At 40.4% G+C, this 72,089-nt stretch overlaps 1 protein-coding gene and 2 non-coding genes across 3 annotated transcripts; all 3 read right to left on the bottom strand.

Annotated features, from left to right (window-relative positions):
* Positions 1–55,033: 55,033 nt before the first annotated feature.
* Positions 55,034–57,673, bottom strand: LOC130143022 (cytochrome c oxidase subunit 7C, mitochondrial). The gene is made up of 3 exons (XM_056325562.1): positions 57,508–57,673; positions 56,200–56,345; positions 55,034–55,128 (listed from the first exon to the last, which is right to left on the bottom strand). Exons 1-2 carry the CDS (start codon positions 57,580–57,582, stop codon positions 56,229–56,231), a joined length of 192 nt encoding a protein of 63 aa, XP_056181537.1. The 5' UTR covers positions 57,583–57,673; the 3' UTR covers positions 55,034–55,128; positions 56,200–56,228.
* LOC130143177 (small nucleolar RNA Z39) lies at positions 55,778–55,839 on the bottom strand. The gene has a single exon (XR_008819671.1). It is a non-coding gene; the product is annotated as a small nucleolar RNA Z39 (small nucleolar RNA).
* On the bottom strand, positions 56,774–56,836 carry LOC130143178 (small nucleolar RNA Z39). The gene has a single exon (XR_008819672.1). It is a non-coding gene; the product is annotated as a small nucleolar RNA Z39 (small nucleolar RNA).
* Positions 57,674–72,089: the final 14,416 nt, after the last annotated feature.

Here is a 72,089-nt window from a genome sequence, read left to right as displayed (position 1 = left end):
AGATGAATCACTTTTCTCCACAGGAAAGAAACTCAAGCAGTGCTGTGTGAAGCAGAGTACTTCTCAATTCACTAGAGATCCTCGCCCAGGTCTAACTTTCATTTGAGTGCTTCTTTCTACCCACTCGTTTCCCACTGTGTGAACTGCTTATCAGAAGGAGTTGAGGCAAAGCAGAGGCATCAGAAAAGATTCGGATAGGCAGAGATGAAATTGGCTGTGTGTGGCAGCAAGCATCATGCAACAGGATGGTGGGTGTTAGTCACTGTGAGACCAGAAAAGCCGTACAGCAGCAGGAGGTCGTTGACTTTGGTCCAAAGAACCAGTAGAATATGTGAGCAGATAAACCATTTCCTAGGGATCTGCTTCCAGACTTGCAGCAACTTTTGCTATATGCTTGTCTTGCAAAGATAGCACCTCACTGTAACTGGTGACTTCATGAGAAGGACCACGCAAGTGACACCAAATGAAGTAGCAATGTCATGAAGCAGAATTGATGCAAAGACCCACAGTGGCCCAGCTGTCTGTTTCAGGATTGGAATTTTTCTGAGAGGCTTAGGCTGCTCACTAGGAAGCGTTGAAACAAAATTAGACTGCAAGTAAACATCCAGCTCCCCCTACTTCATTTTTCACAGTAATGTAGAAGATAGCACATTACTACTGACCGAGTGCTCAGTGTTTGGTAGTGCATCTTTGTTATTAGTTTTCAGATAAAACCAATGTGTGACAATGAATTAAAAATACTATGAGTAGTTCTGGCATTGGCAAATTGAGAGCTAGGGTGCTTTTTGTGAGCAGCGTAATTTGATGCTAACACAGCAATGGATGTTGCCGCCTATAAAAACGGGACACATCTGTAATCTTACTAGGAATAACGGGGCGTACATGCCTAATCTCTAGTACTGACCATTTTACTGAGGTTTTTCCCTGTCCTGTCTGGCAGGTTGGATCAAATTAGCAATATGATGTCCAAAACCAGCCACAACATTTTAAACACCTAATATGAGGTGCAGGTGGGATTTTTGTACTAGCCCACAAAATGGAGATCTTCAGAGCTCCTGCTTATTTTATAAGCAGACCTAAAACCAGCAAATATCTGTGTCTGCCTGATTCTGATAGATCTATAGACAGATAATGCTCTGTTTCTAGCTGTACCTTGAAGCATTTCTCTCATGACAACACTGGGCAATTCTCTTCTTAAGTGCCTCTGGGATCAACACATTAGACATTGTTCCACCTAAGGGCCTGGATGTGGAAGGTGGTTTGTAGGGCTGAGGCTGGAATCTGCACAAGCCACAGGAGCTCTGGCATCTTTTATTCATCCTGAAAAAAGCTGGTTACTCTGTCTCAGATCGATTTCTCAATACGTCCAACTTATCTTGAGCACACTGAATTTCTTCTCTCCGTAAGGCAGAAGGGAATGCTCATATGCTTTTCATCTGACAGGGCTTTTAGAGTCTGGACATCTGGACACATATACCCCACCAAAACAGTAGGCGGTATCCATTGATAGGCAGACAGTGGAAATCTGTCGTTAAAAGCAACAGTGTTGACAGGGTATAAATCCTATCCAGGTTTTAAAACCAGAGAGGTTCTGGTCTCTCCAGATGATCCTGGGAGCAGGAGCTGGTGTTTGGACCTCTCCCTGCAGCAGTGCGTGCCTGGTTTTGCACAGAGGCAGCAAGCATCCTCGTCTGCAAGGACCTGAAGTAGTGGAAGAAGTTTTGCTTATATGTGCTGATCAAAATGCACTGCGGAATCTGCTTCAGTACAATCAACTCTATATTTAAAATTGGCTGCTTTCTCACACTGAAACGAATGTGTTCTCTTTATTGGGAACAAGAAGTTAGGGCTGAGGAAATTGAATTAGAGAAGCAGGTAGCAGAGCAGAAAGAGTGCACTGATCGAATCAGCAAATCTACAACTAACTTGCTATTACACCCCGACTACCCACTGCTTGACTGCCCAAGCTTCCCTCCATCTCCTAGGATTTGTAGGATTTGTAAACAAGTGTGGGTTTTATACAGAAATGTGGAAACAGAAGCATGTTGAAACTCCCGACAAACACCAGGACGCAGAGTTTTGACACAGGATCTAGGAGCAGCAGAGCCCAGCTCTCACGTTCATTTTACAAGACCAAGCTCCCAGCTGCCGTATCCTGGCATAGCTCCAGTGAAAGCTGATGTGTCCCAGCTGAGGGTCTTTTTTCCTGAATAAGTTCCCCTGTGCGTTTTATGACACTGCTCAGACTGATTCCCTGCAACATTGCCTCTAGTCTTATCTAACTTACTTCTAAATGTAAGTCCAGATGAGATGTTGAATACATGCTTGGCTCAGTTGCTGTTGTTTTCTTCTAATCACTGACATTCGATTGAAATGATCCAACTTATTATCGGGGAGTAATTTAAGAACTCCCTCTTTCTCATACAGTAATCACTATATTGCATGTCCTGATATCAAAATAATTAAGTAAATGTCTTTTCTAGCCTGCTATCAGTGCCCATAATGCTTGTTACAGGGAAAAAGGAAACACACCGGAGACAAAAAGCCAAGAATTATTTATTATTATTATTATTATTATTATTATTATTATTATTATTATTGTTATTGTTATTGTTATTGTTATTGCTATTATTGTTATTATTGTTATTATTGTTATTATTGAAATCTTCATTGTCTTAATAGCAAATCTAAAAGATTATGTTTGGCCTAGATTAAATTATTGCAGAAAAATAAAGGAAAGTAAAATAAAGAATACTATTATTTTACAATCTCAGTTGCACAGAACAGTAGTACTATTTCAATATGATGAGCTGTATTTTTCCTCCTCCCCTTTCTGATTTTGATTAACCTCGGGGGAGCTATTTTGCATATTTTCCAAAATGCTACTCTTTCTTCATTGGTCTGCCAGCCCATGTTACATCCAAATTCATTGCATATGGTGAGTTTTACCTATGTTAAATATTATTGTTTGTTCTCTTTGTTACCCCAGAAGTGGTTTTGTCCTGCTCCTGGGCTGCATTTCTTTAACTGACCGCAGATGGGCTCTTCATAGCCATGGGGTGTCCAGTGCCAGCCTCTGCCTTGTCTTGTACCACCCCATGACTTCTCCTCTATGCAGCATCCTCTGTCTCTGCCGCTCTCCTACTGTGCCTGCAATCCTCTGCACCACACCATACAGTCATAAATTTATTCACTGCATTACAGTAATAAATATCTCATTCTTCACAAAATAACTACCTCTTACTACCACCTCACATAGAAACTAAGATCATGCTGTACAGAGATAAGCAAGACAAATTGGCCATAGCCACTTAGTTATTAGAAAAATTGCTGTTAAGGTTAAACCAAGTTAAAACAAAGCTCCAGGCAGGTCAAGACAAAATGAAGCAAAGCAAACCTGACGTGCCTCAGTCCTGCGGCCTCACGAGTGCAGTACAAAGCCTGTGGACTGTTACTAGTGATAGCAATACTATATATCCTGGGCTACAGGGCTATAATAAATATAATTTCAGAAGGGGAGAGCGCTGTCAATAGTAATGGCTAAGTTTTCAGACAGAAACATGATTTTCAAGCTAATAATAGATCTTTAACATTAGGCCTTTTCCTCGTTGCAAGCTGCAAGGCTTGTCTAACAGAGATGGTTAACAATTCCCTTTTTTATTATTAACTTGAAGGTATTTATAGACTGTGATATTGTGCCTCACATGGATGTACTCTGTTTCTAGAGTAAATAAATTTAAAGTCCTTAATCTTTGCTCAGGCATTTTGTTCCTGTCATTTTTGTTTTATTCATTTTGAATAATTTGGGTACTCATTGTGAAGAGCACAGAACTGCATCATTTTGATTTTGTTTCTTTCAAGAGCTTTATTACCCCAGGAAAATTTATAATTTAGCTGCTTGCTAGAAGGAAACCATTTATATGAATCGATTGACAACAGCCTCTCCCCTGCTCTCGAAGAATAACCTTACAGTATCTCTCCTTTCCACCAGCAGACACCTAGATATGTCAGGATTTCATGTCGTGCCTACTGCCTGTTTCAATTATTTATTTTTCTTATAATGTGTTTTTCTGTTTCAGCATCATTTCCACGGAATCTTCCTGCCAGTTTTTGTTACGTTTGCTGCTTTACAAGGTAGGACCCAAGCACGCTGCTGCTCTGATGAGCTGGCGGCCTGTGAGGAGCGGATGGCCATTAGCTCCTAAACACTTCACTACTCCCAATTTTTTGGTGTGCCTGAAAAACAGGGTAAATATCATGTATCTTTCAGACTACCCCAGAGCTTGCTGCCAATAAACCTCTTTTTTAAGGCATAGGCAAAGAACTGGCCCTTTCTCCAAGGTATTGGTGAGCTGGCCATCAATTCTGACCAGTTTTGGATAAAAGTCCGTCGGAAAATTGTTTCCATAAATGTTTACTTTAAGTGTCATGTTTACAGTCAGTTAATAAATTTCTAATTAAAAATAAAAGCTTATTTTTTCTCCTTCCAGTCTAAATGGCACCTGAATGAATTTAAAATTGTGTAGCCCCATCAAATTATTGAGCTAATTAAGGTGAGGCATTGAGGTTCTAAGCAGTCTAATTTTTTGCAGTGTTGTTAACGACAGTACATTAACTGGCTCCTGAGATCACATGAGACAATTTTCTGTGTTTATTTTATGTCAGTTTGCTCCCTTATGAAGTGCTCCTCTGGTAGTCTGCTCAGGATGAGCATCTTATGCACTTATCATAACAACTTTTGCACAAATTACAGTAATTCTGTCAAAATGCTGAATTAAGACCCAATTACCTTGCATAAACTGACTTCTGTGTATTGAAAATACATATGGATGCTAAACTGTGACATTGATTTGAACAGAAGATGTGACCGTGTGGGTTGAGGAGATTGCCATATGCCTTGATATAAATGTAATAGAGATGTCCTATTTGGCCACCTGAATTCCCATCATTTATAATGATGTATTTGACATCGATTCTTGATTGTGAATAAGTGAGTGAAAGTATTGCAATGATTTTATAACTTCTGCCTTTCCTGCAAGGTAAGCTCTGATCCTTCCATTACCTCTATGAAAATGGGTCCCCAGACTCAACATATCCATTGGGAATGATGCATAGCATAACAGAGAAAACAAATACTCTATCAAAAAAGCTGCACATTTTACCTTAGCACAAAAGTTTTGGCGTTTAATTTCTCTGAAGCTGAGTAATGAAAAAAGAAAAGATGACATTAGACATTTTTGCAAGTGCTCAGAAGTGTAAGATTATAATCGTCGCACAGCGGGCTCACACTGGGGGAAGCCAACTCCTTCATACCGAAGCCTGCACAGTGTCTATTTGGTGTCAAATTTACAGACTTCAAAGGGGTATTATGCTGGCACGACCTTTATTCAGTTCAGCAGAAGTTTGACACAGTGCAGGCAGAAAGATACAGCCTGAAAGAGGCGATAATTCACTAACACTACCGTGCCAGCCGCTCCTGTCAGTAAACAAGATCTTACTTCCCTTTAAACTTGAAGATGAGGGTAGTCTGAGTTTGTTCCTGTCTGTCTATTACACATGACATGGTTGTGTTGGTTTCCAGTTGTCCTTGGCAAAGAGAAAAAAGCTCTTCAAGGTCTTTTTCTGACCTGGAAGGAAAGACTATGGATCAGTGAATCAGGAAACATTTTTGACTTGTTCAGCTGCAAAAAGCATCAAACATCACTAGCAGTTATGAAATAGAAGTAGCCATAAAGGCTTACAGAAAAAAGAAAACAACACCCAACAAAACTAGCAAAAAAATTCCCCCATCCCTGTTTTGCCGTGGTGAAGCCAGAGTGAAGGGTCACGTGAAGTAAGTCTTACATTTTTCCTTTATGAAATTTTAAGTGCAGAGAAAGGCTGTATTTAACAGAATTCAAGAAGTGTTTTTGTTTTTGACCTATCAGCAATCTCAGACAAACTAAGAACAATACTATAGGACCACAGTTTTACTGTGGTTTTTTTTCCTCCCTATCCACTTTCCCACAAACATACTTCCCCACCAGCTTCACTTGCTCTATTTGCTCCATGTCAAGACTGTCACCCGTGGTGTAGTCCTTTAAAAACACCAAATTTTGTGAAAACTCTAAGCTCTGCACAGACTGAGTCTCAAAAATCATCCAATTACTTAGGAAACATCAAGTATTTTGCATCACAGATCAAACCCTCTCCAAAAAGCTAGCACACAAGCAAAACCACTGCAAACATGACAACAGAGAATACGTCTCCTTCAGAAATGATAAAACGGCAGCAGCACTGAGCAGGAGTAATGGCTCAATTAATCAGCTGGGTAAGGCAGTGGGTTTATGGGATAGGCAGCTGAAAACTGTTTACAAGAATATAATGTCCCCAACGATCAGCTGCTCATTAGCAATGGGCACGAACCACGTTACAACAGTCAGTGCCGAATTTCTAGTCCAATGTTAAACAGTGAAATGAAAATATACCTTTAAAACTATTTTGCTTTATCTGGAGGGAACAATTAACGACATAAAGACCTCTTGGTCAGTAGGATGTCACCTGTTTATAATTTATAAAATGGAAAACAAACTTTTCCATATTAAAAAAAAAGTTGTAATAAATCAAATAAAAATATAACAAAAGAATAAAAATCTACTTAAAATGAGGTTGTTAACAAAATAATCTATATATAAGATGTCCTATCCTTCAATTAATGTGAAATACGTGCATGTATTGGATCTTTCTGAAACCCAGTCCGTCATATGTCTTTGCTACTCGGAATACAGTCGGTCTCAGGATTATGTTTTAAAGGTGATACCAGCAAGAGTTTGTAAATCTTAAGGGCTTTTGACTTCACGGAGGCCAAAAATTTAACTCAAATCATTACTTTTGAGTGTTCTCATGTTGCTTTTTTCTTGGTTACTTGTGCTTTTGTCCAGTTGGCAATCCCCCATGTGTCCTCCTCCTTCCTGTTCCTTTCTCTTCTATTAATTTAGTAAAGGTTACTCACCAGCATGTCCAAGTGAAATCTGTAAAGCAGGTTAACAGTGGTGAAGTCCTTAAAGGATCCAATGGAAAACTTTGCCTTACCTTTCTCTTTAGTTGAAGAAAGCTGCACCAGTAGGAATTCCTTCATATTGTGAACACTGTTCTGTTTATGGTGCATAAGTTTATTAGGAAAAAAGTTTTCCAGCGTTGTCCAAAGGTCATTCAGGCTGAGTTAATTTAACAATCATCTTTGGGAGATTTATTTTCTAATCAGATTCTTTAGCTGAAAAAACTTTGTCCTTGTCTCTCCTAGGCTGCATTCTGAGTCTTATGGGTGACAATCCTGCAATGGAAAACTGCACTGAAAAACATGCAGAGTACGCTGACAGGTCATGCATTAAACATGGGGAAAAAATGTTTCATTAGCTGAAGGAGTCTTATTCTACCATGGGGCAGGAGACTTTTCAACTCCAATTTAAAAGAACCTGTTTAGAGCAAATGTATTTTCCATCTACAGCAGTTTGCTACCAACCTGCCTAAAGCCAAGCTATATAACCTGGTAGGGATGTGCAAATTCAGTTTGAATAATTAACTGCAGCAAATGATGACCCTGTATTAGAGTGACTGTAGTCGCTAAGTGCAGAAGTTCATAACAATAATAATTCAGAAGCAGTTTAGGAAAATTTTATTCCCTGCCAGAGCTTCGCGCAAGAAGGGGAGGCTCTCTGAAGTGTCTGAGCCAGTCACACATCTGTAGAAACCGGGTCAATAAAGTACTCGGAATGGTGCTCTGAGGCAGGACCTGCTGTTCTTGAAGTCTTGGCTCTGATGCAAATTACAGGTAAACATCTCTAATTTAATTAGAAAAGAACAATCCAGTAAGGGTCAATGAGGGCAGGTGGTGTTCACCTCTGGAAGCAAACTCTCTGATCTGACTTCTGTCCTAAGGGAGGAGCACAAATCTGGTAAGATTCAAATTCAGATGGGAATGAAGAGTCAGATTAGGCTTCCTCCATTCCACTCAAACAATTAAACTGCTAGAGAATCCAGCCTTCTCAGACAAGTAGGACAACAAACCACAGGCTGATGAATTCAGGGGGGAAAAATATGATTATCATAAGTAATTTGATATTAGCAAACCCCAAAATAGCTACTTAAAACTATAATCATAATGATAAGTCCCTGGTGTTCTGTGAGCATTAACAGATGGAAGTCATGATCAAAGCTATGTTAAAACACACAGTGCAAAGCTGTACCCTGTATAATACTCTTACTCAATGCTACCAGCTTATTTACAAATTAATGTTGTTAATATCAGCAATAATTCCCCTTGGCAATAGGCTCTACTCCAGGGACACTTGGAATTTTATAACTTGGTATGCCCCAGAACTGAAAAGTTCTGGGATGAGAACATGAAGACTGAAATGGTGAAAGGTTGTACCGTGTGCATTGAGAGCAGCAGCGTAATGCCAGCAAGAAAAAGAGAGTTCTTTGTTTTTACCAGCATTTAACGATTATGGTGATCAAAATGCTTAAGTCATATGTCTATTAACTCTTTGGCATTTTATTGTTAGCCCTATGACATAACATTAATGTCAGCAATGTATTGTATCATTAGCACCATTATTGTTGTATCATCATTGAAATTGAGGATACCATCATGAAAATTGAGAATAATTTTGCAATGAGAAATAAATCCAATAATTTATGTAGGGAACTACATCATTACAGACAGGAGAAAACAAAAAAGAATATTGAATTAAAAATTAAATAATTTTGTTGCATTTCAAGTCTTAAAATCTTTCTGCACACATAAACAAGAACACAAATTGAGCTGAATACAATTTATTTACTTTGTTCAGCTTCTACATAACAAATCTACCATATGTTGTTATTAAGACACCATCTAAGCATAGGTTGTAACCTTGCACAAGAAGTTACTTGGGCCTAGATAAAATAAGACCCTGGTATTGGGCCATTTGAAGGCAAGAAATTCCAAAATTCACTTGCATGGACAAAAGTCATATTTAATATGAAAACATATTACTATTCTTTTCTTACCAAACTTTCCGTAGCTAAAATGTTTTAAAAAATAATGTTATACACAGGTGTGCAATGAAGAGTTTGTGTGATTGTATTCCAGTCTGTGAGTTTTCTTGTTTATTGGCTTTCACTGCACCATTGATGATTTTCTGTGTATTTGTTTGGTTTGTGTGACTGGTCGCCAAAATGAGCTGTTGCCATAGCTAATCTCTATTCATCTTTCATGTATAAAACTTGAAGATGTGAGCATTAATCTATACATTAAAAGGGGTTGGCTTCTTGGTGACCCAATTCACTTTTTACAGTTAACTGATGGATTTGCCTTGATTTTGATGACAACACCAACACATAATGGTGTGGAAAGTGACTCCAGTGATGAACTTTCTACTCCAGAGTGAGGAAGCACCAGGACGATATCACTACCTGCACTGAATTTCATTCCCAAGTGACTTTTAAAGTGTAACACACTAAAGTAAGAAAAAAAACCCCCTGTCACTATATTTTATTTATAAGCTAAGAAAGGTTTTAATTCACTAACCCCTGACTCGAACACCTTTTATGCTGGCTGTTATAATTTGACCTCTTAAGTGAGATCGCTTTATTGCCTTACAGATTCTGTTGTGACAGAAAATGGAAAAGGTAGAGCTTGAGAAATGAGGATAAATGGAGAAAATACCCTGTGAGCTGTTAAAAGGGACTAAAGTAGGTAAAAGAAGAGGATGGGAAAGAGAGTTGAAGGGAAGGGAGGAAATAATGTTAGTGAAATGTTGCAGCCATAAACAGAGCATAGCTAGAACTGTTAAAATAAATAGCAGTATTCATTCATGTTGGCAATGAATCCCAGCCAAACTAAACAACTCTAAGACCTTTAATCTTGATCTCTGTGGCACCACCTTGTTCTCCTCTCCAGCCTACAACTGCAATGCATCAAGCCTCCCTGGAAATTCACAGCTGCATCACGTCTGTCCAGCCTTCATCTTTCCCTGGACAAACACTTCTTTCAAAATTCAAAACACATCAAAGTCATCATTCAGGACCCTGAGAGCTGCCTTTGTTTTCCTGTGCTTATTTGCACATGTTTGGCTGTATGAAGGGTGCTAGTTTTCATTCACTGAAGATATTTTGTGAAACACAGGCTGCACAATCTATTCTGTCGTAATGTGTTATGAGGTACAGCAAAGACCAAATAAACACAGTTGGTCCTACTATTTTTATTTTTATTTTTCCTATGAAACATCCATATCAGATATGCCAATTTCTTCAAGGGTTTTTATTGCTTTCCCTTTTACAGGTGTTCTTGGAATACAAGAAAATGTTAGTATGCCTATGTTTCTACTAGGACTGGTGGCTCTGGGGTGACTAATCAGTTGAAAACTATGTTAAGAGCCTTCAGTCACTCACTAGACATCAATGTCCATAACAACCACAGCCGGAGTACCCTGACATTATGATGTGAATTTCGTTGTAGCTGGTGTTAAGAGAACAACATCAGAAACTCAAGACTGAGAATCCAACTGAGAACTGAATACATTCTTTACACTTTGACTGAACTCTCTTTCAGACTCCATAAGATTGCTCCAAAATCGACTGATTTACTGCTGTGGTTTAAGTACTTTCAGTGTCATTCTGTTGCCTCCATCTCTTGCATCACAGGTTTCCAACATCGTCAAAGTCACTCACATTGTTATGTTCTAATTTTTACAAATTCTTCACTATGTCCTGCTGTTATCAAATTGATGTGCACTGGCAAAGAAATCAGTGCACAATGGTTTGTTCCATGTTTAGCTTTCTTGAGGTGCCAAGAGAAACCTATGCCGTGAGCTGGGAATGAGGTCAAGCAGCACAGACTGGAATACTTCTATTAGTTATGAAATAAATTTCATTATTGATAATAACTCCAAAGGTCATGCAGGCTCTATCCAGGCAATGTACTTCCACACTCTATAAAAAAAGTATAGCTAAAGAATTAAGAGCCTATATATTATTTATATTTTAATTATATTTTTACATTATATTCAACCAGTCAGATCACTGCATCTCCTTACACTACATATATTGGCTTTTCTAAAAGTATGATTTCTCAGATGACTCTGCCTACTTCACTCTCATTAGAATTTAATCTGTAGTAGTCCTGCTAATTGAGTGTTATATTTGACTGCCAAGCCTGACAAAAAACCTGCTTAGTTAGCTGTTTGGTTTTCCCTTTTTCCTTTGGTGTGTTTTATATCAAGCACAGGTAATGTATGCTCCACATCGAAAGTAAAGGATCTGTTCCTGCTCTCTGTCATAGCATTGTACATTTTTACTGGCATGTCCTAAGGTGGAAAGGATCCCAGAATGACCAAGGAGATAGTGCAGATTTCTAGTCCAGATTTCTCATCCCATGTGAAGATGGTTTGGAAATTTGGTCTGAGTCTATCACCAAAACAACAAAGCAAATGGCTGATATATCAGCTGATTTTTTAAGTGTTTCCATTGCAAATGATCACTGAAACATGATAAAAACATCCTCTTTCTTTTAAAGGCAATTTGAAAGAGTTCAGCATAAACTATGCAAATAAGGACAGTCATAATTTTAGGAAGAGGCTCAGTTCAAACCCAAGAGCTGAAATTCAACAGCTCAGGTTTAAGGTTCCTGTGTTATTGAAGCTGTGTACCATCAGGTATCGCTCTCCTCTTAAGAAATACATTTTATTCCTTCTTTTGATTAGATCTAAGAATTCAACCTGTTCAATGTCATCTTTTTATCTGTGATAAGGTAGCCATTTAATAACCAAGCAGGTGCAGTGGTCTTCTAAACAAAGCTGGCAAGCAGGTAAGATTCCCAAATATGAAACGGTATGGCCCTTAGCCAACTGCATGGTCTTCACACTCTTTACTGAACTCGCAGTTTCTCGTGGCATCCAAATATAAGTTTAACTTGTACAGCTTCATTGGATTTTGATTGTGAATACAGAATGCAAAGTAATGCACAAACTGCATTTAACAAATACAGCTGTGAAGCTGTGAAATTCCTCATCCCCTTTCCTCAGAGTTTCTCTAGCATGAGAAAACATCGCTAGCTGGGAGTCTTTAACAAAAATAAATGAATTAACTAGGAATGGATGACTATCACAGGAGTTAAATTAATCCAAGCCATTTTTTTTGTGGAGCATATTAAAAGAAAAACTCATGGAAAGCACTGTAGCTCCGTAATCATTTAGGACCTTGGAAGGAAAACACCACAGACTCTTTATATCTCCCTCTCTAAATTAATGAGCCTCTTTAGTCAAACTAAACTGTTTCACTTCCATGGGGGCATCTGCAGATGCTATGGACTATCGCAGAAGAAGCCTTTGAAATCTGTTCCGGGCCTGTTAGATCATGGGAAACCTTTTCAAATCAATATGGGAAAAAAAGTTGAAAGTTAAGCAAAAAGTCACAGAAAGATAACTACACTTTCCCTCCAGCCTCATGGAAACTATCGTCCTTACGTGATAAGACCTGCACTATCCTGTTCCCTGGACTCTGCCGCTGTCTTGATTGCTGTTTTGACAGAGACAGAACTAGCAAGAGAAAAGTCACTTTTCTGCCCTCCCGCTGCATCAAAACCAACAGTATTAAATCAAAAAGGAGACTAAAAATGCTTCTGAGACCGTATTTGAACCTCTACTCCTACCTTCTTGTTTAGAAGAATACTTTATGCATTTTGAAGAGGGAAGGGCTCTGCAGGGCACAGTTCTTATTTTTCTTTTCTATTACTCAGTTAAGTGTCTTATGACTCTAGGACTTGATGCTTATATGTAGTACTTCATCATTACTATTGTGCATGTCAGTCTTCATGGGGCAGGTCTCCGATGTGCCATTTTCTGTGAAATGTGACGGTGAAAAGAAAGCAATTATCATCATTTTGAAGTATGGTTGCTCCAGTGAACTGTCGGTTCTTGTTTAAAGGGAAGATTTTAAAGGTTAGTTTTTACTTACTTACACAGCTCTTTTATTTTTAGTGTAACTTTCTGTTATCAAATTTATTTCAGTTTTCATAATTAAGAAAAATAATGAAAAGATTTAAAATGCTCTGATGAACAGCTGCCAGATGGGCTAGAACTTGTTGCAGAGGATAATTTTTCAAACATCTGTCTCACTTAGTCCTGACCTTTAAAAGGGGAGAGAATACACTGATGGTAAGGGTTGAAGTTGTTGTGCTGCATCAGTTGATTAAGTGAAATAATTGGACACATTTGCAGACTATAGAGAAGAGCAAAGTCTTGTGATGAATGTGTGTTATTTTTAGGGTGGTTTTTTTCAGAAGAACTTAATGAAAATGTGGCTTTCTGAGTTAGAAGATTGGCAAGGTAATTATTTGGAAAACCCTACAAACCCAGTTCAAGCCACAGAGGTTCAAAATGCAGGTAACAATCCTCTATACCTTTCATTTTTTAAAGAACGTTTCAGCTATTTATGATTGAACATTTCAGGCTTTTTAACGTACAGAGGAAAAAAAATATACTGATTCTGTTCTACTCCATGGATTTCATGTTTCTGCACAAGAATTGAAAAATGAGAGGTTTAAGTGTCTCTATAGGCCCTGCACTTCACCATGTACAGCCTGTGTGTGAAATAAAAACTTACTAAATCCCTGTGTGAATGGCCTCAATAAAGATGCACGTGATGTTGGATCTGTATAGCGCAATCTCTCTCATGTCTTTGTTGGATTTCCCCTAACTTACCCACAACCTGCTCTATAGAAATGACCCAATTTTCCTTTCCTTGCTCATTGTGTAACATCATTACAGCGATCCAGCTGTTCACCAGAAGCAAAGGAGATAACAATCCAGTGCTCCTGGGTTATGTATATCACCTGTATAGTGTGGACATACATCCTACAAAGGCACCGAGAGAGGCTTGGTGGTGGCCAGCTGGTCTTTGACTATGAAAATATTGTGTTGGCTAGGTTATCTCTCCCTTGTCTTAATATTTCCAATAACCTACATAAGCTGAGATGCAATCAGAAGAAAACCTCTATGTGAAAAAATTCAGAAACGTATGAGGTGTGATGGTTTCTTTATCTGTAAATGTTTTAATGAAATATATGTCACTGGGTGCAAGCGTGCCATCTCACAGAAATAATGAGAATGTTTCTGATTTAGATCTAAATATTTATTTGTTCTTCAGCAAATCTCATATCTTTCTGATGAGGCCAGTGGAGTGGGAAATTAGTCTGCATGGATTACATTCAACTGTATTTAAAGACATTTCTTCTTTGGAAGAAACTCATAGCAGTCTGAAACCCTGCTTTCATAAAGGTGCATAAAGGTTCGGAGAACCTCTCAAAGCCTTGACAAGTTACTATAAGACTTAATTCAAAGGTCATTGATCCTAATGACAGCTATTCTGTGTACTTTAATGTGTGCTGGATTGACTTCATGGATCTTAATGACATCACATGAAAAAATTTAAATTGTTCACATGAATGTCATTTTTAATGATTCAAATCATGATATGCAGTAATAGAAAGCATAAATTGCTTGACACAATCTTTTTTTTCTATGATCAGTACCAAGATTTTTTATAGGCAGATGGACAGCATCAATTTTGGATATATATGGACACAGATTATACCTGCCTCTTCGGACTGATGATAGAAATGAGCCTGTAACCATTACACACGTACTGAAACTACTAAATGCGCATTCAGAGCATTGTCACTGAAGGAACTTACAAGGGTTTGATTTGTGTGGTTTCTTACCCATTCTATGGCTTCTCCTAACATCTGTTAGAAGCTGATGTCTGGGAATATCGATCCAAACATATTTTATTGTTAGGAGGATTTGATGTATTTAAACATCTAAAGATTTTGTTCTCAGCACATTTTTATCCCAGTTCTTTCTTCCACTACTTTGAATCTATCACAGCCTGCTAATTAATTTATTTTTAAGTATCTTGTTTAATTTGGGGGGGGGGGGGTGGGGGGTGATCTACATTGTTTTTTCAGTTACATGATATTGAAGTGTCCAGCCCAAATAGACACTCTTAAAAGCGGTACAACCTTTCCTGTAGACTTCATCAAATTCTATATTTGACTCGAGCAGTCAGAGCCCTCTTTCCCGGTTTATTTTAATTCTAAAGCTGGCTGAGGAGCTGTGAGCGTGAGCTAACTTGCTGAGCTGGAGTAACTCAGTCAGTGGTAGCTGCGTAAGCATAAAGACAAATAGTTGAAGATACAATGTCTTTCATGTATATGTTCCTAGATTATGTTTGCTCATCATCTGAGACACAATCAACTTTGTGACATAATTATTTTGAAAATAATATAATAAATGTTTGGCAAATTGAATGCATACTGTATTGTAATGTGGCTACACAGTTCAGTTAAAAGTAATCACAGACTTTTGAAGTGTTCAGTCAGGAGCTCGTGAATCCTTACTTTTGGAGCGTCTGCAACAGAGACATTTAGAGCTGCTTACCCAGCCTAATCATCTGACTGATTAGTACTTATCCTCTAATTTGTAGACATTTCGGTTAGTTTAAGAGCTGGTGAAATTCATTTTGATATCATGCACTTTTCCCCTGAAGTTTTATGAAAAGTCAAAGTTGTCTGTTCCTTCGTGATTCTCCATCTGGCTCTTCAGAAAAGTCCAAGTTTTAAACAGAGGCACACACACAAAAAAAATTCCTACACGTGGAAAGCATAATAGCTATACTTAGATGTTGTCTTGTCAGTTTTTGTGTGTGATTAAAGTGCTTAAATAAATTAATCTCGATGATCATTTTCTTTAAGGTGAGAAGACGGATAATCATTTCAGGGTGATAGCCATTTTTCTTAACTTAAATCTGAAAGTGAGCAAGTCTTAAGTTCTGAATCAGAGAGTTCTTTACAGTTGATAAATAAAAACTGATGAAGCCTAGGGTAGCTTTACTGGCTAGGAATGTAGTCTGACTTTAAAATGTTTTGCAAAGAATTGTCTCGTGTAGTATCATGCCTGGATTTTTCCATTTTCATTATTTTAGGGACTGTTCTGTATGTATTTACTTTTAAATGTGTAGTGGACTAACAGCCATTGAGTAAATAAATAAAACAGTTGGATATGAAATAGTATCCCTTGCATTCTTCCACAGCTAAAGAGAGTATTAAAATAGGGTAGTTTCCCTGTTCTTATCATCAAGAGATATGCTGAAATGTGATAATAAAATAATTTTTAAACCAATGAATATATGCTAAAGTTGACAGCACCAGGTAGCCCTTTTTGTTTATTTGTTTTGGTTAGGTTTTGGTTTTCTTCATCAGTCCCTTGGAAACCTTGTTTTATTAGAGGTAAATGAGAAGCTTGGTACCTGTCACCACCTCCTCCTGCTTCTACCTACCACCTCTTGAATATTTTCAAGTTAGCTTGATCTTTCAGTACAATGTGAAAGGATGTTTGCACTAAAGAACTACCCATATGTACAGTGAGTGAACATCTGGATTATGATCTTCCCCATTTGGATCAAAGAAATATTAAGAAAATATTAATTTTGTGGACTTCCTCGGGGAGAAATGCCTACTACCGAGTCACAAACTCATTTTCTCTTGGATACATTTTCAACAAAATGTGTACATCACGTTTGGAAATCACCACAAATTTCATATGAACTTGGATTATGTCTTTTGAACAGTGTGAAGACATTTTCAGTCTAGGAGAACAATTATTTTTAAAACCTGGTTAAACGAAATTATGGTGTGTTGAAGTGAGCATAGGCAGCAATAGAGGCGCATAGCTTAAAATTATTCCTAAAACATCTCCTAGCTATTTTTGAAGCCTCCAACTGCAGTACTGAGTGTATTGTTTAATGCACAGCGCCACGAAGAGACAAGTCTAACTTAGACCTAGATGCAAAATTATTGAACTTTTTTTTTGTTTCTTTGTCTGTATTAATATTCCTGCAGTGCTTGTCTTAACTGGCCTCTAACTGGTTTCTGTAAACTTGAAATTCTTTTTGGAATAAAGCAGAATAAAGCAGAACCTCTTCTTCTTTTGGCTATGCTTCTGATGTATCGTATCCTTGAGATTTGGACATTGTTGTGTCTCTGTCCAAGTTAACCAGCTCTCTCTTATGTTCATTTCTTAGCAGATATCTGAACAGACTCTTAATTTTATTAGCATCAGTATAAGGAGCTCCAGACATCCCCAGACATAGGAATTCAATGGTCTAATTTTGAAACATTCAGTATCAGTGGGATGGATCTTCCTATTGCAAGTGATGAGAAGCAGCAGAATTATGAGCACCAGTTTATGGTCCTGTAACTAAAATAAGTATCTTCTTATTGAGGCTCATTATAGTAAATTTTTATTCCTCCAAAAGTATTAAGACAGACAGAAGTGGTGCAGAAAAATGCATACTTGCTGCTAATAATGTTCCAGAGTTTCTACTACTTTTGTGAGTAAAACTATTAGTGGAAATCTGACAAATTTTAAAATGTCAGATTGGTCACTATTGTGGTGCAATGCAATAACAGAAATCCACTAGAAGTGTTCCACTTTGGTCATAAAAGTCTCAATTTTTTCCTGAAATGAACAGAGTCATGATCAAGAGGTAATTTTTAAGTTTTATTTTGAAGTATTAAAGACTATTCAAGTGACCTTCCCTCCTCCCCAGTACTAATATCCTCATGTGTTTTAATGCTATACCTTTATCTTTAGCAAATGGAATGCTGCCATCCAGGAAAGGACAGGCTGTGGATCTACTTACAGAAGTAGAGAGTATAAGAGAAGAGATAAAATGATGTCATCAGTTTTGATGCACCTTACCTTAATAAATGACTAAACAGTGGTCTGATATTTTGTATGAACAGAAATCCAAAACCTGGTTTTCAAAAGTTTGGAGAAGTTTAAGTGCCTTGAAAAATCAGACAGCTTTATTCAAGGGCTTGATGAAAGATGCGCTGCCTTTGGCAGTCTGATGCAAAGGTGCTGGGTCAGAATATCAAGCCGGTTGTAAATGCTTTCTTACACTCACCTTGTTTATGCTGTGTGACTGTTCACTGATTGTTAAGACTGCTGAAGAGCCTTCCTTTTTGAAAATCAATTGCTGCTTATGAAAGCGATTAACAGAAATAGGTTTAGTTAATTAGCACAAAAGATGGAGGTGTTTGGGCTAGAAGATGTTAGATGATGCCATTCCACGATGCATGTTGTTTCTTACTTTGCATCAGCAAATATCCCCCAGCCATATAACAAAGACCTATGTGATATGGGAGCTATTGTGATCTAAACCAGGATGATGAAAAAGGGGTGCCTACCCTGATGTTGATGTCTGTTGCTCCTGTTATTTCTTGTTGTTCCTTTAAAAGGGACCATATGTTCCATTGCCATTATTTCAAATGTGCTTACAATTGAACAGAGCACACAAGGATGTGCTTGTAATGTGTTTCATCAGAAACTGTTATTAAAGCAAATCTAAGAACCTGTAGCATAGCACAAATCCTTAATATCAAGTTAAATAGCACACCTAGTGTAGATGTGCTTACATATATTCTAATATACTGTATGTTTTCATCAGAAATATGAGTAACCTTGAGTGTAAGGGAAAGGCTATTTGTTACTCAGTCCCACAGAATTATGTCTTTACTTTTGTCATGAGCATCCCATGGTTTCCAAATACAACTGCTCTGTGAGCAATTTCTCAACCGAGCATTAAAGAAATTAGAAGGAAGCCATTAGTGTATGTTTAAAAGCACAATCTAGAGTAAAATCTACTGCAGTTTAATTGTCTTACTGTTCCTATGTCTAATTTGCTGCCTAGTGGTACAATCTGTTTCTTAAATTAATGACTTTTAACGTAAAATGTAGGTTAATCCCCAGAGGTAAGTAGTGCTCATTTGTTAGGCAAATGCAGTTCACAGTCTGAACAGCTATTTTGGATCGAGCTGTGCTGTTGCGTATTACTTTCCTTAAACACAGAACACTCATTTCTTTCCTTTGCTTTTTCTGAGTTAAATCTTTTGGCTTCATTAGTTTTATCCTTATTGGCCAGTAGTTTCTAGCATGAACTCTGCTGGAACTCTGATAAATACCACAATGACACTGTAACACACACGTCATGGTTTTGTTTTAGGATAATTGTCACCTCTCCACCAGTTATTCAAACAGGATGAACCTTACTCCAATCACTTTTCCATCAAACTCCAGTTAGGAACTACAAACAGAGTAAAAGGATCTGCACTCTGGTGTTGCTCTACCACAGGTTAGACCTAGGCTTCTATAGAGCTACCCAGGAAAAAGCAGAACCCTTGTGTTGGATTTATAAAGAACAGCAAAGTATGGATGATAATGCCTAATTAGCAAGCCAAATGCTGAAGTTCAAGAGGAAGTTAGCAATAAATTTATACAGCGTGTATCTCTCTCTCTCTCTCTCTCTCTCTCTATCTATCTATCTATCTATCTATCTATCTAACCTTAGCAACTGCTGGGTCGTCGGATGATTTCAAACTTCCAAAAAAGGGTGAACTCTTCAACAAAACTTACTCATATCTGAACTCTTACTACAACTGCATTTTCATAGGTCCTGATTTTTTATGAGATTTTGGTACACTACAGAAGTTCTGCTTGCTGCTTGGTAGTCAGATCTTAATTCCCCGCTGTGTTGCAGTTCACAACTGATTTAAGAAATCAAATTGTTCAAGAAAGTGAGTCACATGTCAAGATAACCAAAACGCATTGCACAGGGTGGGCGTTTTTGGAGGCTGGTGGTAAAATGAACATTTAATTGTATTTGCTGTCTGATCTGCAGTGGCTGCAGTTTCAGGCTGAGGCTGGATGTGACTCAGCTGAAATGAATATTACCCCAAATAAACTCAGCAGTGCTGCATCTCAGAAGGATTTTTCCCAGATTGTCAGGCCACTGGAAGAAGGAATTAAATTGCTGGCAAGGTAGACTTTAACTCTCCTTGTGTGAGTGTTTTGTTTATTTTAAACACTTTTAGGGTAGCCTTAATGATACTTGCAGACAACGCAAAAACTTTAGGTAGCATTCCTGAAAGGGTTTCAACAACTGTGGGTTGAGTTTTATGCAGAAGACATTTTCAGAAAGCTATGGCAGCTAAATTTCTGGTGCAGGCATCGTTTGCAAGATGTTAGATCCACTAATTTCTCAACGTGGTATTGCATCAGCAGATTGACCATCAGCTCTGATATCTTAGCACACAAACCGAGCTCACCAGATTTCTGCGTATTGGGCCAAGAGCCGCACCAGTTCATGGGGATTGATAAAGGGGTTAGAAATCTGCCTTGCTCTGTGGGGACAAGACAGATCTCTGGCTGCTGGTTGTCTGCCTCCCAGGAGTTCAAGTGGTGCTTATTGTATTTGAATGTGTTGACCAAGGGGAATGGGAGCTGTGCCAAAATGACATTAACTGTGGTAAAACCTAAACAGAGGGTTTTGAGTGCTGCAAAGATTTCTCTTTTTTCAGCTGCCTCTGTGGGAATATATCTCTGTTTTATTCATTCTCCAGTTGCTAGACAGCCAGCTGGTAGGCTTTTAAAAAATTAGGTACGTGATGAGAGGGCAGAAATCACATCTTTGAAAATGTATTTTTTCAATCTTCCAGGGACCCCAGTTTCTGTCTATATTTTCTCTTTTCTTTGCCGGTTCCCTTTACAAAGTAGCAGTTCTGTAGCTTCATGACCAACAGTTTTTCTCTTTTAAAATGTGTGGAAATATTGTTTGGGGTTTTTTTTAACATATGTTCTAAATTGGGAGAAGTGAGTTATTTTAAGGAACTGTTTAAATGAAGACTAGCTTCTTTGAAGCTTAGCAACTAGCTTCAGAAAACATGGAATTACTGTCAAGGAAAAGCATCTTGTGTGATATGTTCTCACTGTGATGATGCATTTTAAAGTAGGTTTCGTGTTCTACCAGAGCAAGACAATTATTACAATATATCTTCTGCTAATTAAACACAGTACTTTTCAATGTACAAGTGCTACAAGGTGTTGCCCTTTGCTACCTTCTTAATATCTAAAACTTTCTTCTCTATTCTGAATTATTTTTGTATATTCAAAGGAAAGAGAGCTGAATTTAAGTGTTGGTAAATTCACCCAGTGATTTGTGGGCTCTGATCCAAGAAAAATATTAAAAGTAAAATTAGCTTTCTAAATAAACATGTCTGTTTACCAAAAGGAAACAAACAGAAACCCCTGAAACTTAAAAATGGTCATTAATAAATGACAGTGTGCCTGCTCCTGTTTCTTCCTTGGAAGATCTTTTATTTTTTATTTCTTTATTTTTTTACTTAAGAAGTGCAATTTCTGTCTAGCTTAGCCATCTTAAATGGCAGCTGCTGAATGAGTAAATTGATGCCTTTCAGGAAATGAAGATAAAACCTTGTCTGTAACCACAAAAGAACAACAGGAAGAAAGGAATTAATTAATATGGAAAGTTCTAGGCATATCTGGGATAGCCTGCCACTTCTCCAGCTGGAAGAGCAGAGGCAGAAATACTCTTCCTCTCCAACTACTTTAACTTGGGAGCAGAAGTTGCTGCTCAGCCACCAAAGTGATATAAGGTTTAAAATAGGTGGGTGAAAGGTAGTTTTCCTGCTGCTTTTTCCAGCAAGTTTCCTCCGCAATAGTTAAAGTTGGGTTCATACCTTCATGACTTGGGAGGAGTAAGTGGTCCTCCTCCCATACCTGTGTTGCTGTAAGGAGAAAGTAAGGAGTCATGTGCCACTGGAAGAGTAGCGCTGGGGTCCAGCCTGCAGCATATAATCCAGGAAGACGTGTAGACCTCTGTGTTGTCACTGCCAGCTCAAGGTCTGTCATCTTAAAAGCTTTCTGTGTGGAGGTCATGATGATCCACTGCAAACTAAAGGGGTTCCTGCATTTGGACCTACTGAGAGACCTGAACGTAGAAGAGGACCTACAGCCCCTCTCTTTCTTGTCTTTCCTCTCCAGAACACCCAGAAGTCTTACCACTGGCCTGCATGAGTCAAGGGAAAAGGCGGAAAGAGCAGACCGGAGGATTGCACTCCCATGCAGTTCACCTGCTTCATGAGTCCCAAAAGAAAAATGCCTCATTTGTAGGCAGGAATGAAGCTCTCAGGATGGATGGCAAATGCCTGGGCTCTTGTTGAGATGCTGGTTTTATGTTAGATAGCTTTTCTTTGCAATAAGTCAGTGTGACAGACTATTCCATGTAGGACCAGGATAAACCATAGCTCAGGCTACTCGATTAGTTTTGACTGAGATCTAGTAGATAACTTGCTTGAAAAGAGCATACTATATGTATGCTGCCTTTATGTGGATGGAAGCAGGACCAGCTATTTTCAGAGCAACTTGATTTCACCCTCATACAGTCTTCTCCCACCCTGATGTCTCAGACATGTTAACGTGACCCAGAAAAAGGTACCTCCAGTCTACACCTTCTAAAGCTGCTCAAGTAGCAGAGTGCATCTTAACTCTTGGTAACAATTTCACTATTTCCATCACATCTCTTTTTTTTTTCTGATGCCCCTGAATATTTTTTTCTGCTCACTGAATAAGTTCAATATCTTAATCAGCTTTAAAATTAAGAGGAAGAAGAAAAAAAGGTTTGGTATAAAGCTTAGTGGGGCTTACAACACCTTCCTGTTGCCAGAATTATCATCTACAGAACTCTGCAGAAGACTTAGAGCTCTTCACACTCACTTACTCATTATTGTTCTCATGATGCTTTAAAAATAGAAAGTATCTTTCAATCTCTTTATCAAGACTCCAAAGTTTTTAATGCAGGTCATTTGAAGTCTGGATTGATTTGAAGCTGTAAGTTCTGTGAACCTCAGTTTTTAAGTGTACTCCATGCAGAACACCTGAAATTAAATTTTAAGTAGTATTTACGAAGAGGGAGTAAATTCAAGACTCAGCACTGACATAATTAAGGCAGATGAATAGGTTTTTTTATAGGTCCCTTTGAAATCTGTAAATGAACTTGTCCGCTCTTCAGAGTCTTGCCTTGGTTAAATATATGGCTCTTATTAAAGACAAATTCTAATACATATACTTTTATTACCCATATGTCCACATGAAGAGATTGATAGATGAAACCATATACTGTATCCATAAAATCCTACTTGAATAAGGTTGAATGATTAAATGGAACATTTTTATTGAATCCTCAAATATGAAGCTTTTGTGAAGATCACCTAAGTAAGAACTTATTAAAGGTATTAATACAATGGTTATATTATTACTATAAGCTGAGAGAACTCCAGAATTTATCCAATTTGTTCTTTATCCAGGCAAATGGGCAAAGTTGCTAACATGAAAGTTATGGCAGGAGAAAGGGTTGTAATCAGATTACGTCACTGAAACAAATTTTTACTTAACAGAAAACGTATGACACAAATTTTTGCATTTTAGCTTTCTTTTTATCCTCTGCGGATCAATGCTATAACACTCAGAACGTGTCCTGCACAGCACCAGTTTTGCTCTTTACTCTTTTTCACCCTTGACTCATTCCCTGCTCAAAGTGCAGTATTTTTATAACTATCTATCTATCTATCTATCTATCTATCTATCTATCTATCTATCTATCTATCTATCTATCTATCTATCTATCTATCTATCTATCTATAATGGTATTACAGTTACTGGTTCACCACTGCTTGGTGATGACATGTCCTTTTTTTCAGAAGACATGTAGAAGGTAAGGTGACGCAGATGCAGGAGCTGATGTATTGTCAGTGCTTGGGTGATTTTCCACCTAGAAAGCCCTGTTCTTCCATCACCGCCTCCACGCACCTCCTTCTGCTACACTGTGTGGGTTTAGGTCCCCTCCAGCTGAGATCCTGAGCTTGGACCTTCCTACTGAGACCAGTCTTCTGCGCTCACTGTCGCTCCTAGACGAACACAAACTCAGTACTGTTCCAGTCAAGTAAACTTTCCAGTAGTGTGATATCTGTGTGGGCATGTCCTTAACTTTACCCCACAAACTGGATACAATATGAACTTTTAAAAATCCTCTTCAATAGGTCTAAGCAAGGTTGAACAGACATACAAGCAACATACTTGTCCTCGAGGTCTTGGCCTTGTTGCCATAGAAAGCCAAACGCTCACAGCAGGAACACACAATTCCTCTAAAGGTCAGAAGCCTTAAAGAGTTCCTTGGGCTACTTGGGAAAAATATGTACAAAATCAATCAGCTTTCTTAAGTTTATTTTTGTTAGCTTCCATTAATTACAGGCAGCACGGAACTCATCTGGGAGTGAGGCTAATGCAGGCTTGCAAGGTATTTCCAGCAATTAGATTTGTATGAACTGAGAGGGTTCAGTATATCTACTACTTCTCAGGCATCGACTGCACAAAATAGATTCATCCCTCAAGAAAAAAGAAAAAAAAAAGGCCTGATGTCAAATATGCTGCAAGCTTAACATTTCTTTTATTATTTTTGCCTTCTTGCTCCTTTTCTGAAGAACATTCTAGATTGATTAAAACTAAAGGTTAAGAGCAAATTTTCTCCTACGTGTCTAAAAAAATCAAAAGCAAATATAATGGATAAATTGGATTTCTGGTAACTTTGCATCCTGTGAGTTCTTAGCTTTTGCCCAGCCTCTTATAGCTGGTCCAAATGATTTCAGAGGAGCCTTGGGTGACTAATGGCCATCCCTGCAGCCAATCTGCAGCACCTCTGGCATTGGCAGCGCAACGCAGAGCCCTGAAACCCTGAAGCACCACAGTGGTGCCTGCTCTTGCTGCAGCATGTCTGACCTGTGTTTGCTGTCCTGACAAGCTTATGTGTAGGCTTTGGTGGTACCATCTTCCTCCCAGAGCACTTGTTGGCTCCAAGGGGAATTCTTCATGCCCTGTGGAAGAAACTGTGCAGCTTTGCCTTGCTGCAGCACAGGGGGAGTAAAGAGTGATGGACAATACTTTCTGGTTAATGAGTGGCATGTCCTGATTAGCACTGGTTGTGGAATGAGAAACGAAAGGACTTTTTCCCTGCTCTTAACTGTTAGAGTGTTCTTCTCTTTCCCTCCATGGCTTTCTCCCTGCTACACCTTTCCCTCGCTCCCATACCCCTGTGCCTTGCCTGTGCTTTTCTGACCTGTGGGTTTGTGGCTGCTCTACTGATTTCAGACTCGATGGCTGTTTTGCCCTGGGTAGCTAGTCTGGCATCTGCTGCCAGCCTTTTATTTCACCTTCCCTGTTTGATCAGCCTGACTGGGTGTCTGCGGACCTGCATCACTGATGTCTTACAACCAGAATCCTGTGTTTCAGGCAAGAGTTGTGTTATTGTCGAAATCCACCTTCTTGAGGCTACAGATCAGCTGTGGTGTGGTACGACAGCTTCAGTGATATGTCTTTATCCCTTCCCAGCTGGCCTCCATGCTGTCATCCTTGGAGGAAGCCAGCCCAAGGCTTACCCTGCAAATATTGGTTATGGTGAACAGATGGGAACTGTATTGCACTTGCTCTCCAACAAATATGTCAAAGGCAGATGTTTTCGTCTATAAATCCACCTTTGATAAAATAAACACAAAGTATTCCATAGAGATGAGGCCTGAATGTAGCACATCTTGATGGGGGAGACCATTATTGCATGTCCTTTAGGTGCAGTAAAAACATGCATTTCCACATGCAGTAAAAACGTGCTGCTGTTTCTTTTTCAGTGCCTTGCTTAATACAGGTACCTGCAGACTGAATTGGGAAGGTCAAGAGTACAAAACTGAATGTGGTAGCATGGTTGTGTTGGGAAAAATATAACTCAGTTATCTGAATAGCCAAAGATGCTCCTGAAAAATCTCAGAGAAAATGAATACACTTTATCCATTAAAAATTCCCCCAAAAGACAAGCATTTTTGAAATATGTACATACAGTGTGAAAAAGTGTCTGTTTGGTTCCATTATGATTCCTTTATCTACTTGTAGGGCCTAGCCTAACCTGAGAAAGGAAGCATGAAGAAGGAGCAATCTGAAAAGCAATGATTCATTCAGTGCTGATCTTGTCCCTCGTTCTGATGCCTTTTACCTGGCTGCAGCATAGATGCTGCACTACCTGTGCTAATGCAATTTTCAGGACATGACGGAGGAAGCGGCATTTTTTTCTTCACAAATATATATTCATGGCCTAAAATTCAAGGTGGAAATATCTTGTCTTGAACTACAAGGCCAAACACCTGAAATGTCAATGACTTTGGAATATTTTACTGCAGTTATTTTTTCCCAGTGTTGATTGCCAATAGACACTTCTGGTCATCTAGAGGTGGGTGAATAACTCACTGTCATGTTTTCATGTTACAATTTTTGCTGCTCACTCAGCGAACTGTTTGCAAGTGAATGAATTATCAAACCAAACAGAAAAGTTTGCCCAAACTTGCAAGTTAAAATAATTGCAGTTTTGCGGGAGAGGAAGGGAAAAGGAGGGACTTGTGTAGCTCCAGCAGTTTATAGTGACTTGGACTTCTAATATTCAGGGAGAGTCAGGGAAAAGACTCCATCTCCCATTCCTCAAGACTGAATACTGAACTAGAACATTATGGATGGTACATTAATATATCAGGCCAGAGCTGTGAGGGAGGTCAGACTTACAGTTATGTTGCTGCCCATTATCTTAGCCATTACGTACCTCCAGTGAGATCACACCTTTCCCTACCAGTCAAGCAGTATTTGCAGCCGTGTCCTGCAAGGATACGAACCAGATTACATTGCTCTAAAATATCATAATACCTTCTTATGCTGCGATGAGAAGAAATGCTAGTGACTGAGTCATGGTTTGCAAAACACAGGGTAATACCGTTTGTCAGTATTTTAGAGATGTTAAACCTCATACCTGTTATAAATCCCATAGCTACACTGCAGTTTTCGGTGGTGATGTGCCAGATCTCCTGGAGCACCTACCAATGAACCATACATGTTTGACTTCACTGGATCTGACAGAAAAGGGAAAAGTCATGAATATTTATGGTCTGTAGCTATGTTTCAAGGTGAGATTCTGCTGTTCCTGATGTGACCTTAGGACTAACAACAGGACCAGCCCAGCGACTCAAAAAAGGGTACCAAACAGCCAGGTGAGGCAACAAGGGGCTTTCCTGATGCTCTCAGTCTGGGTCCTGACTGGGAGAAGGGCTCCATTTTCTGCATTGCTGTGGCCACCTGTGTCAAGTTTTGACAGACAGCTGGTAACTCCCTTATGTTTCTTCTCAGTCCTTATTATTTCCCCTTTATGGCTGAGGAGAATTCTCTTCTTGCAGGATGAATAATTCTCCTCTGGATCCTTAAAGCATATTCGCCCTTCCTCTGCCTGTTCTTTGAGCTCCCCTCTTCTTAAAAGACCCTAAAAAGATGCTGGTCTATCCAGCACTGCAAGCACACCACAGCTGTTGCACATGGCTGAAACCCTTGCAGGCATGTCTGAAAATACTTCTACTGATTCATTTCAAGTACCAGTGCTATGTCTGGGACTTATTCTGTGCAGAGCTGCCATGAGCCTCCTACAAAATAAAAAAAAAGAAAAAAGAAAAAAGAAAAAAGCCTCCTCTGGACCAACAATTCTGGTTTTGAGCTCAGTGCTGTGCCCTTGACAATGTTCTGTGCTGGTATTTTGTTGTAGGGCTCAGTCAATCTCTGCTGCTCTTCTCAAATTTTGCACGCACTGCTGTATAAGTGAACTGGCTGTGCTGAGCACGACTGGCCTCAGCTTCTCCTCTTTGTCCTCAGCTTATCTCCTGCCTCTGCTCTCAGCAAAGGTTTCCCAGATCTGCCCTCCACCTCCAGTCTTGGGCTGTGCTGCTGCAGATGTCCTGCACGGAGGACCTTTCCTTGGTCTGATGGATTCTGTGTTCCCTTCCTCTACTGAGTCAGAAGAGAATAATCTTGTTTGCTTTTCTACTCTGGAGGGTTGTGTCCAGGTGGGGATTCCTTCCACAGCAGATCCATCTCTGTTTCTTGTCTACATTCTTGTAAAAAGGTCACAAACTTAACAGACTTCTTAACCTGTGCATGAGGCAAACATGGAAATACCAAAGTGCTGTGATACATCTGAAGCAGGGAGTCAGGTGAAATGTAGTCAAAACACAAAAAGAGGTTAGCTCCCCCTCCTCCGAATACACAGAAGCATTCTAGGGAAAGATGACCTTTAGGTACTTCCAAACTTGCTGTTGTAGCAGAAGGATACCGAGAGCTGAAGGTCAACCTGCAGATTTAATGTCTTAACTAGAGGTGGTACTGAAATGTATAAATGCCCAAGCCAGATTTTAACCAGGCATTGGAAATAGTTAAAGATATTGCAACATGCAGTTCAATGTCATCTGATCTGTTTTGCTTTTTAGATGAAGTCCATATCCTAGGTCAGTGCAGCCAGACACTTGCAATTCCTTTTCACGAATATACAATGACAGCTCTTCAGTATGGACACTCAATCTTTGCTGTAGCAGAATGACACAACAGAAAAGAAAAGAGGTCTTATCATGCAATGTTTTTTATGGAATAATAAAAAATGGGACTGGAAACAAAGATGACCTTATGAGGTCACCTAGTCAATGTGCTAGCTGCAGTGATAGCTAAACCATTCCTGACAGATGTTTGTCTAACTCTTATTTTTCTCATCCCAGCATGTCTTTATTCTCTGGCTGAACTTATTCTATTATGAATCAGGCACTATCAAGTCTCCAGAAAAGATTAAAAGTTCTCTTTGAATAAAAGACTGTACATTGTAAGACAAATTACATACAGCAGACAAGGGAGAATTTTGGAAGAGAAGGTATCTGTCCTAGAAGCTGCGGTCATGACTAAAAGGTCTTCTTTAAAATTAATTTAGGATTTAATAGGTAAAATAAGCATTACAGTGTACACTGGGATTTTTAAAAAATACTTAATAAAATAAAAGCAAAATTAAGAAAAATAATCAATCGTACCCAAAATGGTGTTAATATCTATCACGTCCTATACAAATCTCACAGGATTAAATAGTTAATGCTTATTAAATGAAAACCTTGGATGAAAGACACCGTACAAATGTGTGCTATTAGTACTAGAAAGAATCATATATAGCGGTTTTCCAAACCGTACTGTTATAACCGGTTTAACGAGAAGGCTTTTTTTCTTTACATGTGTTCAGTCAGCTTTTGCCTTCTTTACAGACTGTCTCTCTCACAAATCCAGAATCCCTTTTCTTGGTGCTGACTGCAGCCTGGGAAGCATTTAGACCTCCAGCACACACTGCAAAGCAACACGAGAGCTATGCAGGTTTGCTGGAATGATGTATTTTTGGCACAACGTTCCTCGCCTGTGATGCATTAAGGGTTAGTCAAAGAGTGCATTGTACTGAGAACCTTGCAGAAATTGAAGGCGTGCTGCAGAGGGCACTATTCACCAAGAAAATTAAAATAAGCATAGGATTGGGGTTAGGGGGTGAAAAATGCTTATAAAAACATGTAGGGTGCTTTGATCTATCTATTTTCTTACTTATTTTAATCAGGTATGAAGTGTGGATTCAATTCAATTTCCCACACCCCACACGCCCCAGGTTCATAGATCTGGGAATGTCTGCAATCGGAGTTTTCTCAGGGTAAAGTATACTCCATTATTGTTTTTTTCATGAAAAAAACCCAATATTTACCAAGATGATATTATCTGACACAATGTTAAGTCTGAGACAGGCAGTTTTTATACTTTGAATTTATTCTGGTCTGCAATAAATTGCTGGAAAATGAAGGAAAGTCAAGATATAATCTCACAGAGACTAACATTAAACTAGAGTTTTCTATCCCCCCGCTGCCCCCACCCCCACCCCTCCAACAAAAATAAAATGACTGAACAAGATACAGTGGTCAAGTTCACTGTTTCAACGTTCTCAGAGAAGATGAGCCTACCACTGTCTGCCTGCACACAAGGTATTTTGTATGTTAATTTAAATGGAACCGTGCCGGTGGTAATAATCAATGTATCGTAAACTCCCTGATGGATGCTGCACAATAAACAGGTCCAAAATTTTCATGGGAATTAGAAGGGCCGTGGGAAGACACCAGGTAAGAGAATGAAACCCTGTTGTAAGATGTGGAACTCTCAATATCATTATATCACAGTATTCTAGTCAGAGCCTGGCTGCATATTTTATCACAGTAGGTAGCTTTAAAAATTATTTATGAGACTTGCAGAACACTTAGTGTACCAAAGAAAGGACAAATCACTTCTGTTCAGTACATACTTACACTAAATTCTCACTGGTCTGTAGCAAGTTTAAGATAAAGCTTCTCCCCTTTTCTTTCTGAGGAAAGCAATACAAATGCGATCGCAACAAGTGTGAGATGTTTAGTGGTTCAGCATCCATGCCCTTGCACAGTGTTGGGAAGGAGTTTCGACACTCAGCTCTGCAGCTATGCTGCAGCAATGCAAGCTACCCCGTTTTGTCAGAAAGACAAGAAAGACAGAAAGACAGAGAGACGGAGAGACTGTACGCAGCAGCCTTTTGGTGAGCTATTAGTTGACCTAATTGAAAATGTGGAGACAATGCAGTCAGGTCAATTTTACAAGTGTTATTTTGAAAGGAACTTTTATCTCCAAATCAGGTTACCTTGCTCAGATCTTTATCTATTGCTAATAAACTCTGAGAATTAGATTTGATCTTAGGCCGGAGGCTGAAGCAGGCTTTCTGTCTTGGGATGCTTCCATTCTATTAACCAGGAAAATCTAAATGTTGATCCGGTCACAAGACATAACCTCCACAACCGATTGCCATGCCTGCTGCAAGACGTGTAAAGCATCCAAACCCAAGCACACGTGAAGACGTCCTGGCCTCAGTCACTGTGGCAGTGTGATGGGCTTAACATCCCACATGTAGGGGTCCTTTGCTTTGGCTGGGGATGGAGGACCGATTTCTCCAAGCGACGCAGCTATGTAACTCACATAATTTGTTGTATTCTGTTAACAGGAGTAATTAAGCAGCTGAGGAAAAGAAGCCAGCACAAAATCGTATCAGTGGGCTACTGGAGCACAACATAAGTTCCCCATGCCTCGCAATAATTTACTACTTCTTCTTCATCCCTACTCCATCAAAAATAGGAATCTACTACACACATCGGCCAATTTCTTCCTTGCTTTGTGTTATATGAAGACAACAAAGTGTTATATGCTTCTCTTAGTATGAAGATTTCTGGTGATTTTAGTGGCATTAGAAAAAAAAAAAAGGTTAAAGTGTCTGAGAAATGTGTTGGTCTTTATAAGGGACATGAGGTGATTTGCCTCAGATGAGAAAAGGGTTTGCTTTTATTTGCTTTTTATTTATTTATTTGCTAAAGCAATAAAATCTTTTGATGTACTGACTTGTTAGAGTCAAACATGTCTACATTTAAGAATGTTTTCAGCACATATTTTTAAGATCATTTTGACACTAACAATGGCATAAATATGGAAATGATACAACAGTAAGCTAGCTGATTTTTAAGCAGTAGAACAAAGACCCTAAAAGCATAAGAGTGATAAATAAGTCTGTGCACATATGAAAAATAATTTTTTCTATAGACACTTTAGAGGAATGGCTGCTTGGCAGCTTCCTCCAGGATGAAACCTTTCATGTAGTTTATTTGTCTTGCTCTACCAGAATGAAGGACGCTGTGAGAACGACAGACAGGAAAATGTTTGAAAGATTTCCCTTGGTAACAACTCAACTTTCATTTCAGTAATAGTGCTAATGTCTCCTTTTTCTTTCTGCTTGAAACCCTGGTTTGCTGTAACAATAGGCTCTGACTTTCTTGGTACCGTGAGTGCTCAGAAACTGGGAACGGAAGGTTTCATCCTGTATAACTGCAGCCCAAGCTGACAGTCAACAACATCTACAGTGCCTCCTGTGGTATATGCAGCTGAAATAGTTTGGTCAGGGATTTATAACTGGAATTATGAATATATTATTTCTTCATGAGGAAATGAACACATTTAAATGGCAGAACTCAACTGTTTTCACAGTATAGGTAAAGGAACTGAAAGATGCCTTCAGTAGTCACCTAGCTGTTGCTGCTAAAGCAGGGTGTAAGAGTTTGGACCACAGCTCTTGACAAGGAAGACAGCAGGTCTGCCAGTGCCTGGCCAATGGCCGATAAATGTCACCTGCATTCAGCCACAAGCTGATTTAGCTGGGAAAACCTTTGCAGAGACTGAACAGTATTATTTGTTGAACATCATTTGGCTTTGTATCACCGTTGTTTGGTTTTTGCAATCTTTGTAAATAAGGAGTTGTAATTATCTCAGGTTTTAGAAACTTTCATTGAAGCAGCAAGATCAGGGGTACAATCAGAGGCGGTCATAGCAGGACAAAGTCCTCTCCTTTTGCAAAGTGAGAGGACACACATGCATAGCTCTAGCTTAACGGCACAAAAACCAGAGGTCCCAGACTTTGTGAAGGCAGACATCCAGGCCATTTTACTGTCTCATTCCAGAAAAGTGGTTGGATGTACTCTCAGCATTTAGTGTAGGCTACTAATTGCCTGGAGGAGAAACTCTGTGGATAAATTTTGTATACAATGGCAGTAGACCAAGTTTGACAGCGATATCTTTGTAAAGGTCTTTTCCAACCTACAGGATTCTATGTTTCTGTGATTCCATGATCTAAATTACATAGTGCATGCTCAGCCTTTTACCAGCATCGCTCCTTTCACTTTTGAAAAGTGCATTTGCTAATAGCTGTCTTAACACTGGCACAGTGCACTGGTTGCTGTTTGTGAGACAGATCTCCTCTAACTATGATGAAAAACAGTAAACTCATGGGTGCTGCAGAGTGTGTTCTTTTTGTTGCCTTGTGTGCTTTCCATGTACTGTGTGCTGCTACAAGCTTCAAGCAGGGTCCTCGCTGAGAACGAACCATTTCCTTATGTAAGGTGGAAGCCCAAGACTGATGAAAAGTATATTTTCCAGGAAAGACAAAGAACAAAACTAGGTGGTTTAATGAATTGCACATGGCATGACAGAATCTTTAAAAAGGTGCAGAAGGAAATGTTATCAGTTAATACAGCTCGGCAGGGAGCCCAGGATAAGATTAGATTCTCCAAAAGCACAATACTAACCTTTAAACCAGATACTGAGATTGTTTCATATTATTTTGTTAACGTAAACCTGGGTACAGTTACAGGCTCAAGAGAGACGAGACAAAATCGAGTCATAAATAATTTCTTATAACCATTTCTTTTAGATCCCTTACGTCTTCTACTGCAGTCAGGTTTGCTATAGCAAAATAGCAAAACATAATCTTTTGTTGCCTAAGAGCAATTCCTGAATTGATTCCCCCCCCTGGAGTTAAGAGAATTAATTTTGTTAATTTCAGGGAGTAATGAAGCGTGATCTTATAGAGGAGTCAGTGTGACTGCTGGTGAATTGTATCAAGAGATGTTTTTACTGTATTCTTTAGCATCTTGAATCCATAAATAGATTTTTGTTATGGAATCTCTTGAATCATGTGTACACCTTCAGCATATCCACTTCCATCGTTTAAAAAAAAAATAATCCTAGCAGATGTATTTAATTTTAGCTTTGTCTCATCCATACTGCTCTTTGAGTGGTGAATTATGCTGCTTTAACTATTCAGCGTTTCAAATTGGTTGGATAGGCAAACCCAGCTCTTGGCACACTGCCATAGTTCCTTGCCACCCAAACCTGGACCAGAGATATGCAGGCTGCAGACTCTGAGTTAGAGTAGCAACTTGTAAGAGCTTTGAAGTGGTTCCAATTATTACATTTCCAGTCTCGCCACAGGTTGCTCCCTCACCTTATATCCCTGTTCCTCAGCATATTTTAACTGCACTTAAGGCTAAAAATAATATAGAAAAAGATGCCATGTAACACTAATGTTTTTTTCTAAATAATCGGTGATAATGTGATAAGAGCTTATGAAAGAGAAATATTATTGGATTATGTGACCATATTGATATATTAACCACATAACCCATTAGGTAAGTGCTTTACTTCACATGTATAAATACTGCCAGAAGATATAGCATAAGATGTTATCACTGAAGTGGCAACAGCAAAAATTGCCTCAATAGCCTTGCCTCCTGAGAAAACAATTTTAACTGGAAATTAGTTAATCCTTTACCTATATACTAAAAAGCACGTTGGCGTACTTCTGAGACTTCCATATTTTTGACATAAAAAAAAAATAATTGAAGAACACCACTGGAAACCTGGAATTTGAATTTCTGCTCAGGGTACCAGTGGAATTTTTCGTGCATGTTGTAGAAGGAACCTTCCTAGTCCTGTTGCCACTGTGTCTGCAAACAAACCTGCCTGGTTCCATGTGTGTCGATGAAGTGTGTTACATCTAGAGGAGACTGCTCTCTGTCTCTAGGATGGTGATGGTAGGTCTGGAATTCCGCTGCGATGTTGTCAGGAGAAGGGACAGTGTAAAATGAGAGGAATATGCCTCATCAGGACTGTGCAAAAACATAGCAGCAGAAGTCTGCACAGCTTGTTTTGTGAGAGATGGGGCTGTATGCTACTGTGGTAGACATGTTATCTCCATCAGCTGTACCGATGTACCAACACTGAAGGTTTTATGTTGAAGAAATGTTGATGGTACTTGTTTATGCCCTTAAAAATCATGACACCCCAAATCTGTGCTGCTTGTACAACTATACAGGCATAGCTACAGAGATTCTCACCTACAGGAAGATTAAAGATGATTTTAAGCCATCGTATTTATCAACATCATACCTCTTCTTCTCGTTATATATCAGAACATCCAAAGGTGTCTCATAAACTACAGGTAAAATGATGTGTACTCCTGCCATCCTCATGTAAATTACATGAAGGGACTGACAAGTAAGCAACAGTGCTGTTCTCACAGGTTGGCATCGTTGGTTAAATTTCTCCCAAAAGACTTGCAAGGACCCCTTCACCACTGCTTCAGGCTCCCCACCTCCTTCACGTGGTTGGGCTACCACATTTCTAAAACTCGTGACGATATGGGCTTGAATTTAGGACTTCACCTTCAGGTAGGTACTTGGTGGGGCTTTTTGTTTTCTTGGTTGGGATTTTTTCAAAGAAGAGTGAAAGATTTCATACTTGTGTTTCTAACTCTGAAGAAGGCTGTAGACTAGCAAATAAGATATGCTTGCACAGGGGCATAAACCTAACGAACAATCTAGAGCTAGATACATATGTCTCAACCTTTGGCAGCTGAGGCAAAGAAACAGACCAAAAAAGAGAAATGGCTGAAGATTTCTTCATCGAGCTGTGTGGTAAAATGCTACTTATTTTTAGAAACAGAAAAAATAGGTGCAATGTGTTGCTCTTCTCACTTATTAATCTTTTTCCAGCTAAGCCTAAAATGGCCAGGGTGGTTTCAAACAAGACTGTTTGAAAAATTTGAGTGACAAAATCAGGGACTTGCAATGGGAACAGGTGTGAGCTCCTCGCTGCAGTGCTTCATGATCATCATCAGCTCTTCTACTAATGAGATATGGAATATCCCTGCACAGGATTTTGAAACAGCAGTTCCTTTAACTTTTTTCCATCCATGGACTTGAACTAAGTTTTATTTCTACAGAATGGGGGTAAGTGAATCCTCAAAAAAGCTAAAAACCATAGAAATAGGACCCTAACTCCTCTAAGTTTTTTCTGAGTTTGGCAAACGTGCCCACATTATTCAAAGTATCTGTAGAAAACCAATTTCCTAGCTCTTTTTTTTTTTTTTTTTTTTGATCTCCGGGTCCGTCTCAAGTGCCTGTAACATATATATAATTTTGTTTGTAGACAGCATGGGCTATTAAAGAAAAACATTAACTTATTTCAGACAATGGAAATGAACAAGTCTTAATTTACTCAGAAATAGCCATAGGAAGTTAGAAACTGGTCAAGCTTGTAGTTATGACCTTCCTTATTTTGACATCCAGGTACTATTTCCTTCTGTGGGTTTTGAAGTCCTGTTTTAGTACATTGCACTATGACAACCTGTGCATTGTAGCTTTAAATTACCTTGTAGGCTGAAGACTACTGAATGAAAATAGAAAATCAACGAAAGAAATGTTTTGGGCTTTTTTTTTTTTTTTTTTTTTTGCCAGGTGCTTGCAAACTAATGTGTTTCCCTGCAGGCTAGAAATAAAAAGCATCTTATTAAATCACATCATAAATGACCCATGTAGCACAGTTTATTTTACATTACCTAGGTAAGGAGGCACTGAGCCAAATAAATCAAAGTGAACAAGGCAATAATTGTTCCTCCTTTTATATCACCTAAAATATTGGAGTAATAAAGGAAACGTGATTAAAGTGAGAATACTTCATTAGTAATGGGCTTTTCTTTCATTGTTTTTTGGAGAAATCGTATTCGCTGTGGATATGGAAGCCCTTTCCCCTGTATTTTCAAGCTGACATTTCATATATTTGAAAAGGATAATACTGTACTTGTAAAATAAGATCAAGCATAAAATGTAGGTGGCTTTTTTTAGAGTACAGATTTTATGAGCGGGATTTATTTTGAAATTTTTTCACGACTCCTGCTATGAGAAAGCATATGTTCAGGAAGAGGTCATCTCTTTAGTGCTTGTATTAAAAATTCTATGATTTTCTGGAGACTAAAGACCACCATAGATTCTTTCTTTCATGTGCCAGTTAGTTTTATTGAAATAAATGGAATTACTTAATGGAGGTTATGTGGTGAATCTGTTTCTTAACTGAACTGTGTACTATACCCATTACTCTTCAGTAGGATTAAGATTTCACAGAGTAGCAAATTAGATTTAATCATTACAGCTTAAGTAAATGAAATAGCAATATGGCCCAGAGTAGAAAAATGGCCTTAATTATGATTAAAAATATAAAACAAAGAGAAATATATCTTCATGATCAAGATTAATCATGCACTTGCCAGGTCTGAAACATGATTAAGTTTTTAAAGGTGCATCCTAAAAAACCAGTAGTTTAAGCCACTGTTCCAACCTGCTTGCACAGGAGCATCCTTAAGGGCTTACACCAAGGGTCCCCTCATTGCAGTGCCCTGTCTCTGAGGTCAGCCATCAGCAAACACACAAACTAGAAATAGGAAATTATAGAATTATATAGAGGTATTAAATACAGAATTATATACAGGTCCTTTCCCAAGATACCTCCCCAACACTTTCTGTGTTGTGGTCAAGAGTTCACATTGTATTTGGGCCATCATGTTTATTTCATACTGATGGACCTGTTCCCTTTGAACCTGTCTAATCTTTTTCTAACTCTTCCACACATTTTATTCCTTTGCAGCAACATGTTCTGCAGTAGAATTATGCAATCAGCAAAAAAAAAATGTCTTTCTGTTTGTTTAGCATACTCTTAATCCAGTATAGGAATAAGAAATACTGTTTGCTTCCTGCTGCAGGGGTGGTGGCCAGCAGTACTGAGTGTTTTGGTCAAATATTGAACTCAGTTTTTGGGCTTTCAAGTCATCCAGACGTTGGAGAGCAGCAGAAGGCTGTACCGCATAAACACTGGACAGCTTGTTGGTCTTTCTAACTACAGCACCATGAAATCCACGCCGTGGCTGGGAACTGAAAAGACCATGAGCACACCTTCAAATAATACTTTTCCCCCCTGAATCAACTATATTTACCATGAGGCATAAATTGCTGCCTACATTCTCCTCGTGTGTCACCTATAAATGATATTTGCAGCTCTCCAAATGTGCTGTTTTTCTGTTAAAAGCTATTTGCCTTGCTGCTAACTGGGATCTCACAGAGCTCTGCATTTTCTTCTGCTTCTTATCTTTACTTTAGCCACTAGCCTTGACTCAAGTCATCAGTTCTGCCTCAACTCACAACGCTTCCCATCAACTACGTTTTTCCCCATGCACGGGAACCGTTATCCATGGTCCCATGCATGATGCTGTTCTGCAAACATAATTTTAGTGCATTTATATGGATTTTGAAGAAACAGTGCAAGTTAAATCTGATCTTAATTTTTCTAATAAATGTATTTCAGATTCCATTTGGCCAATTATTCAGGATCCAGGAAAGAGAAGTGTAACCCATACAAAACATTTTTTCCTGACGTGTAATTGAATACCTTGATCCCTTGTGCTGCCACCTGCCTCTGCAATTGTGTTGGGCAAAATACTATAGGATGGGTTCTGTATGAAGGATGCTAAACACGGCAAATGTGACAGGCTTGCCATGGGGCTTGCTTGCCTTACTCTATGTTAGAGTCTAGTGCTCATTAGTGGCTGTTTTTTGCTTTCACTGTTTTCTGCACTGGTTATTATCTTACTGTGTTGTGCCTGGGAGCATTCTGATAACAGCAGTGGCGATGTGCCTGGGCTGGCAGATGGCCAGGGCATTGCTGGTGCTTCTGTGCTGCTGTACTGGACAGGCTGGAAATCCAGTGTGAACTCACATCAAAGGAACACTGACCTGTGGATGAGCCCATGTGGGAGCAGGACACCCCAAAGCAACTGTGGCCATGGATAATTCCATGCCAAAGCAGGTATATCTTGAAACGTCTGTGGCCATGGTTATGTCTGTGGCACAGCAGGTATACCTGTGAAGGGATTGTGGCTCAAGAACAAGACAACACTGGAGAAGATACACCTTGAAGCATCATGTGGGTAAGTCCATGCTACAGCAGGTACAGCCTGAAGCATCAGTGGCTGTGCACGAGGTCATGCTGGAGCATCTCAAAGCATGCGGCCATGGATAAGCCCAACACAGAGCAGGTACAGCTCCTGTGAAGGGACCATGGCTTTGGACAGGGCCACGCTGAAGCAGGTCTGTCTCTGAAGGCGTTGTGGCCCATGGAAAGCCACGCTGGAACAGGTGCACCTCATAGTGACTATTATGGCTGTGGATAAGTCTATGCCGCAGCAGGTATATCCCAGACAAGACTGTGGCTCATTGGTAAAGCCTCACTTGGAGCAGGTACAGCCTAAAGGACTGCAGTCTGTGGATACGTCCAAGCCGGAGCAGGGGCAAGGAATCGTTTTTTTCAATGTTAAACCTGATGGTCTGGCCCAAAGGGACCAGATATGGAGATTGTAAAGGATATGCCTTTAAATTGTTGTAACCCATGATCTGAGTTGCATGTTATAGGAATGACTATACCAGGAACCACCAGAACCAAAGAAGGATAAGCCGTGCAAGAAGCAGTGCAAGTGCAGCGGTGACCCAACCTGAGATGGCTTTGGTGCCAAATAACTCCATGCAACACACTACTTCTGTCCTGAGTGACCACTATAATAGATGGAGCCCAAAGTCATGGACTTAATAAACTCAGTGGATATTTTGTGGACATTTGTAGACATTTATGGACATTTTACAGACATTTTATAGGGGTGGACCATAGACTAAGGAAATTATGTCTGTGTATTATATCAAAGGATGGGAAGGGTGGTGGTGGTTAATGAGGTTATATTGAATAATGTCCTGGTTTCAGCTGGGATGGAGTTAATTATCTTCCTGGGAGCTTGTGGGGAGCTGTGTTTTGGCCTTGGTGTGAGACTTTTCCTCAGCAAAAAGGCTGGGGGGGCACAAGGGACTGGGAAGGGGCACAGCCAGGACAGCTGACCCCAACTAGCCAGAGCGGTGTTCCATACCGTGGGACGTCATGCCCCCCATATGTACCTGGGGGCGGCCGGGGCGGGCAGGGCGCTGCTCGGGGACCGGCCGGGCATCGTCGCGGGGGGTGGTGAGCAACTGCCTTGTGCACCGCGCGCTCCTTTCCTCCTTTCCCGCGGGATGTTATTCTTTCCCTTCCCCTTTTCTCTCTGTTATCATCATCATTGTTATTATTGTTCTTTCACGTTTATTCTATTTCATCTATTAAATTGTTCTTATCTCAACCCTCGAGTTTCACATTCCTTTCCAACTCTCCTTCCCATCCCTCAGCGTGAGGAGGGAGTTAGCAAGCGGCTCCGTGGTACTCAATTACCAGCCAGGGTTAAACCACCACAAATAGTGCGGTACCTGACCATGATGTAAATGGTATGGAATAAAGGTGGAGAATGTGCTGGTTTTGGCTGGGGTAGAGTTAATTTTCTTCACAGCAGCTGATACAGGGCTATGCTTTGGGTTTGTGCTGAAAACCGTGTTGATAGCAGAGGGGTGTGTTAGTTACAGCTGAGCAGCGCTCACACCAAGCCGAGGCATCTTCTGCCCCTCACCCACCCCACCAGCGAGCAGATGGGGGGCACAAGGACAGCTGACCCAGGGGACATCCCACACCGCATGGCCTCATGCTCAGCAGATACACCTGGGGGAAGGAGAAGGACGGGGTGGACATCCGGAGTGATGGCGTTTGCCTTCCCGAGCCACCGCCAGGCGTGCCGGAGCCCTGCTGCCCTGGGGATGGCTGAGCCTGCCTGCCCTGGGGAGCGGGGAAGGAAGGAATCCCTTGTGCTGCTCCGCTGCTGTGCCCGCCTCGTGCTTTACCTTTCCAACTGATCTCAGCCCACGAGCTTTCTCACTTCTACCTTCTGATTCTCTCCCCCATCCCGACATGGGGGCAGTGAGCGAGCGGCTGCCTGGGGCTGAGCTGCCGGCTGGGGTTAAAGCACAACACATGTACATGAACTAATTGTGTGAACAAGTGACCCTCAACACTGTGGGCCACCACTTTACTATGATGCCACACTCTGCTTCGGAAGAGGTTTCTGCTTGCGTGTCCGTAGATACCGGGTATTTGCAGTAGAAAGGGTCAGGCTAACTCAGACTCTAAAACAGGTGGAAAAGTCTGAGAGAGCCTAGTAACGATCCAGTGCCAAGGCTGGTTATCCGACTGGCTGCATATCAGCCCAAACTGAACCTCATTTCCCCAAGGGATTTCTTCAGGAATGAACTGGATGCGCAGACCCGCTTGCCCTCTCTCAAGGAAGCAGTGATCAGCCTTGGCACAGAGGACTGTAATCCATATTTCCCATTACTGGCAGGTGTGAAACAAACTGACACTTCATGAAGTGTTTTGTAATCCTTTTGGGATGAAAAAAAATCATTCTGTAAGTAGCATAATCCTCACTAGGCCTTGTGGCACTCTCATGTGCCAGAAATTAATGGAAAGGAGGAACAGCCCATATTCTTTCTCCTCATTTGTAAAGGGTCTTCAATAATTTAGCCATCTAAAGCACCTCAAATTCACCTTTACTCAAAGCACATACCTTCTCAAAACACTGTTTTCTCATCCCAAATCACCCTCATAGATTATAAATGAATTTCTGGAGCCAGCTCACAGAATTGGCTAAGGAGTCAAATACTTGGGAGAAGAACAGAGGAAAGAGAGCTGGGCCAGCTCCCACCAGCTGTCCAGAGACGTGATCAACCCATTTGTGCATCTGTGCTAACTCCAACCTGCCAAACAGTCTGTGAAATATTTTGACAATTTTGATCTCCCATATAATACTATCTCCCAGGATTAGTTTTCTTGTTTTAAAGAGGAACAGAACCAGCTCATCAGTACCGAGAACATTAACGCTATGTCAGGGGTTTTATGGCCAAATGAGACCCAATGCACTACATTCTTGTGTTAGGTTACAATAGGCCATCAAGTCAAAAATTGACTGAATGACCAAGGGGTTGTGCCCATGCTTTAGCACCATCTGTTGAAGCAGGCATGATCCTCTGTTCCGTACTGTGTCCGCGTTCACCCCTGAATATGTCTCTCTCATTGAAATTAGCAATTGTTTTGGGTACAGGCCAACGGGAAGATAACAAAGGGTACTAAGAACAGTTTCAAAAGATCAGTTTTCAGCTAAATAGCTCTATGCAAAACAAGACATTCCTGGGTTGTCCTAACAACCTCTTGGTGTAGGCCAGTGAGGATGACAAGCAGCACTTGCCACGAGTCATTTCTGACAGGATTCAGGGCTGGATCGAGGAGCTTGATGCAGGAAGCCAAAATATAATCAAAAGGGTGTTTAGAACTTGCGTTCCTGGCAGACAAGTGATACTTGCGCGCTGCTGATGGCTTCAGCCCACAGGTGAACTGTGTACGGATTTTGTTTATTGCTACTGAAGATGGCAGAAAAGTAAATGCTGCCTTTGTGCGTTGTTTGTTGTCTTAAATTGGTGGCTTTCAAAGCTATCACTCTGGCTTGCTCTACATAATTTGGTGGGATGGGACAGGGGGTTATGAGCCTTACTTTGATAAAAATGATTTTCTGTTAAAGTCGATGGTAATTGAAAGGGTTAGGGTATATCCAAAAGCAACATTAAACAGATTGTGCTAAATATGATGTGTTATCTTAATCAAATATGTCGTTTGAAGGGTAATCAAATACGGTCACAGCTTTATTGTCACTACATGGTCATTTACCAGGAAGCCAGTAAACTACTCAATGCTTGTTAAAATCTGAGTGACCTTTTCAAGGCTGAGCAGAGCACTAAGTATATTAAATTAGTCACGTTTCCTTATCTGGCATGACAGATGTTTGATTTTGTTGACATTTGCAGGAATGCACAAACAATTACAACTTCAATTGTTTATTCATCAGAGAATGTGAACTTACCTGATGGTGCGTATATACTGGGACGTTTTGTACAATAAATCTTGCTGTTGTTGTTGGTCTTGTATAAGTTTATCAGCATTTAAAAAGACAAAAGCAACGATTGTTTCCTTCATGGAAAGGTCATTTCTTTCTGACAGGTGATGTTTTAGACACTAGCAGTATCTCACAGAGGCCTGAGACATTTAACAAATTATTTTCAGATATTACAGAGTAATCAAGCATTTGCACAAAACTACATGAAAAGGCATCTAATTTAGGTACTCTTGAGTTTTATGGGCCCCACCAAACGAAGGAGTATTCTGCTCTTTTGGATGCTCTTTAAATGGATGGGTAGTATCTGCTGGATGGTTTACTGGGAATTCTTTCCCTTTTCCTTGGCAGCAGTCCAGAACATCTAATTTTTTGGCAAACATTTGAGCATGTATTTCAATTTTCTTCCACTTATTACAGCAACAGCAAAAACACTGCCTGTTGAGAAAATGAGGTATGGGAATGATTGCGGTCCTTTGGACTTTTGTACAAGACCACTTGAACTGAGCAAAGAAATGAAGCAAGAATTAGACAATATTTATTCAGTTATTGCTATGCTACATAAGTAATCATTCTGTGCAAAGAGTGAAGTTTTAGGAAAGTTAGATTTCACGGCTAAGCACTACAGAATGGGGGGAAATGTAATGGGAAAGTTCTGCTGGTGGTTTTAATTTCTTCATTCTGTGTCTATTCATTCCTGAGTAACAAATACTATTTTTCAGTGTAACAGAGAGCAACTCAGAGCATTCAGACACTGCCATAAATTCTTGTTACTTGTTGTGGTGCAACTCCAAAAACCGACAAAGTACCAGGCAGCCACTCGCTCACTCCCACACACACCCACCCACCCACCCACCCATTTCCTTAAGGGATGGGCAAGGGAATCGGGAAAAAGGTAAAACTCATGGGTTGAGATAAGAACAACTTAATAATTGAAATAAAATAATAATGGTGAAGATGATGGTAATGATGATGGTGATGATGACGATGATAATAACAAACCAAGTACAACAGTAATGAAAAGGAGAGAGGATGGAAGAAGAATAAAATTGAAAGGGAAGGGAAAAAACCCAAGTGATGCACACTACAGTTGCTCACCACCTGCTGACTGATGCCCAGCTAGCTCCCCAGCAGCCATCAGACAGCCCCAGCCGACTCCCCCTGCTGAGCAGGACGTTCTGTGGTATGGAATATCCCTTTGGCCAGTTGGGATCAACTGTCCTGGCTGTGTCCCCTCCCAGTTTCTTGTGCCCCCCCAGCCCTCTGGCTGGCAGGGCCCCAGAAGCTGAAAAGTCCTTGGCTTAGTGTGAGCACTACCCCATAACAACTACAACATCGCTACAATATCAAAATTATTCTCACACCAAATACAAACCACAGCACTGAACCAGCTACGAAGAAGAAAATTAATTCTATCCCAGCTGAAACCAGGACACCCATACAGTACCACACACATACATAAAAAAGAAATACATAGGAAAAGATGCATCAAATGGAGCTAAATACAATGGTGGCACAAAAAGCTGACATGATTTTTCATACAATTTTGCTTTTTTACCACTTCTACAAAAGTTTTACAGTCCATTTGAAATTCAAAGGGATTTGTTAATTAGCTAGGCTTTGAACATACCCAGTTGCTATTTTATAGCTTCTGTAATTTTCCTGAATGGCTAGTCCTGGCAACAAATTTTTGAGAAGGAACATGTTTGGTGTTAAGGGCAAGTAACAACATAGCTTTTTAAATATACAGAATGAATTTCTTCTAGATTGTTTTTAGTTTAATGACTTTTACTTTTTGGGAGTATGACTTCCCGAGCTCTGCATTTACCTGGTGTTCACGAGGTGGGCTGCCAGACTTTTTCTGAAAAATTGGTCCATCTGAATCATTTGAGGTTGGGTATTCAGAACTGGGTACCTTGGGTCACAAACAGCATAGAAAAAATAAACCAGAATAAGGAGATCCGTTGCTGCTGTTTAATTTTTAAAGTTCTCCTGTAATTATAGATGGCATAGTAACACACGCTATATGTCAACATAGCACAGTAACAGTTAATGTGGCACCTGAACTGTACATAGGACCCCTGATGTCTGTTTCTTTCTTTGGCACACAACTACCCAGACCTGTGTGCCCTTTCATGCGTGTGTTCAGTGGGTGTTCCAATCCTAAAACCACGAGCCTGCTCTCTGCCCCCCTGGCAGTAGCAGATTGCATGTGCACCATTCCCCTTGAGACCCCCCCACCGTTCCCCTTGGGAGCCCCACCACCCACAAAAACAGATCCATCCATGCTGCCCATGGACTTGCTGGCTGTCCCAGTACAAACTCACTGACAGTTATTCAAATGAAGACTGAAGCAATGAAGAGAAATATGGGGGGAAATTTAGGTCCTATTTTTTCTTTTTTTTTTTTTGGCTGGTAGGTGGACAAACACCCTTCAGCGGACAGTTTTTCTTAAATGTGATTTGTTGCAGATGTGACACATTTTAACCTTGACTGGGTATCTCTCTTCCAGCAGCCCCCACTACTTCATCTTTAGTGAGATGGTTTGAACTCTTTATTTCTCTTTCATCAATAGATTTACCTTGAATTGTCTTCTGTTTCTGTTTGTTCACTGATTTTTCAAAGGTCATTGATTTCTAAGGGAGACCAAGGGTTTCATTTAGTAATCTTATCTGAAAATGGCTAGGGGGTTTTAAGAAATGAATGTTTTCAGTCCCCGATGATATGTTGTATTTTTCCTTTCCTATAATTTCAGAAAAAAAAAAAAAACTTTTTAGAGTATGTATCTGACAGTAATGCTGCCTTCAGAAGCAGAGCCTGCAGTTATTTTGTCTCCTGCATGACCTGATTTAACGGGTGTTCACATGGCTACTGGTGGGGTATCTACATTTAGCTGGAGAAAGAAGCAGTATGTGGTCACCTCCCACCAAGGGGAGCTTTTCTGCAGAATAGGAGAGACCCAGGTTCAGATTCAAGTGATTTCTGGTGGCTTCCCCACAGTGTGCTTTAATCCATGCAATTTCAGGTACACTGATGGGGCTGTGCTCTCAGTACCACCCGTCACAGCCGTTCAAGGATTATTTAAGTATTTGTTTCGTAGGAGGGATGGTTGGGACATTTTACTAGGAGAGAAGAGACCTGAGCTAGTGTTCTAATAAATAAAAAAAAATTAATTATATATGACCATATTTAAACACTCACTGGAGCAAGTGCTGAAAGTCAAGTATCCTCCTACAAAAACTTAGGTTGACTATCAGTTTATGAGCTTTCTATAATGAAATGAAAACTGAATGACTAAAAACCTTAGGACACGGCCTTTGCTTTGGGCATCATCCCTCCCTTGACACCACAGGCGAGGCACTTAATGCTGCAGCAAACTGGGAGGGCCTGAGTTCCGTCTCTGTGCTTGGTACCGTACTGGTGCTGGTGCTCTGCTTGGCTTTCTGGGGTCTGCACATCCCATTCTTAGGGTTGCCTACGTAGCAAACCTTAGGAAAATTAACTTCAACTAACTTCTTAAAAAATAAAATACCTAAAGTGCTATTAGTTATTTTTTTGCTGACGTGCTTAGAGGAACTGGCAAACTGTTTTATGTAAATTGATTTCAGAGGTAAATTTAAATTGAACTGGTATAGGGCTACTTTGACTTGAAAGCCCTGTCAAACTGGGAACCAAATAAATTTTAAGTAGTTTTGAAGTCACACCTTCACCTAGTTAATTGTCCTGTAGATAAGCTGTCAGGTGCCTGTACTCTCCTTTTGCGTTATGTATTGGGCAGAGGCGCTTAAACTGGGCGTAACAAATTAAACGATGCTGTATCTACATCCTTCTGCAGAGCACCTCCTTGCTTTGTGCTGCCACTTCAGAATATGAAAAGGAAGACCTTATTTAGGGGTTGCCAGCCTTCCCCCTGCCCTCTCAAAACCCCCCACAAAACCCACCAAGACCCCCGAACCCCAGCAGCACCGCCCCCTGCTCCCCAGCTTCATAAAGCTAGCACTTAAATACTCCCAGCCGGGATATAAAGAGGCATTTATAGCTCCTGTCAGTGGGCTGAGGTAATAGTGAGTTAACAACTTAACTGCTGCTGTTTGGCTGAAAACAATTTTCTGCGATATTGGATTCAGCGGTATGTCTGGAAAAACAAACAGGAAAGAAAAGTGACGGCAGTGGGGTGAGGGGAGCTGATGCACAGCCTGCGTGGTTTTGGAGCACAGTGATGTGCACGCTTCCAGAAAAGTTTCCAATTAGCTGTCCCTAAATCTGAAGGTTCGGTGCTTCAGGCTGTCAGAAAAAAAACTCCGTAAGACAAGGTCTTAAAGAGATGGATTGTCTTTAGAGAGGCACATCTTCTTTAGCTTTCACTTTCAATTACCTGGGTGGCTCATGAATGCATGCAGAAAGAATTGCTCATTCATATTAATGACCATATATATATATGTTTACTTTTTTTTTTCCCCCCAACAGCCCATCCTGCCACTGTTTCAGGCAACAGGTAATTGCTTTGGTTAGTGGCAAAGCCCCATTTAGTCAAATACCCTTGCTGACTGATGCAGCAGGCCAGTGGCTACCGGGTTTTTGATTCCCCGAGGATGAGATCTTTCTCCTCATCTTTACAAAACCATATTTAATCCAGAATTATGAAGCACTTTTCCTGCTACACTTCCTCTAATGAACCCTCAAGTTATTCTAAATTCTAATGGTGCAATAATTTTAGAAAAAAAGAAACAAAACCTCAGACCACACTCTTTCTTACCAGCTCTCTCCTTCCACCACCTGTCATAATTTTTACATGGACCGTTTTTTTTCACCTGCATGGTGTATTTCCACATTTTGTTGCTAGATCTGGCTTAGCTGGGATCTCAGCAATGCTATTTATACACTGACATTTTTCAAAGAGCTGCATGCTCTACATAGCTAATGGAAAAGGTGGCACAACCACAGGAAAGAACTTAATATTATTCATGGAATACTGAAAGAGAAAATGGAACAGTGGATTACATTAATTCCAGAAAATACTATTATTTTAAACTCATTTAAATGCAAGTCAAACTTATTGAGCATATCATCCTAGAAAGCAACTCACATCCATCTTCTTGCTGTAATCAGAGCAAACAAAAGCTGGTTAGGGAGTCAGAGGCCGGTGTTCACAGTTTGCAGGAACAGACCATTAGCACAGCTGCCTCTGATAAAACCTATGGATATGGCAGAGGAGGGGCAATTCCACCTTTATGTTTTATTTAATTGGAACAATGATTAATTGCATGCATTCCCATCTGTACAGAGGGTCTTATGGTCACTGTCTTTTCATCTGGATCTGCCACAAACCAGTCAATGCTATTCCAAAGTCTGTGTTTCCAATACCACCTACCCTAAACCTACAGCGTTCTTCCCATTTCTCTACCTATTTTTGTGATAATTGAAGATGTAATTACAATGTCTTTAATGATAAATTAATGCGTTAAACTATTCCTCTCATACCCATTCCAATTTCCAGTTAAACAATCCAGAGACTTCATCTATTTTGCCCCACTATGCATATTTTCATGCATGAAAATAATGATTACACATACTTCTTATGGCTTTTTAATGTACCCCACTGAGGTGACAACAGGCAGGAATATTTTTATAGCATTGGGCTGCTGGATCATATCCCAGTTCTGCTATGGCTTAGTGGGTGTACCATTTGACCTTCCTGTAACTTTATTTTCTTCTACATGAAACTGAGAACAATCAATTTCTTTCACACTGAGGCAGCAAAGTTACTGGTATCTTTCCCCTCCCGCCCTTTTCCTTTCTTTCTTCCTTCCTTCCTTTGTCCCCCTGAACAATTCTATTTAATTTTTTAAATGATACCCACTGATATCACTACACTGAGATTCTGGAAACCAGCCAAGATAATGAAATGCAATGCATACGTGACCTTTATCTTTAAAGAATAAAAATATTTGTCATGTGTTAGCCTGTGCAATGTTGCCCAAGCTCTTGTCCACTGCTTATATTTAACAAGAGCGGCTACTAATTTCATTGTCATGACAACCACATCCCTACTTTCATATTTTCTTCTGCAAGCCCAGTTTGTTTATAAACCTCAAAATTGTTTCATGTTCTTTTGGTAACCTCAAACAGAAATGAAAATCTCAGGCCAACGGGAAAAAAAAACCAAAACAAACCACAAAAATGAAAAAGAGTATCCAACAATTTATATTAGAAAAGATTCGGAGTTTTTACTTCTACTACTTAATAGTAAAAAGTTTTGTATTCATTTTATAAGTAACTTTTACTTTAATTATTGTATAAGGCAACATATCACTTTGAATGGTCACCAATAACTTAAAGTAAGAAAAAAATTAGCCCAGGTTTTCTTATGTACTAATATGAAATCTGTCATGTAAAAGTTGCCCATGGTGGTTTGGAAGTGGTTCATCAAATCCAGTATCCTATCTCCAGTGTGGGTTATTAACAGATGCTTCAAGGCACAACTGAACAAAACCTGGACTTTCTGTTCATTAGGAAAAATAATAATCTAATGCCCATTTCTTTTTGAAAACTGGATCTGGAAAGGATACACTGTAAAATTAATTGCTGAAATTCCAGAAATATTTGATTTGAAAAATAATATATATTTTCATCATATCAAAATATTCATCCATTTAAAGTAACTGAACACAAGTCCTTCCTTCCCCTCTCCCATTCCATGCTGAATTTCATTCCTGTATGATAGATAGTATATTGCTTAGCGAAGGAGCAGTTCAAACCTGATGCCCCACTTCCGCCCGCTTTAAAAACAAGCAAACCAACTAACAAACCAACCAGCCCCCTTCAGTCCCCTAGCCCACCACAGAAGTCACAGCTCAGAGGCGTGAGCGGTGACTTCTTGTCATTGGGACTAGCAATACTTTTCAGATGTGAATGATTTTGATAGGATAGCTTTTTCCTCTCATTCTTCTCTAAACTCAAGGGTTCTACTAGTTTACTAACTCTTCATGTTGAAAATTTTCCATATCTGCAACTGTTAAGTTTTTTTGTGTCTTTCAGTAACCTGGGTCAAATAAGAAAATTCCACATGGTTTTCAAGGAACGGTATACCACTCGTATGTATACAATGGCACTATATCTGCTGTTATGGTTTCCATCCGTTTCTGTAGAAGAGGTTAACATCCTCCTTGCCTTTTTGATTGCCTGAGCAGATATTTTTGTTCAGCAGCCTGCAACGGCATCTTCTGCTACAGTAATCACTATTTGTTTAGGATACATCACCTCCAAGGAAGTTTAAATTGCCCCACCATTGCCTTGCCGTTGCCAACACTGAATTTTATCTATCTCTGCACATCTCTGAGATATATAATATAAACATGTAGAGGAAAACCATGTTGCATTGCCATCCTACTTGTGTCAAACATTCCCCATTTGTTATTTCTGAAAATGTCTAACCTCTGATACACTCCGCTTTCCTTTCTGCATCAACATACTCCATTTGACAACTTCAGAGCACTTTGTAAAGGTTTTGTGAGTTTTCAGCTGTGTTTATGAAATGAGACAAACTAACATTCCAGAGTAGAAGAGAAAGATCCCCAAACTGGAAACACTCCAAATATTAAAACATAAGGACATCTAAATCACATCTGCTTAGATTTAATTGAGAAGCTGCTTGAAGACTGCTGATATCTAACATAATTAAAATGCTGAAGTGTGAACCTCTCTGGAAACAAAATTAAACTATTTCGAGTTTGAGCCAAAATAGAATTTGTGAAGGGGAAAATTATAACAAGAAAACTGGAAAAAAATCAGGGACCGTAAAAGATTTTCCTTAAAATTGGCATCTAGTAAGCAAAATATATTATCATTCACACAGATGTGTTATTTCCCAAACGTCCTTTAACCATCATCTTGTTTCCTTCATAAAATTTTAATGATAGAGAAGCACTACTTACATATTGCTTTTTGCCTATAATGTCAAACCTCTAAGTGTCATATTTTTCTGCCTCATGTTTTTTCAATTGATTTATCTTCTACCAAGTCAAGGTGCCCTAAAGGGAACCCAAAAGGCTATTTTAAAAACAAATATTTCATTCGGTACTCAAACTATCATATAGCAGAGTGTGATGAAACATACCCTTACACTTTGAACAACTTAATTCTACATCTCTTGTTTTTTTATGAATCTGATCTGATCCCCCTGATTACCATAAAATTTCAGTTTGTTCTTACACATGTAGAGTGACACCTCCATCTCTGGATTCACTCCGGGCTGGGTATTTCCATGTTAATAACTGTGGTGGAAATGTGTTTAGAGAAGTCATTTCTGGGTGAGATTCTGATACCTTTGACGGCAACAAACATTTGGTACTTAAAAGGGTCACAAAATCAGCTAACTTGTCGCCTAAGCTGTACTGGGGGATGACAGGGTAAGGCTTGTCAGGCTGTAGAACTGGACTAGTCCCATTTACGTGAATTAAACAGAAGACTCAGCACCTCTCAAAGTCATGCATTAGCATTTCATAGCGGGTATTTTTTTAAAACCTATTTTATCCACAGCATTGCTTCCTGAGACCAGCATAAGGCTGCTCATCAGAGATCATTTGGTCTGCCCTAGAATTTTGCTGCCATGGACACTTTTTCCACCCTGTGAAGCTAGGCATGGAAGAAAAGTGTTGAGAGCGGCCACAAACAGTGGTCAGCAATAGATGTGTTTCAACAATCTACCCAGGTTCCTCTGGCTTACCTACTTAGCAGTCAATAAGCAAATAAAAGAGCAGGAAGACTTAAATAAAAAACCACAGAACAGATAAAACCAGAAATCTAGGCTTAGACATATGCTCCTAAAATCAAGCTTGGCTATAAGCAGCAATATTCTTGTAACAAGAGAAACAAATACAATCTGGAGTTTTGCCTCTGTGAAATTAAACTGTGTCAAACATCTGATACTAATGATAGGAGCCACATCTCTCTCAATGACAACCAGTATTTTCCAGGCAAGCAACCAAACGAAGATTTTTAGACTTTGCGTTATTAAATAGTGATAAGATTATGAATAATCTAGCAGTAAAAAACGCCTTTGGGTAGAATGCAGACTGTCCCAGTTTGCATTAATAGAAAAAGAGATCAAAACAGATCTGTTAATGTGTTTCTATTACAGAAGTGAAAGTTTTGAAAACCTAAGGGAACCAATTACTTAATTCAGACAGAGAACTTATGGACTTGATAATTGATGGGGCTTGAAAATTACTGAAAACTGCCCAAGCAAGTCATGTAGAGAAACAGTCCAATTCTAAAGGGACTAATTACAGCTCTGGCAGCACCTAAGAATAACAGAGTTTGCAACAAATAGAGAGCATGTCTACTTATTTTGAAACTTACGGTGTGCAGCTGTTATATTAAAAATGCAAGCTCAAAACTGGAGAGCTATGCAGAACAAAATTAGCGAGTGTACTTAACCTACACTCAAGAAATCCTGAAAGAATTAATGCAGCAGATTAAAAAAAACCTACAAAATTGCACTGAACTTTCTGTTTGAAGGAAAGATTAATTAACAATGGGCGCCATGAACATGGGTTTATCAAGTGATAGTTTATGACTAACATTATATGTTTAGTCAGCTTGACTTATCCAAAGCAGGGTTGATGTGGTTTAACCGTTGTATGACACTTACCGGCACACAAAGTGGGATCATACAGTAGGCAACAGCTGGAAGACAACTATCAGCAGTCATCCCCCAGAGTATGCCTAACAGTTGCAGCAATAGAAATTAAGTAAACCAGGAGATGAAAGGTTATGGGTGTTGTGATGCACATCAGTAATTTTTATAAGTTGGTGGTAGGGCTGGAAACAGGGTCATAATTTGAAAACTTACAACCAGTAGCCCCCAGGACCACTCTGCTCCTAAAATGACTACGATCCATCAGTGTAACGACACTGCAAAAAATGATGATTACAGTTTCAGAACACATGATGAGAGGAGAAATTCTCTAACATTTAATCTAAAAATAACTGGTTTAAGTTTAACCACCCATGTTCAAAAATATATTTAAATAGAAAAAATATAGAGAAGGGGATGATATACAGAAAGGAGACCTTATTTTAAGCAGACTAAAGGAACTTGTTTGCCTAGCTCGCAAGATAAACATTCAGAGGTAATGCTCACCCTTTTCAAATACATCAAGGACTTAGGAGTAAGAGGGAAAGTTAACCAAACCAAACAAGTTATTTAACTTTGGAGGACACACAGTGAGCTAGGTACAAATGCATACACAGAAAAATTATGTTTGTGACCCCTAAGAGAAATGCAATTCTGTAACAGGCTTCCATTCGGACTTGCCTTGTGCAACAGACATTTTGACCTGCTCATCTGTGAGAGAAAGCAAATGAGACTTTCTCACCGAAGAGCTCCCATTTTTATTTTTGCATTGAAAGGGTGGCATTTTTTTATAGTACCCAAGTTCTTCCAGGAAATCCCAATGTCTAGACCAAGAAATAGTCACCCTTTCTGGATTCCCCAGCTGTTTCAGCACACTGTTCCCATATCACCTACAGTACACACACAGTTCGCTTGCTTCACAAGACACAGGGAGACATGCTCTCAAAGTCTGTTGAAAGGCATTACTCTGCAGACAGGAAGTACATTAAGAAACATTATAGCATATAATTATACCTCAGTCACAGCTATAAAGAATTCCTACTATCTCAATCCTTTATATTGTGGGATCTTTACTCTGAATCTTTCTTCATTATCACTTTTTCGTAGCCTTTGCTAGCCCTTTATCAAAATCACCATGCTTCATTAAGCTACCTTCTAGCTCTGCTGAAGAAGTTGTAGCAACAGTTACTACTTTGTTCCCAGCAGGCTCTTCACACACTGTGTGGCTTAACCCCAGCCAGCAAGTACCAGGCCGCTGCTCACCCCCTCACTCCCCCCAACCCCTCCCCAGCAGGACAGGAAGGAGAATCAGGAAAAAGGTAAAACTTGTATGAGGAGATAATGATAATTGAAATAAAATAGTAGCAGTAATAATAACTGTAATGAAAAGGAGAGCAAGGGAGAGAAATAAAATCTAAAAGAAAAAAAAACCCAAAGAAAAAAGAAGTGATATACAATTGCTCACCTCCCGCTCACCAATGCTCAGCCAGTCTCCCAGCAGTCATCGGCAGCCCCTGTCCGACTCCCCCCAGCTTACGTAAGCATGATGTTCATGGTACGGAATATCCCTTTGGCTAGTTCAGATCAACAGTCCTGGCTGTGTCCCCTCCCAAGTTCTTATGCTGCTCCAGCCTTCTTGCTTGGCAAGGCCTGAGAAACTGAAAAGTCCCCGACTTTGTACAAACATTACCCAGCAACAACTAAAAAATGTGTGTTAGCAACATCACTCTCACACCAAACCCAAAACACAGCACTGCACCAGCTACTGAAAATTAACTGTTCCAGCTGACACCAGGACTAGTCATCAGTATTTTAAAGCTGCCCCCCGCCCCCCCCCCCCCCCCCAAACAAAAAGATACCCAATACCCAAAAGCTATTCTGTTGCCAAGAGGATTTTATTGCTCTTGTAAGCTCATGGTATTTGATGACAAACTAGTACTTGTTTGAACTATACCAACACATTCCAAACTTCTGTAACACCAGTCTATGAATTGACATTGGAAGCCACATTAAATGTATTGTGCTACAGACAGAAGAGTATTTTAGAGTAAAAAAGTAAATGAGAAAACTTCACTTAAGGAACTCAATACTACCACTTGACAGCATCATTTCCTAGGTGATGTAATCATTACAGGATCACACCACTATTCCTCATGCATCTTTAGTCAGAGGTGGTCCCAACAAAACTGTATGTGAAAATTACTTCCTACTCATGCAGGCAACAGGGCCACTGACTATAACATGTCATGTTCAGGTTGGTGGAAGTGTCCCAACAGCACTCTTCACAGCTCTAAATTACCTTTAATTACACAGTCCCCCTTGTTTGGTATGATCCTGTGCAAAGACTACAGCTACAAACTGAAAACTATCAATTCTTTCAGAACAGCTGTATCTGCAGCAATACCAGTTCTGATAAGCTATAGAATATTACCAATACTTTTTCTGATCACAGTTCTAGTTATTGCTGCTGTACTCACTTTCCAGACTTGGTCGTCATCCAGTCCTGAGGCCTCATGAAACCTGCAGGGCAATGCATAGGTTCCTGCACAGGGCAACAGTAAGCCAGCAACAACTCTTTAGAATAAACAAGTGTGGAAACATAGACAAATAAAGTCTTCTCAACTGATGAACCCAAAATATTGAAGATAAAAATTCTGCAGCATGGATTATGGTGACAGTATACCCACTGTGAGGCTCACTGGTTATAAACTATCCCAGGTCATTATTCTGTGAGTAGTCTAAAGAGTGTTTGAAAAGGCCATATAGCTTAGTAAAGCTATTTAAACATCTGTTCTGCTAAAGGTGTTGAGCCCAACTTCTGTTTTGAAATGTAACGCTTCAACCCTCTTTATCTATAAAGAAAATTAGCGGCCAATTTAATGTCAACACACCACAATCTGAAGGGGTTCTCAGTATACACCTATTGTCAAAAGCACTTCAGGAATTTCACAAAATACACAGCCCAAGACCTTCAGATTTAAGATTTTATTTAGACACATTCAGCATGGTACACAATTGCAGCTATCCTTTTTCCATTGAAAGGTGCTGTGTAGAAGACTTCAGCTCTGCAAGGAAAAAAAAAAAGAATTAATGAGTTTAAGAACTACGTTACCCTTCGAATTTAGAAAAGCTACAAATAAATTAACTATAAATTTGTCAGGCTTTGCTTCATCCACTGCATGCTTTTGTAGCAGAGGCCCTGACTTATGGTTATGAAATCATACAGTTTTAAGTGCTCAAGTTCAATACAAGTGTGCTGATTTTTTCTCCTTAATCTAGGGAGTCAAAAACATCAGACTGTCAAAGGAATTACATAGATTACTTCAATTTGCTCCAATTATGAGATTCTAGTGAGGACTGTTATTTCTTTTCAAGAACTACCTGGGTCATTCCAGCTTAAAAAGATTTGTTGTTTCTCAGATTACAGAACTGACAATACCAAATATTTCTGAAGTGAAATCAGATTAAGATAAACTGATGCGGCCTTTCAACTGGAAAGCGCATGCTTGCACAGTCTGAATATGTCTGAGGCTTGCTTTGTCTGTTATGATCGTCAGCAAGCATCAGTTACAATTGTTTCTGCTGTTAATGACCTTGTTTTATGTGGACTTTATCCTGTGAATGGTTAGGAACATTGTATGTAGGTGGTGTGATTGTTTTGACATGGCTGAACTGAATTTCAAGCAATGTTGTTTTCCACTCAGTTTTAACTGGCACATCAGAAAGCGTTTACAGTATCACAGTTTCTCATACTGTTTTGTTCACATCACACATGCCAGCTGTTCCTACAGACTGAAACATAAAGTTACGCTTCTCAAGAAAGGTAGACATGGTTTTGGTTATAGTTATTATCCAAATCAAAACAGTAGCACTCTTCTGTCAGTTCACCCAGCTGTAGACCATCAAGAAGCTGCAGCCAGAAAGGTGTGGCCTTAGGACCAGCCACTGACAGTGCAGCAGCCCTGTGAAGCAAACAAACCTATTCATTATTTGAGTTATAGATGCCATTGCAGACCACAACTCTTTAGCACCTGGACTATGAAGGGTTGAAAATTGATAATGGTTTTAGATTAGACTCTGTAAAGCTCAGTTTTGACCACAGACTCCACCATGCTATGAAATCTAAATGCAGTTACCCAGCTAGTGCAATTACAGTCTGTCCTCTTCATTTCTTAAGAAGCTGGTGTCTGACAATAACAAAAGGAGCGACAAATCCACTTCCAAAGAATCCACACATCACTGCAAGTAATCGCCATTTATTTTCCACAGAAAACGGAATGTTCTGTAAGAGAAAAATTAATTTTAAGTTTTGCAGCCATGCAGCAGTTACTTCCTCATTGACTTGAAAATGGTGAGAAGCTCAGAGCACTAACAGGTGGAGTCAAGCTGACAAAAACAACATTCAGGCACAAATCAGTTTCCCTTCCTCTCAAGGAAAGAAATACAGTAATTACAATAATAGCTTGCATGTGACCTCCTGAGGTCATTTTGTCCGCTCTTCCCCTCTTCCCCCAATTTAGCAAACTACCCCTGCTTTGAAGGTCTCATCCAGTTCAGCATGCATGTCCCTGAAGATACAGAGCCCAACACTTCTCTAGGCAAGCTGTTCCAACATCTAAACCTTCACTGTGAAGACTACCCTCTGGCTCGTTAGGTGTGTAAAATTAGTTTTTCGATATAGGACTTAAGAGAACGTATTAAGCAACAAGGTACATCAGAAAGCGTTTACAGTATCATTGCTGTCTCTCATACTGCAATGCTCATCATTTGTACCACTGGTCAGAAGTCACTGCAGAAAGTTGCAAGGAAGGATATGAAATCATTTGCAACACAGATCTCTTTGCTGTGGCTGTAACAGCAGTACCACCAGACCACCAAACCCACCAGACACCAGCTGGGCAACTGGCAACACAGCAGTCGTTACTCTGCTCCTCACAACGGCATCCAGTCCGCTGGGGCCCTGGGACTGTGCAGAACTCCTCACGGGCGCTCACCGAGCGAGGGGCTCACCTTGAGCACAGCCAAAGCAGGACGGGCCTGCGCCTCACACCAGCGCCGACGGCCAGCCAGCCCAGGCCCGCACTGCGGCTCCACCGACGCCCCTCTGGCTGCCCCCCTTTCAGCAATCTCCCGAGCGTCCCCCGTGCCGTCACCCCGGAGCTGTGGCGGGGCTGGCCCCTGGGCTAGGCCTGCCGCTGGCCGCCCGCGGGCCGGGCGAGCGCCGCCAGAGCAACGTCCTTCAAGGACACGTTTCTCCCCGTCCCGCTCCTCCCGCGGAGCCACCGTCCCGCAGCGAGCCGTTACGCTCCCTGCCCCGCCACCCCGAGGCGGGCCCTCACCCCCCCCCCCCCCCCCCGCGCCTTCCCCTCCCCGAGCCCGGCCGCAGTCCCCTCCTGCGACCTTCAGGCCACGCCGCAGCGGGCCGGCACCTCCTCCACACGCACCTTCCCAGGGCCCTCCTCATAATGGCTCCTACGCAGGGCAGAGGTGGTAAACCTGCGGATACTGGCAGCCAGCATGGTACCGACAGGGCAGCGCTGCGACCCTCTCCCCTGCGCGACCTTCCCCCAGCACCCCCGGCGCCTTCTGGTTCTGGGAGCGGGAGGCGGGGCCGGAATGAGGTGCGTGCCCCGGGGTGTGATGGGAGTTGTAGTGTGGGGCGGTGCCGCGCGATCACGTGGTGCCGATCTGCAGCCTGCGATTGGGCGCGCCGTGCGCCTCAGGGGAGGGGGTATCCCGCCGCTCTCCGCCCCCGCCCGCCATTTTGTCGGCTGCCAGGCGTTCCGGCCCCGCGGCGCGCCTTTCCCTCAGGTGTGGCGGGGGAAATGGCAACGTGCTCTCTGAGGGCGGTAGGAAAGTTCAGGCGGCAGGAAAGGAAGGGAGCAGTATTACCACCGGCGGAGCGAAAAGCAAATAACCACTTCTGTGTTACCTCAGGCTAATCTTGCGGTAGCACAGGTCAGCTTTTAAAATAGAGGTCCTGGACAGCTTTTTTGTACGGTGGCAAAGCGGTGGTGGTGTGAGTCAAACAGGTCCTCAGTCTCTGCAGTGTTGCAGAAATATGAGATCACGGGCCGTCAACTTAGCTGATGGCTGTAGCTTTACAAACGTTATTTAAGAGTCCAGTGAATATGGGCGAGGCCGGTGATGACTGTTTATGCCGACCTTAATGAGTATATTCTGGCCTAGTTTTCTTACAAAGTTACACTTCAAAGAAACTTGGAAAATACCGAGGAAAAAAAGCCCTCCACCCTTCATGTTTGGAAAAGGAATAATAATAAAAAAAAAAAACAAACCCACAAACTTATTTCTAGGGTGATAGTGTCTGTCTGTTTTCTTATATGCAGTAGTTTAAAGACAAAACACTGGATGTTATTTGTTTTTCAGTAAAGTAAGTTTGATGCTGCCATCTCTTGTGTTGTAAGGCAACATTTTTTTCGTAGCCTGTCTGCATAGTTACGTAGTATCTAAGGGAGGATAGAAAAACAAGATTCCGACTCAACAACACTCCACATTATTAAAGGCAGGTGGAAACAACTGTGAGCTTGAGAAGCGAAATGTAATTGTATTAACTTTTATTTAGATAATTTATTTTGGAAAATAGGGTAATTAGGACCAGGTAGAAATACTGTAGTTTGTTTTGAGAGACAATGTATGTTCAAGCAGAAGACACAGAAAAGCATCGTGAAACAATGAGGGTTTTTTAATATTTAAAGTGTATCAAATTCATGTATTCATGAAATAAATAAAGTGGAATTAAGTACAAAGATTAATATAATTTTCTGGAATGATTTCTTCTATAAACTACAAACCAATATAATATAAAATGAATTTGCACTAGGTGCACATATGAACTTCAGAAACAGTTGGGGAGTAAGCAGTAGATTTCAACTGGATTGTTTTCCTACTCGAGTTTTAATGTGAGTGAATTAGACTGCCAGCAAAATGCAGCAATAAGTTTTTGTACTTCTGTGTTCAGCACCTCCTGAAGCCAGAGAGCAATCTGAATTACTTCACATGCAGTTTTCTTGGGAATTCTTTGAGTTTCTTGTGATACTATAACTCTTGAATTGTTCTATATTCAAAATATAATTTAGCTCTGAAATTCTAATTGAATGCTTTGTAAGAACAGGTATTGTCACCAGCTTTTTTTTTTTTTTTTTTTTTTTTCACCAGAACATTTTTATCTAGTGATTTGTTGACTGGACAGGAACTCTTATAGAAGAACATTTGGAAACTTGAATTTTGAAACAGATAATATCCACATATATATTGATGTCTTCATCAGGACTTCACTGGCTTTCTCGTTATGGAAGCAAAATCAAAACATGCACACACACCTCCTTTATCTTTATTCAGACATTTGCTTCTTGTAGCATTGTTGTAATATTTACTAAAAAGTCCAGTATAGATTACAGTCTTAGAAACCTGTGGTTCCACTTGGAAACTAGTGGAGTAAATAGGTATTGTATTGGTCACACAAGGAATTTTCAAGACTGAGCTCAGATTGATCATTAATAATTCAGCTATTCATCGTAGATTTCTCTTACAGCTTGATGTATAGAGTATCATTTGGTCCATGTTATTCCTTAGCACTTACTTTTCCCATAGATACGCCATAGCCTGTTCATACAGATCCTTTTCTGTACCCCTCACAAAAAAAGACTTACATACAACTAACTAGGTTTCTTCCACAGTAAGTATCAGTGTGAAGAGTCCAGGCCGATGGCCTTACTTTTCAGTGCTTCTTTATTCTTTGACTTTTAATAGGTGACAGAGAAATCTAGGAAACCTTTTGCCCCATTTTTAGATTTAGTTGTGATTCCCTTACCTAGTTGTTTTTCAAAGTCTTTTTCCTCCATCTAGTTATATTTGTCATTTTACATGTCAAAGCGTACAATTCTTTTTCTTTCTTTCTTCATTTGCTAATTCTTAAGTCTATTGGAGGATGCTTTCCTGTTTCTGCTAACTTCCCTTGCTGTTTAGGCACCAGGTCTCTTTTTTCATAGAATCGTAGAATGGTTTGGGTTGAAAGGGACCTTAAAGATCTTGTAGTACCAACCCCCCTGCCATGGGCAAGGACACCTTTGGCCAGCCCAGGCTGCTCCCAGCCCCATCCAGCCTGGCCTTGAGCCCTGCCAGGGATGGGGCACCCACAGCTGCTCTGGTCAGCCTGGGCCAGTGTCTCGGCACTATCACAGGGAACAATTTCTTCCTTACATCTAACCTAAATCTACCCTTTTTCAGTTTAAAGCCATTCCTACTTGTCCTATAACTACACATCCTTCTAATATGTCCCTCTCCAGCTGTCTTGTTGGCCCCTTTAGGTGCTGGCAGGTGCTGTAAGGTCTCCCTGGAGCCTTCTCTTCTCCAGGCTGAACCACCCCAGCTCTCTCAGCCTGTCTGCACAGGAGAGGTGCTCCAGCCCTCTGGTCATCTTCGTGTCCCTCCTCTGGACTCGCTCCAACAGGCCCATGCCCTTCCTGTGCTGGGCGCCTGGAGCTGAAGGCGGTACTGCAGGGGGGTCTCATGAGAGCGGAGCAGAGGGGGAGGATCCCCCCCTTGACCTGCTGGCCATGCTGCTTTCGAGGCAGCCCGGGGTACAGCTGGCTTTTGGGGCTGCAAACACATTGTCTGGCCATGTTGAGCTTCTCATCCACCAGCAGCCCAAGTCCTTCTCTACAGATCTGCTCTCAGTCCATCCTCTGCCCAGCCTGTATTGATACTGGGGGCTGCCCCGACCCACGTGCAGGACCTTGCACCTGGCCTTGCTGAACTTCACGAGGTTCGCACGCGCCCACCTCTCAAGCCTGCCCAGGTCCCTCTGGACAGCATCCCTTCCCTTCAGCCTGTCAGCCGCACCACACGGCTTGGTGTCATCAGCAAACTTGCTGCGGGTGCTCTAAATCTCACTGTCCATGTCGCCAACAAAGTCATTATACAGCTCTGGTCCCAGTGTGGACCCCTGAGGAACGCCACTCGTCACCGGTCTCCAGTTGGGACATTGAGCCATTGACTACAACACTTTGAGTGCAACCATCCAGCCAATTCCTTATCCACGGAGTGGTCCCTCCATCAAATCCACGTCTCTCCAGTTCAGAGACAAGGATGTCACGTGGGACAGTGTCAAATGCTCTGCATGAGTCCAGGTCGATGACAGCAGTTGCTCTTCCCTCATATGTCGACACTGTAACCCCATCACAGAATGCCACCAAATTCACCAGGCACGACTTGCCCTTAGTGAAGCCATGCTGGCTGCCACCAGTCACCTCCTTAATTTCCATGTGCCTTTGCACAGTTTCCAGGAGGATCTGCTCCATGATTTTGCCGGGCACAGAGTTGAGACTGACTGTCCTGTAGTTCCCCGGGTCTTCCTTATTTGCCTTGTTAACAAGGGGGGTTATGTTTCCCCCCTTCCAGTCAGTGGGAATGTCACTGGATTGCCACAGCTTCTCAAATGTGACGCATAGTGGCTTAGCCACTTCATCCACCACTTCTCTCAGGACCTGCAGATGTACCTCATCAGGTCCCATGGACGTGTGCCCCTTCAGGTTCCTTAGATGCTCTCAGACCTGATCTTCCCCTGTAGCAGGTGGTTCTTTGTTCTCCCAGTCCCTGCCTTTGCCTTCTGTGACCTGGGCGGTGCGGCTGGAGCACTTGTCAGTGAAAACTGAGGCAAAAAACCCCTCATGGAGAACCTCAGCCTCCCCCGTGTCCTGGGTAACCAGGTCTCCCGTTCCCTTTGGAAGAGGGCCCACCTTTTCCCCGTCTTCCTGTTATCTCTGGTGTACCTATGGAATCTTTTCTTGTTGCCCTTGACGTTCCTGGCCAGATTTAACTCTATGAGGGCTTTAGCTTTCCTAACCTGATCCTTGGCTGCTCAGGACATTTCTCTGTATTCCTCCCAGGCTACTTGTCCTTGCTTCTACCCCCATGGGCTTCCTTTTTGTGTGTGAGTTTGTCCAGGAGCATCTTGTCCATCCATGGAGGGCTCCTGGCATTTTTGCCTGACTTCCTCTTTCTTGGGATGCATGGCTGCTGAGCTTGGAGGAGGTGATCCTTGGATATTTTCCAGGGGGTTTTGGGTGCCTTTTCCCTCCAGGGCTCTACCCCATGGCACTCTACCAAGCAGACCCCTGAAGAAGCCACTGTCTGCTCTCCTGAAGGCCAGGGCAGCAAGCTTGCCCCCTCCTCACTTCCCTAAGGGTCTTCAACTCCACCACTTCACAGTCACTGCAGCCCAGGCTGCCCTTGAGCTTGACGTTCCCCACCATCCCCTCAGTGTTGGTCAGACCAAAGTCCAGCATGGCACCTCGCCTTGTTGGTTCCTCTGTCACTTGGAGAAGGAATTGATTGGTCACTCATTCCAGGAACCTCCCAGATTGCCTGTGCCCTGCTGTGTTGTCCCTTCAAGAGATGTCAGGGTGGTTGAAGTCCCTGGTGAGGACCAAGGCTTGTGAGCATGGGGTGGCTCCTATCTGTCTATAGAGGGCTTCATCCGCTCGGCCTTCCTGGTCAGGCGGCCTGTAACAGGCCCCCACTGCAATGTCACCTGTCCCTGCCCTCCCTGTAATCCTGACCCGTGAGCTCTTGCCGGGCTCCTCATCCCTGCCCAGCCGGAGCTCCATGCACTCCGGCTGGTCATTGACACAGCGGGTGACACCCTCTCCTTGTCTGCCCTGCCTGTCCTTCCTAAAGAGCCTGTATCCTTCCATTCCAGCTCTCCAGGCACTGGAGCCATCCCACCATGTCTCCGTGACACCAGTCGGATCACAGCCCTGCAGGCACGTGCAAGTCTCCAGCTCCTCTTGTTTATCCCCCGTGCTACGTGCGTTTGCACAGAAACATTTAGTCTGAGCCCCCGGTGGAGCTGACTGACTGGCTGGAGCGGCTGGAATTCCTTTGTGCTGCTCCTCAGGTGCTCCCCCTGCCCTGCGACCCCTCTCCAGGCTCTGGGCATCTCTTGCTGGCACTGGTGTCAAACTGGTAGGAGTGGGATGGATTAACGTTCCCCTCCCTTAGCAGCTTTCTCCCCTTACTCAAGTTTTTCCTAATTGGAATTAATAGTGCAATGGTGGTCTGCTTCCTGTATGGCTGTCTGCTTTATCATCTTTTTAACTAGTGTTCGTATTTCAGTGTAGGTCTTCTCTTCCTGTAGTAGATGTTATAATACTCGGTGGTGGTGAAAAGATGCTGGATATAGGTATAAAAGTTCATGTTACACAGTGGCACTTCAGTGCTGAGATTGTACTAGATGAAGATCTTTCGTGTTATTCAAGATCAAGTAAACTCTTCATTTTCTTCTTGTCTCCTAGCCATTGGACATCCACCAAGGAATCAAGAGTATGGTTTAAAGAGTCTCCTCTGCTTGACATGACAAGGTTATTTTTGCTCAGTCTACTCAGGGATAATTTTAGTCACTCAGTGGAATTGCAGTTCTTTTCCTAATGCTATTGTAAATTTTTTCAGCATACCACAGCTAGTGTTTCCCTTGTGGTGAGGAGAGTGGTGTCACAATACTACATTGCTGCTACTGGGGTTGGACCTGACACCAATACAGATTGTGTGTTAGGCAATAAGGCTGTTGGTTACAAAGACAGATATTAGCAATGCGTAGTAGAGAATATTTCCCCGACAGTGTCAGAGTTTACTCACTGTCTTTCCTATGTGTATTAAATCCTTGTACTCAGTCTGGTACGTTTCTGATAGGCTGATGTGTCATTGTTTCCTTTTGGGGCTGTGTTGCATATTTCCAGACAGATTAATGTTAGATGGGACAAAAGCAGTAGATTCAGTATCTTGGCTTCCCAATAGTCCAGAAATCTGGATTGACTCCCACAGCGGTACAGTTGCAGGCTCTCATCAGCAATAGCAGTTTACTCCTTGAACTGATGCTTTGCAGGTATTTTCTATTTAGACAGAAATAGAGATCTATAGGTAGGTATGATAGAGAGTAGTAAATCTTCAGGAGAAGAAGCTACCTTTTTGACAGCAAGTGAAGAAGTTTGTAGGAATGCTCATATCTGTTCTCCTTCGAAGTATAAACTAGGAAATGAAGTATGCTAGTCCAGGTATTTGAGAAAACCACGCAGGAAGTTTAAAGAAAAAGGCTCAGTTGCCATTGATTGGAATTTTGGCAAAAAAATGAAAGTTAGTATCTTTCAAATTATTGAAAGTATGATGTACAGTAATTGTAATGCAGACAATCAGGTAGCAGTGCAAATTATTGTAGGAGATGATAAATGCTCCACTGGGTGCCTTTGTAAAAAGACTGTCTAATATACAAACAAACTGTGAGGCTTACAAAAGGAATTATTGGGTGAAATTCCCTGGCCTGTGTTATGCAGAGGGTCAGAACAGATAATTTTAATGGTACCTCTGGCTTTTAAATCTATGAGTCTTTGACTCTAGACTTTCACATACAGCTTTTTATATCCACAATTCTTTCTTCCTTTAAAAAAATTTGTTACTATAATTGCATAAATTTACCAGGTTATCTTCTTCATCTTCAATAATATATTACATTTTGCTGCTTGTGAATATGACTTGGTGGTGGATTCTTTCATGTACTGCTTTCTTATTGCTAGTCACATTCCAGCACAGAGAACATTCCTCTTCTTGAACTGTAAGGCAAAACTATAAATAAGAAAAAAATCCAGGTAGCTAAAGAAAATACTGCTTAATACTGTTTTTTCAGATCTTAATGAGAGAAAGAAGCATAGAAAGCTTGGTGGACATTTTAGCAAAATGCACAGGGCATACAGGTCTATCTGTTTCCAAGCTGGTCTTGGCAATCAGTGAGATGTAATGATAAAAACAAGATACAAGTCATACTGACTTTTTGTGTCGTGTTTTATGAGTGAAGGAAACAGCTTGTTTAAATACTGAAATTATATATGGTTAAGTTCAATGTATGTTTTTCATGAAAAATTTTTAATAGTGTAAACTCCCTAAATTTTTTAGTAGTGTCATGGACAGAGCTCCAGAGACAAATGAACTCTTATATATGACAGAAAAATATTGTTTTCTGCAGAAATTGTCCTGCATATTTGTTGGCATAAGAAGTTATTTTGTGGAGCAGTTAAAATTAGGAATTAACCTCACTCCAGTCAGGTATTAACCACAAGATTAAGCCATTGTTAAATGCTAATTAATGGAGGGGAAAGGATGAATTGAAGTTGTCAGAGGTGTTATATAATGGATATTAGTTACATAATTTTAGCAAAATGATGGGTTAACAGAAATATCTGTAATAGAAATAATTTGTCAAGTGTCTTACCCTAATTTCACAATTGTAGAAGTATGTCTTTCATAACAGTAATTTAGCATGCTTTATATAAAACTGGTCTTATTTTTCTGCAAAGTAAATGTAAAAATATGTTACAAGTATAAAATAAATAGAGAACAGTATTAAAAGTAAAGTGGGCTTCATCAACAACAACAACAACAAAAATGTTAGTGTGTGAATTATCTGTATTTAACACAACGAAAGGCCAAGAACCTTGAAATAAAAGAATATAGAGAGTGTTATTTCAGAAGAATTCTTACTTTACTAAGATACTTTCTTTGATTCCATAGAGCCCACATAAGTCAGCAGAAAATGAAATAGAATAGTAAGAGAAATCATCCTGTGGAAACAGTTATAGGACTGTTTTAGACTTGGATAGTAAAAGGATACTTGTGAGAGAAGGTTGTTAGGAGAAGTAGTATCTTTCACTATTTTGTCATGGATATAGTTGTTAAAACCAGCCAAGCTTCCAAATGTGCAAGCCTTCCTTAAGGTGTAAAATTGATGCAATTACTTTCAGAGGTAAATACAAACTGAAAATAATTTTCCTAAGGTATAGTTCAAAGGGCATTTTTTCCCCCCAGGCGTTTTATTTTGAGTATATGAGTTCACAGATCCAGTTTACAATGTAGTTGCACAGAAACTTATGCTGGCCCACAGAAAGGTGTGCAGCAGCTGTAGCAGTGAAAAGGTGGAAATGGAGGCATAGAATTAGTGCTTTTCTTGGCAGCAACATCAGTTTATGTTGGCAAAAAGAGCTTGTCCGACTACAACTTTAGTGCTGAATACATATATATTATTTGGGATAAGGGCATGAAAAGATTATTACATGAGACAAACCAAATTCTTTCCCAAGTCCCAGACTTCTAATGTCTAGTGCATTTATGAATTTTGGTTCCGAGGATCATCCCTGATGATATTCAAGATAAGATGTTACCATGGTAGATTTTATAGTATTTTGCAATTTTTTAAGCTGATTTCAATTTATCATGATATATTACAAACAAAAGGAGAAAATAATTAGAGAGATATCTTTACGTCCAAAGGTCTTCTTGACACTCCACTGTGAGCTTTCTCTTTTTGTCTTTTTGTCATCCACGGCTCCACAAATGCAGCTTATTTTTTCTTTAAAACTGTTTAATTAACATTATTAACATGATAAAGTATGTTAGACTTACTGTTCTCAACCTGAATTGAAATGTTGTCTTTTTGTGTATGTTTGGAACCTGAAAGAGGGCCTGTGTGTCCAAATTTGGCCTGTTCGCTCCAGTTGTATGGTTTGTTTTACTGTTAGCTTTGTATTCCTTGTGAAAAACACAGATAATATGAAAAGTTGGGCATATATTTATGGATTAAATGTTACTCACAAAAGCAGGTTGAGTATAGCTGTAGCTGGATGTGCATAGTGACAAAATTACAGTTTTGGAAATGTACCTAGATAAATTTATTTTCACCTTATGTGGAATATTTCAAAATTGCTCTTTCATATAAATGATTCCTAATGGATAGGAAGTCTCATTTGTATGTACAAAACTACATTTCACAAGCTGAAATGAGTGTCTGACAATAATATTTTATCCTGACAGATTTTTTTTTTCATTAATCTCAAAGCACTTTGCGGCATTAATTAAATCTCACAAAAGCCTGTATAAAATAGGTAATGGAAGGTTTATTGTATGGAAACTATTTTAGAGTCTTCATGAGAATACAGCACTTGCATAGGGAGTAAGACTAATTTTTTTTGTCTTGACGTCTTTCTCTAAAATGAAGTATGTGAAGCTTCTTATTTTTATCATACACACCAAGACACATTTGGTTTATAATTACAGTGAGCAGTGTTATAATTACTTGCATTTTGAACTATCTCACTGTAACAGTCATTGCTTGGTTGCTAGAACTTATGTTTGAAGGAGCTTTTCTGTGTACAGGAATATCTATGAGCCCTAGAATCACCATATATAGCCTAAACTTACTAGCAGGTGCAATACTCAATTTACATAGGTATTAAAAGCTAAAAATGCCCTTAATTTTTCTGGCCAATTTGTGCTTATTTTTAAAGTAGTAGTTTAACAAAGGATTTTTTAATAAAATTCCATTTTTATTTTATATCAGAGAGGTTTGAATTGTTCTTGGTTTCCTCAGCATCAGGACAGTATGTGCCTGAAAATAGGCAAGGGGGCTAAAAAGGCCCCTCAAAATACAGTCTTTCTAATATACCTGTGACAATTTGCATACTTGTCAGGTCATTTTCTGCCAGTTTCCTTCTCTATGATTCTTTAGTTATGCACAAGCATTTTTAGTATAATTGTGTTTCTGAAATATATTTTTAAGAATTAGTTAGATAAATTGAGCCATTACGATTGGCTTTTCCAGTGTGGCAGGAACTCCTTTGTTTAAATGCATTGGGTAAATTAATTTTTTTTTCACTTTTTTAATATTTCCCATTGATACTTTGTTTCTAGCTGTGTAAGAGCAACACACCTTGACTACCACCCTGACTGAGGAAAGTGCTCAATGAAAGACCCACATATATCTTTGCTAAAAAAACCAAACCAAACCAAACCAAACCAAACCAAACCAAACCAAACCACACCAAACCAAACCAAACCAAACCAAACCAAACCAAACCAAACCAAACCAAACCAAACCAAAACAAATCAAAACAAAACAAAACAAAAAACCCCACAAACCCTGAGATGTGTATTTTGCCCCTTAATGCCAGAAAAAAAAAAAAAAAAAGTTGAGGGCTAGAACTCAATAAGATCAGTGTTATCAACTGGGAATTAGTTGCTTCCAAAAGCATGACAGATATTGCGAACATTTCCTGGAGACATATATTCATTACAATAGGTTAATGTTTGTGATATGTTGGGCTTACTGAAAAACCTGTTAAGAGTCTATAAATGCTATCGAGTTTTGACGGAGGCATTTAGCCTATCTGAGATTTTTTTTCTATGGAGAGTTAAAAAAACAAGTTATACTCAAACTACCAAGTCAAACGGTTGATGTAGAATGAATTGGAACGGGCTTGTTTGTGTACACAAGCTATACTACCAGTGGTATCACATACATAGCATGAATGCAACTATTATTGGCAGAAAGAGTTGCCTTGCATCAATGCAGGCATTCCCGTAGATCATACTGAATTATGTCAACAGTCTGTTTCACTTCCCAGCTTGTATACTTGTGTGCAGGTTACAGTGTGTTCCAGGATATATATTCTAACTTAAAAAAAACCCACAGTTTTAAGCAAATCGGTGATACCTTTTTAAATACTATGTCTAAGATAAGCATTGGCAAATCTAAACAAGAGATGAGAAAGAAAAAATAGATTAAACTCCAAACACTTGGAGATTTCAGCTTAAAAGTAGCTACTTTAGTACTCGGTGGTAAAGTGTTGTACCAGGAGAGAGCTGGTCTTCAGGCTAACCTCCAAAATTTTCCTCAGCTTCTTGGGTTTTTCACATTGCACAGGAATGTTTTTTGTCTTGACTTGCAGCCCAAGTGAGGCTAATATTATTGTGCTCTGTATACATGTTTGTATAGTTTTATAAGATTTTGGTAAGTTTTAAACCCTCTGGTCACTTTCAAATACATTTGACAAAGGATACTGTTTCTATAATCTCCATGAAAAGAGGTGACCATGAATAGGAAAGAAAAATTCAGGAGCGTTTGCCTAATGTGATAAGCTTTTTGTTTTATTTTTTCAGTCATGGAAGCCATGTGTTCTGGGTGATTACCTGGGGAGTTTGCTGGGCAAATGAACATTAACCTTTCAGGAGTGTGTGAGGGAAATGCAATTTGACTTGGCAAAGTGATCCTTTTTAGCCTGACAAGGGGAATGGATCTTACCTGAGGCACAAGGGGATACAAAACAGTAGCTGAAGCAAGTGGGGTGGTTTGCAGTGACAGTGTGTGTTGACAGACATAGAAAGAGTATCAAATTAGTGTGGATTGTTTGTCCTAAGGTCTTTGTTTTTTTTGGTTTTGTTTTGGGTTTTTTCCTCTCTCCTTTGTTTTTTCTTTTTCTATTTCTAGTTGGCCTTATAAAGATTAAGGAGGAAAAAAGGAGAGGCTAAACTGTTGTGAGCTTTGAAAGCATGTGTGGTTTTCTTGTTACTCAGAATCTTGCTGGCCTTTGAGTTTTTTTCCACAGTATGTGGTATGAATAATCACCTGCTAAAGGAGAATACATTTGTTCACCTAACATGAAAAAAACAGGTTTTGAAACAGTGTGAAGAAATGGAGAAGCTCATGGGTGAAGTTGGAAAAGATGTTGTAGTATTCACCCTCATTGTGAAAACACTTCTACTGTGAGGAGGTTGTAAACCTTTTGGAAGGACCATGGCCTGTTGAGAAGAAAGGATCTAATCCTTGAGGCATTACACATCCTCCAGCCAATGCCAATATGCTTATGCACTGAAAGTGGCTCTGCATCAGGACTGCTCAAGGATAGAGGAAGCAGGACAGTTGGAAACTGCCTGGCAGGTAGCTGTGGCAGCTGGGACTGCCTGTAAAATTGGCTGCTACAAAGGCAGCAGACATAATGAGATGGCTAGGTTGCTTAAGTATGGAGGAGGAGCTTGGCAGCATGCATCATGTTGGTGCTAATGGCAGAGGGAAGAAGACGAGCACCTGGGAGACTAAACTCAGGCTGATAAGCAGGAGTCTGACTGACCAGGAACTGCATGACAGTGTTGCCTGAAATCATCCTTGTGCTGTGTCTGAGTCCTGGGAGGCAGATAGAGCTCTGGCATAATGCATAGATGAGACAATAGTGTAGAGGGGAGGCATTAAGGCTGTTGGTTGTCATACAGGACTGCAGTGTAGACATAGCCTAGAGGTGGGATATCGAGGGAGTGATGTGCCAACTGAAGTGCCATTTGCTTAAACCTCAGTTCACCTCTAAATCTAGATAGATATTACTGCATAATGTTTCAGGGAGTAAGGGAAAAGAAAGCTGCAAGTAATTTGAATGGGAAGCCTGAAAGCCTCAGTTGCTCACAGGTGCATTGTCACTTGCTACAGATCATTCAGTATTTCTGTATGAAGACTGCATTTCAAAAGAAATTCAGCAGTTAAAACAAAGGGAAATGAAGGTGGAAGGAGGAAGGTGGGTTTTTTCCCCCTGTATTTTTAATGAAAGACATTATCTTTAACTATTAAAGGTCAAATTGCATTTCTCTATAACTTACTGGACCAGTGTAATTACACCTCTATTTACTACTGTTTTAAGTATTTTCATGGTACACTTTCTGGACTGACATTTTCAGAAACTTGTAGTTAGTCATAAACAATAGCTCTCTGTATTACTAACTTTCTGTGATAGCGGTAGATTGTTCAGCTGTTAAGCAAGTATTGCTCTCATTTTTCTTGTTTATATGTTGTCAGACTATAAATTCACTTGTGACAGTCCACGCACAACAGCTTTTCACTGTATCTTTTACAGCAAGGATGCCTGCCAGTGAAATTACTTCTGACTCACCTTGATTAAAGAACAGTAACTAGCGTTTCTAAAAAACATTCTGAGAGACTTTAACCAGACATGCCAGTGTTGACAGGAGGTGAAATTATATAATTTGTATTTTGACATCGCTGAGGATGTAAAAATAATTTAATATCTTAGTTCTCAGAGCTCAAAGCTGGAACTTCCATCACAGCCTACTTCTATCAACAGATCTCTTTTGATCTGCAACATTTCTTTGAGGAAGGTGGTTAGTCTTTCTACTGACAGTCTCAAGGAGAAGTAGTGAACTGGCCTGCTCTGCCTATCGGCAAGTGAAACTCTTTTGACAACTAGTTGAAGTATGCTTTGGTTCTGTGGTAGCAATGATACTGACCAGTCTGTGTGCTTATGTTACCCTCTGTACTGAGGAGCCTTGAGAGGACAAGGCTCTGTTATGTGATGATGGCCTTATATTTAAATCTTTATGTATTTGTCATGGTTTAACCCCCGCCAATGACTCATCCCCAGGCAGCCGCTCGCTCACTGCCCCCATGTCGGGATGGGGGAGAGAATCAGAAGGTAGAAGTGAGAAAGCTCGTGGGCTGAGATCAGTTGGAAAGGTAAAGCACGAGGCGGGCACAGCAGCGGAGCAGCACAAGGGATTCCTTCCTTCCCCGCTCCCCAGGGCAGGCAGGCTCAGCCATCCCCAGGGCAGCAGGGCTCCGGCACGCCTGGCGGTGGCTCGGGAAGGCAAACGCCATCACTCCGGATGTCCACCCCGTCCTTCTCCTTCCCCCAGGTGTATCTGCTGAGCATGAGGCCATGCGGTGTGGGATGTCCCCTGGGTCAGCTGTCCTTGTGCCCCCCATCTGCTCGCTGGTGGGGTGGGTGAGGGGCAGAAGCTGCCTCGGCTTGGTGTGAGCGCTGCTCAGCTGTAACTAACACACCCCTCTGCTATCAACACGGTTTTCAGCACAAACCCAAAGCATAGCCCTGTATCAGCTGCTGTGAAGAAAATTAACTCTACCCCAGCCAAAACCAGCACATATATAGCAATATACAACTATACTTATTTATATCCATATATATAGCTTAAATAGAAGCAGTCTTTACAGTTGTACTGCACCCTTTAATATGACGGAAGTCCCAAGAGTCTTTCTGTTTTCTGTGGGTACTACTTCTCCCTCCTGTAAATATATTTCACCTTAAACTACGCACATTTCTTATCATATTTTGATTCATTAATAACATACCAGTTTAGTGAAGGTGTTTTACTTACCAGTGGGCCTTTC

This window comes from Falco biarmicus, chromosome Z (assembly GCF_023638135.1).
Source record: "Falco biarmicus isolate bFalBia1 chromosome Z, bFalBia1.pri, whole genome shotgun sequence".
In the NCBI taxonomy this organism is placed as follows: Eukaryota; Metazoa; Chordata; class Aves; order Falconiformes; family Falconidae; genus Falco; species Falco biarmicus.
This window is presented reverse-complemented; position numbering and strand designations above follow the sequence as displayed.

What these genes read in the sequence shown, in the direction of transcription:
- LOC130143022 (XM_056325562.1), bottom strand. Translation starts at nt 57,582, where the DNA reads ATGCTGGCTGCCAGTATCCGCAGGTTTACCACCTCTGCCCTGCGTAGG. An exon ending in ATGAGGAGGGCCCTGGGAAG is followed by an intron (nt 56,346 to 57,507) that starts GTGCGTGTGGAG and finishes TTTCTCTTACAG; the next exon opens with AACATTCCGTTTTCTGTGGA.